This window comes from Pelecanus crispus, chromosome 1 (genome assembly GCF_030463565.1).
Source record: "Pelecanus crispus isolate bPelCri1 chromosome 1, bPelCri1.pri, whole genome shotgun sequence".
Lineage (NCBI taxonomy): Eukaryota > Metazoa > Chordata > Aves > Pelecaniformes > Pelecanidae > Pelecanus > Pelecanus crispus.
This window is the reverse complement of record NC_134643.1, coordinates 49,740,257-49,812,345: the sequence shown is the minus strand read 5'-3', so window position 1 is coordinate 49,812,345 and position 72,089 is coordinate 49,740,257. Positions and strand designations below refer to the sequence as shown.

At 39.5% G+C, this 72,089-nt stretch overlaps 1 protein-coding gene across 1 annotated transcript; it reads left to right on the top strand.

Annotated features, from left to right (window-relative positions):
* The first annotated feature begins 26,727 nt into the window (after positions 1 to 26,727).
* On the top strand, positions 26,728 to 55,450 carry KITLG (KIT ligand). The gene is made up of 9 exons (XM_075708567.1): positions 26,728 to 26,742; positions 29,842 to 29,955; positions 38,467 to 38,529; positions 43,219 to 43,398; positions 45,315 to 45,477; positions 46,368 to 46,463; positions 53,217 to 53,326; positions 53,828 to 53,904; positions 55,411 to 55,450. Exons 1-9 carry the CDS (start codon positions 26,728 to 26,730, stop codon positions 55,448 to 55,450), a joined length of 858 nt encoding a protein of 285 aa, XP_075564682.1.
* Positions 55,451 to 72,089: the final 16,639 nt, after the last annotated feature.

The following is a 72,089-nucleotide window of genomic DNA, read 5'->3' as shown; positions in this document are numbered from 1 at the left end:
TTAACAGCCATTTCTCACCTGCAGAAAATGGTGAGACTCTTCCTTTCACACTAGACTGGAAAGGCATTATTTATACTTCAATTGTTGCTATTTCCATATACACAAAACAGTATTCCTGGCAAAGGACAATCAGCCTGAGCGGGTGGAACCAAATCCTCTGAAGAGCTGGGATGACCAACACTATTTTCCATAGCTGCCCTGTGAAGAAACAGGTTTTCGCAAACTATGACAGGAGCCTGTGTTCACCCTCAAGCATTTAGGAATGCAAATGAGATAGGCCATAAAAGACTGAATGTGGTTTGCAGTTGCACTTCAGAAACCTACCACTCAACGCGCTAATGGTCCATGGCTAACCAGTTCTCACCTGGTAAATCAAAAGTTGGTGCTATATTGGAAATGGGCAAGACTAATAAAAACACACTTTATTATGGGTTACGGACATAAGTTATTAATAAGTTTAAATTATTGAACTCTGAATTTCATAGAAAAGACTTCCCAAACCATACTGAGGTCAGTGTCAGCAGCAATACACTTGCAGATTGCCAGCATAAAGGAAGAGATGAAAAGGACATTATTCCACTATAGCTGGGCTTGGTTAAACACAAGGGCAAGTTCAAGAGCTCAGGTCAGGGATGGAGAGAAAAGGTGCATGATGCCAGGGTGGTAAAGAAACCTAACTATGCCAAAGAGACTTATCCTCTCTGCACAACTATCAGTAAGGTAACTGGATGCAGGGCATCCACTAAAGCTTTCCTGTCATAACTAACGGACTGTGATGGAGCTTAAGGCAGAGAAAGACCAGAAGTGTTTTCCATAAGGTAAGTAACTGCTATGACAGACTGCTCTTTCACACTTTCCAGGGCTTCTCCCCAGGAGACTAAACCTGTCATCTGTTCTAAGGAGGAAATATGCCATAACATTTTAATTTCCTGGCCCTATTTACTAAATGTGTAGACTGTGGAAGCAGTATTGGTTGATCACCGCTAGGTGATATACAAAATATCCTTTAAATGAGTGTGGTCCTTGATTTTTCTGTTGTTACAGGCTTCCTCCCTTTCACTGCTTGTCTATTGCTTGAATCATAGCCTTTTAGAGGAAGAGACTATTACAACATGCATATAAAACAGTCTGACAAAGCTCAGAGGGTAACACAAGAACTCCAGGGTAATTCAGCATGGTAATAATCAAGAAATGCAAAACCCTGTAATGAATTCATCAGCAAGTGTCACGTTGTAAATTATCAGCCCATTTTTCTGGATTGGATGCAGAGGCACAAAGAGATTAGATGTTTATCTGCCCTATACTGAAACCCAAATATATTGTGGAGCTGGGGATGGGTTCAGAATCTTTCTGTACCTCAACAGCTCCTCTTTACTTTTGCAGAAACCTAGTCTTTTGAAAACTTACTATAAATTCCAGGTTAAAACTAGACAAACTTTTCTAATGAAATATCTTACTGTGTACTCTGAGCATACCGAATCCCCCTTAGCAAACGACCGTTGACCTGGGCAGACTACTCTTTCTTCATTCCATGTTAATGTGCTTTCAAATCATCACCAAAGATTGCTGTCTCAGGAAATGCTAGTTCCATAAACCGCTCTTCTTACAATGTAATGCATGCTCAAGATTTAGCCTGTGTTAACCTGACAGCTGTCTTCTCTGAAGAGGACTCAAATTCTGCGGCTGCTGCCGGGATGGATTTGCCAGCAGGCGTCCACGCAGTAAAAATCAAGTTTTCCACACCCAACGCTAATCCATTATTTACACAGCATGCAAATTGTAATAGCATGTTAAAAGACCTGCAGGATCACCTTTACACAGGCGTTAGGAGGCACTGCTTAACAACTTTTCTGTGGCCGGCGCAGGTAAAAGGAGTTTTCAAGCTCCAGTTGAAATGCCGATTCCAGTGCCTAACTTGCATTCGCCGATTATGGAAAGGCAGCACTGGAATGGAAACGGCAAACCCGGAGTTGCCTCCCGGGCGTGCACGCCGCTGCCGCAGCGAGGTGTTGCTCTGAAAACGCGGGGCACTCGCCGGGAGCTCCGCCAGCCCCCCGAGCCCCCCCCCCCTCCTCGCCCCGCTCACCGGCCTGGCTGCGGGCCCCAGCCCCAGGGCTCGGCTCAGCGCCGGCGGCCTAACCCGCCTCGAGTGCCGCGGCGGCGGAGGGCTTCCCTGCAAGCTGCCGAAGCCCCCCGCCGAGGGGCCGGAGCCCCCCGCCCCGCCCCGCCCCGGTCGGCCGGGGTCGCCTCTCTCCCGTCACGGCCGAGCCGCCGGCAAGCGGGCGGGCCAAGCCCTCTGCCACCCTCCCAACCCCGGGGGCCGGCACCGAGCGGAGCCTGACCCGCACCCCCCCGCGCCCCCCCGCGCCCGCCGCTCTCCCGCGGCGGCCAGCCCGCGGCCCCGCCGCCCCCCGCGGCGCTCCCCTCCAGCGCTGGGAAGCGGCAGGCTCGGCTTGTTCCTGCCTCCAACTTCCCCTAAGTTTACTCGCCTTTCCCCCGCCTCCCCGCGGGGTCCGCCTGGGCTCCCGCTCCTCCAGGAGGGAAGGAGGGAGGGCGGGAGGGAGGGGAAAGGCGTGTCCCGCCTGGGCTGCCGCTGCCGCCGCCGCCGCTGCCACCGCCGCTGCTGGAGGCAGACCGAGATATAAAAGACCTGGCCGGCCGCCGGCTGCGGCTCCAGTCGGTGCGGGCGCTCAGGCCGCGGGGAGAGGGGTGCAGCGGGGGAAGCGGGGCAGGCGGAGGCAGCGCGGGGCTCGCCGTGGGCAACCCCAATGCGTGGACTATCGGCTGCTGCATTATGCTGGAGCTACAGTTCCGCTGAAGGGAGTTTGCACACGGCCGGCCGGGCCGGACTGCAGCGCTGCCGTTCCTTATGAAGAAGGCACAAGTGAGTGAGGCCGGGCGGCGGGGGCGAGGGGCGGCCGGGGGCGGCCCGACCTACCTGCCCGGCGGGGCTGGACCGCGGCTCCCCGGCGGAGGAGGCCCGCTGCGGAGCGGGGGGCTGCTGGAGCGGGGGGGGGGGGGGCGGGGTGTGCCGCGGGTCGGGGTGGCCGCCGGGCGTGGAGTGCGCACCCGCGTCCGTGGGGGTGCCGGCGAGGGGCGGCGGCTCCCGGGCCACCCGAGAGGCGAGGGGCGCCGGCGATGGGAGCTGCGGCCGTTGATGGGCGATTTGGGAGAGCGGGGTCGGGGGAGAAAAAAAAAAAATCCCGCTCGGTCTTGCCCTCGGCGCCCGCAGCCCGTGGAAAAGTTGCAGCAAGCGGCCGGATCGGCAGCTGAGCCGGGGGAGACCTCAGAAGGCGCTTGGAAAATTCGCCGTAGTAGATCAGTCGCCTGTGTTACACTGACGAGCTGAGTGCGTAAAACGTGAAATAATGGGAGGCAGCAGCGCCGGGGCTGCTGTGCTCGGTGCCTCCATTCAAGCTGCCCCGGCGTGCGGCGCCGGGTCGGTGTTGCGGTGGCCCCCGGCATGCCGCAGCTCGCCCCGCATCACCCCGCCGTGAAGAGCCGCTCTGTAGCCTTGTGCGGGTCCCTGCCTTGATTTCTCCCGCGATCGGTAGCGATTGCAATCGCTGTGCCTTTTTTTAGAAGGAAGGATGGGGACAGACACGAGTGGAAAAATGGTCTCGTAACAAGAAGCGGCTCAGGGAAACTCGAAAAAGTTTAAGGCTTGACTTTGCAAGGTGCCGGTACCCTCCGTCCTGGCTGACCTCGGTGAGAGTCAGGGCTACTCAGTGCCGAGGCTGAGCTCTGAGAGGGAACAGTGCATAGACACGCACACTGCTGGTCCTGGGCTGGGGGCTTTTGCCTCCACTTCTTGGCTAGAAGCAAGATACTTTTTGCCTTCCCTTGGTTTTTTGGCAGTTGTTGGGTCACCCATGCACCAGTAGCCTGAAGACGCTTCAGCATACAGCCATTGGAAAAGACGTAAAATGTATTTTTTTAAAAAAGGGAAGGACCTTGTGAAGTCTTTTGGGCAGTTAAATAGTTTTTCAAGAGATGACAGGAATTGGAAATACTCGCTTTCTGAAATACTTAAATCTCAGCTGGCCAAAGCACTGGAGAATGTACCCATGCTTAAGGAGTTATAACTTGGAGACTTAATTTTTGTTATGCTGAAGTACAGTGAGGTATTATCTTAAATGATCAGTTCTGAATTCTAACAGCGTATATCCATTGCTGTTATTCCCTTTAGATGACTAAAGATGCCTTGCACTTCAAAGCTGTTGTTTCAGACATTATATACAAACTTGGTCAAATATGCTGAATAGATTATTAGTTGGGAAGGGTCTCTTCAAGTGTAAGAGCCGTATTTATGTGTGCTTCATTATACGCATGCATTTAATATCTGAGTGGATAGCAATAAAGTCACAAGATGTTATCCTAGCCCACGGAAGCGTACATGTAGGGCTGTTTCTTCAGAGAAGAAAAAACTGTTCAGCAAACAAATGAGGATTTAGGAGTGCAGGCGGTCAAGCATTTTATTTCATACGAACTGTAAACTTCTAAACCCAACAGAGTACTTTTGCGAATTCAGAGCAAAGCAGGAATAATCCCTCTCTCCCAGTAAACTGGGAAAGACGGCAGTCTTGGCATTCTGGACCATATGGCTTGACTCAGGGGCTCACGAGCTGTAGCCTGTGGAACAGCTTCTCGTTGTGCTGGTGAAGCATCTGTCAGCCTTCAAGCAGTTATGCATCCTGCTTTTTGGAGACACTGACAGACTCCTAGCTCTCCAAAGGATTGTTTCCTTCATTTTAAGGATTAGCAAACAAATGCGATACCAAACCATTAATCATTCCGAGGGGATCAGAGCAGGAGATACTTCAAGAAAGACTTTCCACTAAAACTGTGAAGACCCTTGTGCAAAGAGAGAGCAAGTGAAGTGGATAGAAGACGGAGGACTTAAGCACGTTGGGGCACTTGGGACATTAAAGTAAATTTTAATCCATGTGCTCTCCTGTGGCTACTTTTGCCATTGTCTAGACTCGTAACTGGCATAGTGAAAAGAACAGGATTGGGAAACCAGGAAAGAAGTTAACATTTCTTATAATAAAATATTCTGCAATAGACACAGTACAGAAAGTGAGAACCGCTACGTCACTGAGCCTTGAAAACACTTAGTAATACCTGGATAGTGCTTGAAATAAATCAGGGATTTTGATGTTTGAGGTAATGTTACACAGGGATAATATATAACCAGTGCAGCTGAAGGAGTAGCTGAGTCATATGTCAGTGCAATGAAAGTGCTGAAAGAGAAGAGTCATCCTGAACGCTAGACTAGAAGTGAGCAGGTTGGTCAGTTTATTTAAATCAGTCTTAACCTGAGAAACCACAGGAACTGCAGAAGCATATTCCTCAGCAGTGTCAGTCCTAGAAGAATTGTTTCTGAAACTATACAGTTTGATAAATATATAACATACCAACACCTTCTGGATTTTTTTTGGTTTTTAAGTAATAATGCATTTAAAAATGCGATTAAAGATTTAGGGTCCAGTCATACAAATCCTCCCTCAATGGGACTGTTTCCATGAATTAATCTTATTGAAGGATTACTTGTATGAGAGGATTTATGTACTTAGTAATTAAAACTATTATCAGAAGTGAGTTTATGTGATTTTGCATGTTAATATTACAATGAGTAAAATATAAATGATGTCTGGACAGCCTTTTACATTTTGAATAAAACAGGATGAGTGGTGCCAGTGTGACACAGTCTTGCAAAAACATGTAACAGATTTCTGATTTGCTTGTTCTTTGTTTGGTTTGAAGACAATCTAAATAGTATTACATTTCTAAGAAATATGCTGCAAAGAGGGGTCACTCATGGAACTAGCTCAGAAAGCTGCTGATGTTGAGGTACCACAGATACTTGGTTCAGGCACATGATGCAGTGGGTTAGATGCACAAGCTCTTAGAAACCTCAGTGTTAGTCTTAGGTGTGAACTTGGCTTTTTATCTCTGAATGTGTGCATTATTGCTGGTAGTTAAATGACCTTCTTAGGTTTTCCTATCCGTAGTACGTTTGTCTCACTGAAGCAGGAGCCTCTGTAGAAATTGTTATGGAATGATACACGGAAAAAGAATCAGTACACAAATTGCCCACTCTGGTCTCATATCTGCAGGCTAAATCAGAAGTGCAAAGCAGGTATCTGATACCTTGGTGCGAGCTTGCAGTGTCATTATTTTAGGGGAAATAGTGAGCTCTGATCTCCAATCTTTCTTGCTCATTCTGCAAAAAAAAAAAATGAACACTAGGCACTGGAAGACATTTGGAGCTCATGGTAAGTATAGATCTGCTGCTCATCAGATAGAAAAAGAGAACTTGCTGGAGCCAGAAAGATGTTGTGCTGTTCACAGTGAGTAATGGACTAAGGTCTCTTTGCCTTTTCCCCTGGTTTCGACTCTGCTTAGTGGAGGCCAGTTCGCGAGTACTGCAGCTGGAAAGAACATCCTGGAATAAAGTGTTGTATGGAGAATAAACAGCAGATGACCTGGAAGACTCTGGGGTGGGGGAGCATTTTGTAAGGCGTGTTTAGTGATCTTTTTATTTTTTTTTAACTTCGCCTGCTTGTATCATGCGTCTGTAAGTTTTTATCTCCGTGAACTATGCAGCACTTGGCTTTGTAGTTTAAACTGAGGCTGCTAACCCAGTCTGCTTCTGACCCAGTTCTGCCGTTACACTGAAATCTAGTTTCTCCTTTTGTGCACTGCATGTCAGTCGTTCAGGTACAGTTCTGCAGGCTGACAGTGCCATTCTCCAAGTTTTGTTATCTGACTTAATGGTATGCTGGCTCATGTAATTGCCATATTGTACGAAAGTTAAGAGTTGGCAAGATGCAGCCCTTGGCTTCGGGTGGGCAATGCTCAGTATGCAGTATGTAAACACAACACCCATTTATTTGAAGCAAGGCAGGAAAAATCTCCCTACGCAACTCCATTTGAGTGGTGTGGGAGCTGACAGATGAAAGCAAAAGCGTTTGTTCTCATCCCGGTATTTGGTATGCCAAACCTGAGGTTAGTCAACCTTTTAAACACACTTCCAATCTGCTTGGTTTTTTGGGTTTTTTTTGGTTTTTTTCTCCCGTGCACTTGTGGAAAAAGGAGATGGACACATGTAAGGTGAGTGGAGAGGGGTAGTGCTCCTCTTTATTTTTGTTGATTGGCCTGTGTTTGCATTGCATACTGAGTCGTACCTAAGCCTGCAAAACCGACATTTGTAAATACTACCAATGCTGAAATAACTGACTGCGGGGTGCATGTAAAATATAGATTTCTTTGCTGGGTGGTTTTAGTTATTGACAAATGTAAATAGTACCAGACATTTATTAGTATGAGAATGAAAATCGGAAATATGTTACAGTTACAAACAGAGAAAATAAAAATAGTGTTAAGTATTTTATTTGTTTAAAGCTGGTAGCATGCATAATATCTGAGGTCAATGAAAGTAGATACACTAATGAAGACATTATTTCTACTGTATGTCTAACTAAAAGCCAGTTTAGGAGTTCAGATTAATGAGCGCTTTGGATCACAGTAACAGAGGAAATAAATTATCCTCTAATTTCCTATTGTTATCTAATAACCACTGGGTGAATGATTGGTTGTTGTTTCTGTTTGAACAATGTTTAAATTATACAAGGTGGATGGATGTGATAAGCATTTTAAATCTGATTAGAAATTTTCTGCTTTATACCTATTTTTGTGTTATCATTGCTGCATGGAGCAGACTTAAGTTTAGGTGCAAGGTGAAAATAGGATCAGGTCTAAGATGTCACTGCAAGCATTGCCTGAAGGAGGCCCTTGTGGTACTCACTGCTTTGGAGCCATGCTTTGGAGCACATTGTTTTGCAAAGTGGGTAAGTCCTGAGCCTCCAGCTATTCCATCACCACCTGAACCAATACTAGAAGTGAGACCAGGTGGTGCAGGCTGGTGGGGAGGCAGGTGAGTGCAGGCTTCCCCCTGCAAGGCCAACAGTGCTCATTGACAGTGGTCAGGGCTCTGGAAGGCTGTCTCAAGCAGGTCTGCTGTAGACCCACCTTTCAGATACCTGCTAGCCCCAAACCTTCCCTGCTGTTAAAGAGCACTTGTAAGCATGCAGGGACTGCAGCATTTAGTTATTTTTCTTTTTCTTCATTTTTGCTGCAAAACATACTGGATGGAGAAGATCAGGATCAGGAATGACCCTCAAGGTCACATTTAGCCCAAGCCTCAAGAGCTACCTCTTTTCTCCTCTGTGATTTGGTGCCTGTTTATAGCAGCAATTCACATGGTATTTCTTAATGTTCCAGCGAAGAGTTTCTAGGAGTCAGACTGGGTATCTTGGTACTCCTCCACCTTCACTGGCTTCTCACTGATTTGGGGCAGCAGAGCTGGGAAGTCAGAGGGGTGTGTGCTGACAGCCTTGGGCCTGGGGCAGAGGTGGGTTGCACACTTCAGCTCGGACTGATGCCCTGCAAAGCCTGCAGGTGTAGGCTGGGCTGTCAGAAGAGGATGAGTGTATGGTCTACAGAAATTACCTCTGGGTTTGCGAACAACCTTGATTCAATCCAGACAGAAAAAGGCTAATCTAAAAGAATTTACCTGAGCGTACTCACTGGAGTGAGAGAAACACAGGTTCACATCTTTTCATGGGTTGGAAGTTAGGTCTCCAGGAAGGGTCTAACCATCCAGTCTGTCTTGTTGAAGCTGTTCTACTTTGTATAAGTAATTATGCATTGTGCCAGCGGGAAGAAAAGAAAAAAAAATCAAGTCCAGACTCTGATTCTGAAGTGTAACTTCAGTGTTGCTCCAAATCTGAACTGGGTCTATGCAGATTAAGATTGCAATGCCACTGGATTACTTTAAGACCATATTAATTGAGCTGCTAAGTTTATTTTGTTCAATCTTGAGGTCTTGAGGGTGGCTGACTAGGAATGTAGGAGGGACTGTATTTCAGACCACAAGTCCAAACTCAGAGATGCCAACCTCTGAACCTCCATTCAGAAAGATTTAGGCATCTTCTTCATTTAGGCAACTTCTGCAAATCAGAGTCTGAAAACATCAGTCTGCCAGTCCTATCTGTTCATGTAGCTTGGTATTTCCAAGCATGGCCATCCCATGTGACTGAACGTGGCTTCAACACAATCACATTAATTGTCTCACTGACAATAAACCCTCATCCAGTGTCTTATTCAGCTGATCTTCTGCCTTTCGTTCGTTCTGCTGCCACCAGCTCCAGGGACATCAGTTCACTGACAGTTAAGGCCAAGGATGAGTGTAGTCCAGCTCGCTCTACCATCTCTTCCTTAGAAGTACCTTAAGAAGTTTTTAGAAGCATCCTAAATATAGCTTTAGGAGTACATTATGTATGTGCAGTCTGTGCAGTATGATAGCTCCTACATTCTGCATTTGCTTTGGCTGGAGTCTCTCTACTTGGTGTTGGCAAGTACTGAGAGCCTTCCAGCGTCTTTCCTCCTAAATGAACACCACATTTTTTTTTTCCTTGCAAGTAATGAAAGTTGGGAAGAAATCCAAATATGTCACCACATTGAACCAGTGTCCACATACATACAGAGGAACGCACACCATGCAAAACCAGCTCTTCATATCCACTATTCTTTATTTGGATGCCAACCTCTGCTTGTGCAGAAACTTGCATGCAGTGAAGGTCCTAAGCGTGTTGTGCAAGCCTTCTGCCCAACAGATTTGAAAATCTGTGTGTAATGTGGGCACAGCTGAGCCCTGGGAATGTCCAGTTTCAGCCTAGAATAACCTGTGTGCGGAAGTACCTGCCAACAGTGTGTATTTCCTTTACAGTAGAGACATAATCTGTGTGTGAATTCACACCATGCTTTATCATGAAAGAAGTCAGGCAGAGGATAGTACAATAGAACTTCCTCAGAATAAACGCTGATCTGAGTCCTGTACAGGATAATCTTAAACCCTTCTTGTCAACTGGACCTATAGCTTTTTCTTTGTGCATATTGTTCTTATTGTGAAACTCAGAATTCCATGACAGGTGAAGTTAATTTCTCATTTTTTGAGGAAGAACTTAATAATGCTTAATTATTTTTTTGAAAGGAGTTTTATGATGATACATGATAGGTATATACATTTTATTTTAATTTGAAAGTATAAGGAAAAAATAAAATTTTCCTTACTACCTTGTGCTTGCTTGGTAGCAGCAGACCAATAGATGTCTTCCATTTATGTTTGCAGTATGATACATCATCGCTGGATGGATTCTTCGGTCTCTTTAGTAACACATGACCTCTAATTACTTTTGGAAAAAAGTTATTCTGGCAATGTAAGTCAGACTGTAAAACTAAGTTGTGCATGTCCTGACAATCTATTTCTGTTTAGAACAGAAAATGAACTCTGCAAATCATAGAGCAACTCTTTTTGTAAGAGATGCTCCTGGACTTAACAATGAACTTAACGATGTTTACAGCACATACTGAAAACTCGGAGTAATACAGTGATGTACAAGGTTCATTATTTTAAAGTGTGATTTTGGACAGTGCCTGTAAATGTGGAGGTTTTAACATGTGTAGGGAAGTTTGTTCCTCCATCTCATGTTGATCCCAAATCCTCTATGTTTATGGAGATTTCATAATTGTATAAAATGGGAGTAGGATATCAAGGTGTTGACTTTTGTGGTCTAACTGAAGCAATGGACTGAAGTAAGGCAGTAAGGAGTCAGGCATGATACATTTAAATTAATGATATGCTGCGTATATGCAAAATAATTTACTAAATGAAAAGGAGTGCTTAGAAATTTAGGGAGGTTGAAATTTAAACATGCTAATGGTTTATTGTAAAGAAGTCCTAAGTTCCCTCTAATTTCCAGCCTCCATTTGCTCGTTATTAAGTGAACTCAGCAAAAGTTGTCTTTTCCATTAAATGGCAAGTAGACAATATTATGCATTATGTCTTTAAACTGGTACAGATCTGAATATCAGTTCTTCTTGAGATTTATTTTTCTTTTACTACTTTGCAGCATGCACGAATAGGAACGTTAGTCAGCCAAATGAGTTTAGGAAGCTTGTATAACACTGCTTGGCACCTTCTTTTGTTTGAATTAAAAAATATGTTCCTGAATAAACAGAGCTTTTTGGTGGTTATTTTAAAAAGAAGGAAAAAAATATATCTCCAATATTCATAATTGCTGTCTTTTTCAAATTACTGTGGTTCTGCATTTCTATTGCATTTCTATTCAAATAGCAAAAACTATCAGTGCTGTATTTGACACCAGTTTAAATGGTTCTGATGGGTATTGTGTTCTTTATTTTCAAGGAAATATGAACCTTATTTATAAACCATAAGTTTAAATACTGTCACTGAAGCTGCTTTGATCTTCTGTATTATAATCCCTGGCAAAGAATGTGCCCTAGATTTGCCATGCATTCTCTAAATCCACGTCCTTTAAAAATTCTGGCCATAATCATAGTCTGTTCCAAACTGCTTTGATCAATTTCTTAACTATTTGTTGCTTTAATAGTGTAAAGCTGAGCAGTGAATGTCCTCTTTTCAGGCTACTAAATCCAGTGAAAGTCTTGCTATCTTTTAAAATTGGACTCCATTCCCAAACAGAGTGGTGTTCATAATCCTCCATCAATTTTCTTCTGCCATGGATGGAGGAAGCTTTTGTTCCCCTCCATGTCTGTGACCAAAATTTCTGGATTTTTTTTTTTCTGTCATCACATCTCAAGCCCACATCTAAAAATGATTGTTCATCCTTCAAGTTTCTCTCTCCTCTCCCTGTTCAGACAGAAAACTAACAGTGCTACCCTCATTTTTTTGCACACCTTTCCTGGCCTCTGCTGTGTTTAAGTCAGCATCCTCACCTCTGACAATAAAACTTCATCACTTCTGGCATCCAAAATACTGAAGGTGTCTCTGTCACCATCCTGTTTCCTTCCACGCAATCTAAGGTTCATCTCTGTTGAATGTTTTCTATAATTTTTGTAGTAGTCTGTCCAATGGCCATTTTTATTTCCCACAGTCTTTTTGAGGCCCACTTCAAATGTTAATCCTCTGAATAACCTGTTTTTACTGTATTTTGTCTTGTCTGTAAAAAGTAAGCATCTCAGGATTAGAATGAATCCACTGTTCTGGGGAATATGTTGTTTATTTATATGATGACGCTCGTAAGCTATTAATACAGTTATGAAGAGCCCTCTGAAATATTGGTCTGCCATTTCTAGAAGTGACAATACCTTTTCCTCCATAACTTCAGTAATTTTCTTAATATATTAAGAAAATCCTTGGTTTTTTCTTTTTTTTTTTTTGAAGAGTCAGACACTTATTGAGACCAAAGGAAATGCTGTTAGAAGTAATTGTTATTGCTTTCTCCTAGATCTCTCAGCTTTGTTACCTAACCATGTTATAAATATCTAATTCGGTGTTTTCATTTGGCCTTCAAAAAATTCTGGCCTAAAACATTCTTTAAATCAACTGGAGTGAATTTCCTGTCTGTCTTCTCTTTCTCCTCGGCACATTTTAAAAAATCTCTTCTTACACACAGGTTTTAGGGATTAACTAGAAATTTGCCTAATAGATTGCCTACAGTACTTTTGGTCACTCCCTATCATTACAGAATGTTGTTGATATTTACAAATGGTCTGAGACATATGTAAAGTTAATCTGATTTCAGCCTACTGGTTTATTTCTGCTGAAACACGTCCTTCTCGCTTTGCATCCAAGAACATCATTTCAGTTACTGTTGACTTTGTACCTGTTTAAAGTGCTAATTGTCAAACTATGATGTGCTTTTTGGCTTTATTCACTATGATAGATTCTTCTTCTTAACATACACACTCCACTACTTATTTCAGAGCAAATAACACAATTCCTAGGAAATTGGAAAGAATTTTTTCCTGTACAAGTTGACAAGTATCACTTAAGTAAACTTGCTAAGAAACTGCATCACTTATGAAAATACCTAACATCTTAGTGGAATTTTAGAGTGTAGACATTGAAAAGTATATACTCTGAGGAGATTTGCACTAATCTTCTCAATGATGGGATATATTTTCGGTGAGATTAATTATGGAAGCCAAAGAAATTTCATGATTGGCTAGGCAACTTAATGTGTCCTCTTTAAGAATAGCAACCCTAGGAAACTTTTGAGAACTAGGTGTATAAATTATCTAAGAAATCATATTATATTGTGTCAATATTTGCATTAGTTTATCAACACTGTAACAAGGATGCTGTTGAACATGTATCAGAAGAATAGTTTCACTACTGACAACTGAGGTTGTTTCTAATTCACGTGAATACTTTTGGCCAAATGTAAAGCTTTTATAGGAAGTAAACACACTGCACACAATTTACAGCTGCATTTTTTATAAGTAACCCCTGTGAAAATCATGAGTAAAATCAAGGTAAAAAAGCTGTTTTTCCACAGGGCTGCCTTCTGTCGCATCGTTGCAAATATTGTGAGGACACCTAACATTTCTTACGAGTTATTTACTGAATTCAAAGTACTGTATTACTGGTGTTTTAAGAATTATATTTTATAAGAATCTGTATTTAATAGGCATTTCTATTTCTCCAAAATTGTACAGACTTAGGGAGCTTTTTTCTCAGTTTATTTTTCTTCCAGTTGTATCTGCATCTCCATAGTCATACTGAGCCGCAACTGACTGACTCAACTTCTTCTTTTGGTGTGTTTACCGCACAATTCCCCACAATTTCTGCAACTTTTAAGGAAAGCCGCAAGTGGAGCTTCAGGTTTAAGTTTAGATATTTACAGTTCTCTCTACTTTGCATAACAAGCAAAAACATCGGGGCAGTCATTTGAATGACATTCATATTAATTCCGTTCTCACAATTCTGTGACAATGAAGTTAGCCGAAGTTAGTCCTATGTCTCTCTGCTCTAAGCTGAGAACACTTGCACCTTGATATGTATCATGGGAATGTGCCTCTTCTTCCTGGAATGTAGGGGAAACACTGAAGTACCAGAAACACTTTGATGGAGTTTGTAGTCGTTAGCCCAATCAAAACCAAAACCAAACAAAAAATCAAAACAAAAACCCTAAACCCACCCACAAACCACCAGGGTATTAGAATTACAGTTTGTGTGGACAGGTCTAAAGTTCAGAGCAGGATACAAATTATAACTTGGCTTAATTTTACAGTAAAGTCAAGGTGTTCATAACTTCATAAAAATAGGTCATCGTGGTGTTGCCTTCATTTTCTTAAATATATAGTAATTCTTAACACATTAATTCTTAATTCTTGCCTTTAGAGTTAATGAATATGTCCAGAGTTTAAAAAAAAATTTTTCTTAACAGCTTGTCTCTATTGTTGTGTGGTCAGCAGATCTTGCTGAATTTGAATCAGTCAGTAGAAGGAAAGTAAGAACTCTATATTAATAGAGTTCAATGAAAGGAATAGAAAAGCCAAGCTCCTCTAAAAGAAATGCTTTCAATGTACTGAAATTCTTTGTGTTTCAAAATGGGTGAATAAAGAGAAAGCATTGAAATTATTTATTTAGATTAAAAAAAAAAAGTCTAAGAAGAAAAATAAGTAGCCCCATATTGTATCTCCCCTATTACAACAGTTTGAGGAAAAATTTATTTAGGGACAGAAAGCAAAGTGTAGGAATAAGTCATTAATTTGTAACATGGCAAAAACCTCTAATTGTCAGCAACCTCATATAGTTCAGTCTGGTAAGAGGGTTCACAGATTGATGACAACATGTGCAAGCTACATAAATTACTCAGGTTAATTGAAATTAAAAGAGATTCTGAGGAACTTTACAAAGGTTTAGAGAAGATAGGAGAACAGATGGCATGATGGCAAGTGGAGTTTGTGGTGTTGAAGAGCAAGGGGATACATTTTGGAAGGAATGTTTTGAACTAATTGTTACTACATTAATAACAGAAGTTTTCTTAGTTATAAAAACTACTTACAAGCTCTTTTTTAAATGTTCTTGTAGCAATGCTTGATCAGGAAAAAAAGAAGAAAAATCCCTGTATTGTACTTGTGGTATAACAAATCAACCAACATACTGGGATGCAGTAGGAGCAGAAAGAGAAATGTAAAAACTGTAATACTTTTATGAAGGTGACAGTCAGCCATCTTGAAAAAAGTCCTGGTAGCCCCATCAGAAAAAAGAGTGTAACAGAAATAGTGGTCCTAAAATAGGCAAAAGCGTTCTATGGAAACACTGTGCATATAAAGGAGGACTGAAAGCTGAGGGCAAGAAAATACTGAGTGATATGCAAGAAGTAGTAGAGAGAATGATTACTGGGCATTACTGGTCTTTTCTTGGTACTAGAACAAAGAAATATTTAACACAATTGGAAGTCAGAAGATGCTAAAACAGGCAATGCTACCTTCACACACAATTACCAGTCTGGAAAGCTTTTTGACACTAGATATAATATGTCTTGAAATGCAGCTTGATAAATGTCAGAGTGAGCCCAAGAGGTCACTTCTACCAAAAGGGGTAATGCCTAGTCTTCTCATCCTTGCACATCTCTTCTCCACTCATTCCTCAGGGATTAGTTTTCTGTCTCTGAGCTGAATTGGCTAGTCACTGTCTGTGAATTTACTGACTTGCGGAGGGGTCGGATGAATGTCAGAAGGAGGGAGGCTGCAGAGAAGGAGAGGCTGAGAGCCCTCTCTCAGCAGCAGGGAGCTGTTAGATTTCTTCAGACCATCTCATTAACCTCGACTGAAGAAAAAAGGATTATACACTTAAGTAGGTAAAAAGCCATAGTTACTTTAGTTTACACTCTGAGCATGAAAGGTTGCTTATCTTCTAATTCATGCAATTAAGAAGAAATTTCAAATAGCCATTATATTTTGTAAGTGTGATCAGGTTTCTTCAGTTTTCTGTGGCTACCAGACTGATCATGTACCAATCTGACACTTCTTATTTTCCAAATCTTCATTGCCTTAATTGCACAAGTCAGATTTGGCCTAATTATAAACTCAGTTTCATATACAACCATCTGGCAAACTTACCATCTGTAACAATTCAGCCTTTAGTTTTGAGAAAAGGAAAACCCTTTGAAATACATTGTAGCTGAACTCCAATTACATGTGAAAGTAATGACAGCTGAGACATTTATAATGAAAGATCTTTCTTTTAGCACGTGAGTACGAATGGTTAGAACCCAAAATTTTATGCAGCGCTGACCTGATGTATAGCTCTAGCTGTTGAAAGACAGTGGAGTTTCCATGGACCATCCCTGAAAGATACTTTTGTCCAGTACTTGAGTATCAACAGGAAAAGGCACTTAAAAGTATGTTATCCCTCTTACGTGTGCATAGGAATTCAAAATATACTTGAGTTTCTGATGCAGTAATGCAGTCACTGGCTTTTTATGTTATAGGAAGCATTTTGATCATTCCCATCCCGTCCCATTTTTGCCAACTTCAACTTACATTGTCCTGGAACAACCTTATACATTGCTTCAAATTCCTGAAATGGCTGTTCTGGAAATTTGCTTTCTTTAAAAAACAAAAATGCATACGTCTCATGAAAATAATTTCAGAAAGAACTTTTAAAATTAACAATGGCACAATGCATTTTAGTAAATTGTGAAAAAGGAATTGGTGTTCATTTGCTGTGGTAAAAAGATGTGCCGTTGGAATAATAATCACAGGTATTTTTGACATATGAAAATGTTTTTTATTTAGACTAAAAACTTAAAAAAAAAAGTTGATTTGTTTTTACTAATATACCAACCTACTTGCTTTAAGACAAGGCATAATGTATTTGAAATTCCCGCTTGCTGAGGTAAATGGCTTATTGCCTACCCAGTGCTTACGTTGTCTTGCAAACATACTTAAATGTTTTGAAGATTAGTTTCTAATTTGATGTGTCAGTTACGTGATTTGTCTGCAGTCCCACAAGCTGAAACTTCCAGGCATTTGAGATTAATCTCATCCATCAGTCTATCACTTCAGATAAACATTCTTTTCACAAAAAAATGTAGATTCATTCTTAATGTCCTTACATTCTAATAACAGTGTAAATGTTAGATTGTGTTATTATTTCACAGATCATTACCTGAAAGCTAAATATGTACAGCTCAGCTTGTCAGGTGCAGTGATAAGAAGTACAAAATCAAGATCTGCTGAAATCTTGAAAAGGAATAGTTTTAAATAGGTCTAGGAAGAACGTAAGCCTAGCAATGTTGCTTCTGAGGGGCTCATTGAAACTTCATTTGATTACTGACAAATGTACAGTCATATGTTCCAAGCTTTTTAATAGGTTTAAATTTCCGCATTTCCCACGGTAATATCGTGACAGACCTTCTGGTTAGCTAACTGCTGTATCAAGAAATGCAATGTAAATGAACAAAGAACAATAGGATTTTTATTGTGACAAATGAGTTCAACACACTGAAGTCCTCAGGGTTTTCCCTGCATCTCCTGGTAAAGAAAGATGAAAACTTAGCACCAAAGCCAGGAGATGCAGGTTTCATTTTTCACTTTTGTTGTTTTTTCAGTATTCTAGCTTTTAAACAGCTTGCCTGTAAGGTGCTTTTAATCTTTTCCCCTGAAAAATTCTCTTCCAGGAACCTCCTGCAGTTTTTGTAAAAATTGACTATAGATTGTTAAAATGTCTGCAGTGGCTGTTTATGGGGCCAGAAGCCGACTTCATTGCATAACAACATGTGTTTTGTTGGAAACAGAACATGGTGTGGAAAGGATTATGTATTTGTTTTAAAACTCAAACTGTTTCTATCGAACTAGGCACTGTTATGTTAAATTTTCCTCTGAATATTCACTTAAGGCACATACTAAGTCTTCTATTGACTTAGCATAGGGTTTTGTATGCAAGATGCTTGTAAAACACTGCATTAAATCTGTAAAGCCACATTTCTAAGTCTTGAACAGTATACAGGCACATAATTAACTGACATTATGTCCAATATAGTAAATTTCTTGATGAAAAAAAAAATAGCGAGAAGGAGAAGAAACTCAAGCTTCACTATGGAAGACCATTTCCTGGCCCTGTTTCTGCAGCTGAGTTGTGTAATGGCACTCTTTCATCCTATGGTAGAGCAGTGTGGGAAGAGTACTTTCCATCCCTGTTACACGCTCCAAGGTAATCATGTAGGTTTAGAATAGTGCTTATAAAAGTATCTTTTGAATTCCATAAGAACAAGTAACAGCTTTTATTACTTATGTTCAAAACTGTAGGTGTCACTACTGATGATGGAACGAAGCCTAAAATATCCCTTAAGTAGTTCCCAAAAGATCCAAGATTTAAAACAGCTGAAAAGCAGAATGACCTTCTTTCATCAATGTTGTAGTTGATGTTGAAAACTTTGACCACAGGCTTGGCTAAATATCTGGTTGGTTTGGGTTTTTTTAATCTCTTCGAAATACAAAATCACTTTCTTCACCAACATTTTACAAGAGAAAAATACATGTTACATCATAATTAGAAAAGTTATCAACTGAGGTTTTGGGGGATCAAAGTGAGAACTTCTCAGTTCTGGTGCATCGAAATTTCCTGTTCCAAGCTTTTTTAAGTTGATGCAGGTGCTGCTGTCTGCAATATATCCAGAGAAGCCAGCTTTTGTGTGCGTAAATTAGGAATACCTTTTACGTCGGCTGTTACTCATCAATGGGAGAAACTGCTCTGACTAATGAGGAGCTATCCCTTTTAAAAGTTGCATGACTTAAAGTGTTGACTTTAAGTTGTTCGCTTGTCTTCATTTCAGAAGCAACCACCTGGCTGGATATTGCATCCATTGTAATGGCTGCTACAATGCTCAGTAAGAGGTAGGGTAATCCTCTGTTTATATTTGCGGAGAGGAAAGCCTGTGAAACTAAGGTACTATAGAGAGTAAATAAATACAGTTTGTAATCTGAGAGGAGGTAAAAGAAAGGGAATGCTTTGTTTATTTTCCATGAGGTTTTGGGTTTTTATGTTGCTTCTGTGTCATGGAGCACTGAAAGTCAGATGGGCTTTTTAATTAGGCATAACAAAGACTTGGATAGTAGGGTTGATCTCCATAAATACATCGAGAGAACAAACCGGAAAGATGGGAGTATAACTACATAAGCAAGGGAGCAGTGTTGCCATGAGAGCACATTGATACAAACTGCTATCAGTACACTTAAACTGGACAGCACAAGAAGGCTTTTCACCATCAGAACAGTGAAGATCTGGAACAATTTCCCAAGATTCACCTTGAATACTGTCTTTGGGCCCCTCACTACAAGAAAGATATTGAGGTGCTGGAGCACATCCAAAGACGACCAACGAAGCTGGTGAAGGATCTAGAGGACAAGTCCATGAGGAGCGGCTGAGGCAGCTGGGGTTATTTAGTCTGGAGAAAAGGAGGCAGAGAGGAGACCTTATCGCTCTCTACAACTGCCTAAAAGGAGGTTGTAGCCAGGTGGGTATTGGTCTCTTCTGCCAAGTAGCAAGTGATAGGACAAGAGGAAATGGCCTCAAGTTGTGCCAGGGGAGGTTTAGATTGGATATTAGGAAAAATTTCTTCACTGAAAAGTTATCAAGCATTGGAACAGGCTGCCGAGGGAAGTGGTTGAGTCCCCATCCCTGGAGATATTTAAAATACATGTATACGTGGCACTTAGGGACATAGTTTAGTGGTGGACTTGGCAGTGTTAGGTTAATGGTGGGACTTGATGATCTCAAGGGTCTTTTCCAACCTAAATGATTCTATGATTATTCCTTGCACTCCCACTTTACTCCTCCACTCTTTCTATTTGGTTTTATCCAGGGAGTGGGATATAACAGAACTGTTAACCTGGAGCCTACCAATCCCAGGAGTTACCTGAAACCCACAGTAACTTTGAAAACTGATACCTGCTGTTGAATGGGGCAAATAAAGTCAATCAAGAGATTTATGCTCCAGGAATACCAGTTTTTTGATTGCCTGTTGAGGAGGACTGCCTAGCCCTATCCCTGTATGTTGGAATTCAGGATACTGATATCATTTGTCTTAGTAGCAGATGATGCCAGAGCTTTTATGGATGGACTGCAGAGCACCACATTTGCCTAATGTTGGCAATGAGATCTTCACAATGGCAGAGGGACTGAGGAAAGCTGCTGAAGCTCAATCCCATGATCTTTACCATGATGCAAACCATATCATTTATGCATCCTCTGTTTCTCACCTTATCCTGCGTGCTCTGTAGACCACCAATGTAGACAGCAGCTGTAAAAAGTCAGGAAGTGAATAGTCTCACGATATATAGCACAATACTGATGTGAAAAATATCATCCTTCAGCACTGTCAAAGCTTATACTGGTGTTGGCATATCAGAAAGATCCAAAGTGTTCTATAAACACATCTAAGCTTGTAATTCTAAGGTTGCAATACAATTAAGATAGGTGGATGAAACACACTTCATCTCGGCTGAACTGACATCTAGTTTTAGTCTGTGTTCAGCAATTATGCTTTTGTAATGAGGTCTCATATCGATCGGGTCAGAGAAATTAGTTCTGAATTTATATCCCTACAAAGATAAAGGGCCTATCAGGAATGTTATCAAAGGAATTCAGAGTTCAGAAACAGAGCAGTGTCTTTCTGAGGACATGTCTTTGGTTTAAGACCAAGTTGACCAGTCTGTGATTTATATTTCAAAAATCATCCTCTGCTTATGCAAGAAAGTATAAAAGGATTGAAAAGAAAAAAAGATAAAGAAAAAATGCCTAAAAACCTTTTAATTTTGTATAGGAATATTTTTTTCCTGATGTTCTCTTTCCACAGGCTCAAGCATGAACTGAAAACTCTTCAGATTTATAATACAGTTTACTTCCTAGCAAAGTTTATGTGCATGAAAGAGTAAGAATACACTTAACCTGTTTTACTTCATACTATGAATGAAATACTAGGGAAGACAGAGATTTTCATCATGTACGTGAGTTTCATCATATGCCAAGTATCAAAATAGCTGATGTTTTCACTGGTTTTGATTTTTTTTTATAATTTTGCCAGTATGATAGTTCTCTCAACCCAAATTCCATGTACTTTGTGGCAGATGGTAAGAATTAAAGATCCAGTACAGAATCTCTGTAACGACGTCTATTCCATTTCCTTTACTGGTGCTTGAAGGTCTAAGATTAGAAAGGGTGGCTCTGTATACATTTTCATTATAATTCAAAATAATATTCAAGATAGTGGATTTTTTTGCACAAAGTTGGCAAACAAGCAAGACAGCTGAAATAGATCTTTAAAAATAATCTTTAATTAAATATCTTACTTAAGAGAATGTCTTTTCATTCCCTGAGGAAGTCAGATCATCCACCTCCATACTGTGTGAGAACCTTGTCCTCCCTGCCAAGATAATCTTGTGTCCTACTTTGCCTTCCCCTTTCAATTACTTAAAAATGCCTTTGGATTTATGCTAGAAAACTCTTTTGTAAGTTCCCAGGAAGGGGGGGCAGGGGAAGCGGGGAAAGCAACTTCCTCTTTGGAGTTTGTGGGAGGTTTTGTTGAGTCAACTGAAGTCTGGACTTCTACTTATTTCTGGTTTGATTGTGTAGGTATTTTGGATCTCAGTGTCTCCATTAACAGAACAAGGAAATATTCTTTATGACTCTAAAGTGGGATAGAAAAATGTAAGATTTCAGTACCAATCCTGGATGATTGTAATGGAACTTTACAAGGAGGGGAAAAAAAATATCTCTTGCCAGTACATATGTCCTAAAAACACTGTACTAAGTGCAGGACCTCTGAAGGTCCTCATAATCTCTGATTATGACGACCTCTGAAGGTCCTCATAATCTCTGATTATGACTTAACAGCAAGATTTCTTTCAAAATATATGGTTTTTTTTATTTTTAACCTTTCTTCCAATTGAAACGTTTTTGTCTGTAAAGCTCCTGGTTCTTTGCAGAACTAGAATGCCACCTGATGGATGATTATCAGTAAATATTTATTTGGACGCTGTTAACACAAGCTCCAGAGGCAACATTCATATATAATTACCTGTCTCTTGGTAACTTCACTTCGCAGTGTTTGGGAACTAAACAAACTGGCTGTCATCCAGGACAGATTTAGGATGCATGGAAACTGCCTGAATCCCTTGTTGTCAAGTGAGATTAAAGAGTGGACAAAATTTATTATGGAACAGATAACATTTTTAAAGAGCCAAAGCCAGCATTTTTAGGACAGACAAATATTTTATATTGGTATCCTTACAGGGATGGAAAATAAATACGTTAATTTACACATTAAAACCACTGTTTTGTAGTTGTAATTACAAAATAGCTGGGTTACATTGATTTGCAAGGCAAACTGCATATCAGTTTACACTACTACTTGCTTATCATGTTTGTGTTGGTCCCAGCTGAAACACACAAACCAAACACAGCAGGAGTTTAGTTGCACCTTACTAAGTGCAACAACAGCACATTGGCTGGAGCAGCCTGCTGCTTCTGCATCTGTCAAGGAGAGCTGGAAGGGGTAGAGGATGGTAGCAATTGGCCTGAGGTTGCATGAAACGAAGTTGGCATATAGTCTAAGCAGCTTCCTAGTTTTCCCAAGATCTGGATGGTGGGAAAGAATAGTGTGATTCATCATTTTCTCAGCACAGTAAGACCATGTATCTTAAATTTGTCTGTCTCAGGAAAAAGATGTGCATAACTTGGCAGAACTAGAGAATGGTTTCTCTTCCAGCTGAAGAAAAAGTGGTGAAGAAAAAGTAGTTCTGCATTAGCATTTAACAGGTTTGGAACTATTTTTATCCATTGACCTGAATAGAGTTATTTTTGATTCATTAACAGTGTGCCTTAGAAGGGAACAAGGTCTGTAAGCATCTGGATACAGGAGTTGGTATTTCCTTTGCACATGTGGCTGGTGGAGTCCAGCAAATGCCACTTTAGCATTCTGCCACCAAATGGACATTTAGCTGAAAAATCCTACTCTTGCCAGTTGTCATTAGGCATTCCAGAAGTCCCTCAGGGGAAAGCAAGTGAGTGTGCAAAGGTTAGGGAGAAGAGGTTTTATGGTTGGGAGCATCATGGAAAAGCAAATAAAGAATGTCACAAAAAGATTAAATAGCTGTGAAAGCAGGTTGCCTGTTGAACTCATTTGAATGTGGGGGGCAATGGCACCTTTCCCTGCTTATGTCTGTAACAATAACTCATTAATTTCCTTCCACGTTAACCCAGGAAGTACCCTTGTATAATGTATTTTAGATATTATATGCAGAACTGGGTAGAAGAGTATTCTGCATTTTGTAAATAACTGAATACGTGCTCAAATATTACACATTTAAAGCACTCCAAAAGTTACTCTGAAAAAGAGTGACCAGCATTTCTGTAGTCTGTGTTTAAATCAGAATCGAAATAAATCACTCTGATACTCCCTGATGAATTTTGTTTACTTTAATCATCATTCTCCCTACTACACATCATTGTTTAAAAAAAATGAAGAATAGTATCAGTCACTAGAAAAGTATGCATCTGCTTTTTGTAATCATAACAAAGCATGTAGGGTGTGATCCAGAGATTTTTAGGTGTCTCACCCCAGCAGGGTGACTCACTGAGCTGGAGCTAGCCTCCATTTTGTGCAATGGACTGCCAAAAGGTTGTTCAAGTAAACTCGCGTGTTGACTGGGGAGCTTCCCAGAAGTTAGGGTGCCCAGATGGAGGAGCATGTGCAAGACGAGGATACACATAAACGTTCTGATGCCTGTACAGCGAACATGTCTGGTTTTCTACATAACGGCTTGCCAGTGTAAAATGCATAAATGTTTTGAAAAATAAGTGTCAGGGACACCAATGTAGCCCCATTTTGCCCCTTCTGGCTAGGACACCATCATAGGTGGGAAAGTGCCTCCGGTGGTAATTACAGGGTAGATATCAGAGGAATATAGATATCCATGAGCTGGAATTACCTTGGTTAGAGGAAATTTAACCCAGGTCTGTCACTCACTATTGAGCACCCTAGTTAACAGGCTATTATATTCAGTTAGACTAGTGCCAGTCTTCGGAAGGACAATGATGGATGCACACTGGACTTAATGCTTCAAATATGTGTTATTCAGGGATCACGCAGTGTTTTCTCCAGCTACACTGAAGTCATCTGCAGGGTACCTGAGAGCATGTAGGGACCTTTCCAGTTCCAAATGTGCTTACCAAAATACTTCACTGCTTCCAGAACTAGGTGGTCATGGGTGGGTGACTTTTTTTCCCACACTTAACTCACTCTTTTGGGGCTTGAGCAATATTTAGCATTTAAGCTGTATTTAGGCACAGCTATTTAGAGTACTAAAGATAGTGCTGTCATTTGCAGTGGTGAAGGTATTGCTGAATAGCATGAAAAAAGATTACATGCTGTATACATGCTCTTCTTTCACTTTCAGATAGTTCCATGCTGACAGTAAATTTCTTAATTGGTTAAAGACAATCATTCCATGACTTTAATTATCTCTATCACAGCTAAATAACTAAATAAGTTAGTAGACATATGAAATAATTATTGTGCTTTTATGCTTCTGGATGCTTTGTAGTTAAAAAAAAAATAAAGGGTAGAAAGATCTTTTCCTGCTATTTTCATTTTCTCTGAAACATCTTACAAAAGGTTTTTTAAAGCATAAGTATGAACTAAGTTAGCTATCCATGACTGACCAGTCAGAAGTTCACAAGCTATGCCTCTGCAAAGCAGCATGCAAACACTGCCTGAGGAGCCAATATTGAGAGCTGTTCCTGCCCCAGCATTAGCAGAAGTGAAAAATAAATTTGGGAAGCCTGGCCCAGGGTGAATATTGTTCCACATTGTCAGCTAACCCTACTGCAGCCGTGGCTTAATTGTGGTTAATTGGATGATTTGCTCACGAAACTGGGCTGAAAAATTCCATGGCTAACATGATTCGAATGCAAGAAATTTTATACTGAAGAACCCTGTCGTCTGCGTAGTTACTACCTCTCCTTGTGCTTAATGGTTTTTTTGTGTTTTATTATTGCCTGATTTTTTTGGATGATTTCTCCCTACTTACGATTAGAATTGTTTTCTGTACAAACTAGATACTTGGAAATGTCCAGACTTTCCAATGTTTGGCTTATTTAGCAATGTGGTATTCCCCTTGCTGCTTTCCACTTAAGGAATTAGCTGAACATTAACCATCTTTGATGGCATGCTGTGAAAAGATGCTAAAGCACTCATTCAGCAGCCTTTGTCAACACTCCAGATCGTAAATTAAGAACATAAATGAAAAAGTTGTTGATTTACAACTGAAAGGCTGGCCTTCAACACATTGGATTGCTAGCTAAACCTCTAAAATGCTGTTAACTGAAATTATAGATCGTGGCTTACAAGCAATAATGAAAACCATTTGCAGAATGATTGAAAGTGTGTACTTGAAATCTTTAATCTGAATTATCCTTTCCAGTCTAATCATTATTTTCTCCCTTTCACAAGAGCAACTTAAATATTCAGTATTTAAGAGATTTCAGAATATAAAAACAATTGAATAATTTTTGAGCCAAAAATAGGGAGAGGCACTTTGGTATACAGGTCTGCCTCCTGTCTGCCATATATCTTCATTTTAATGCTGGTAGATAATGTATGATTAAATCCTGTGGCCAGCTTTGAAAATCCCATTTTAGCTTAGAAGTAATTATATATGTTATGTAAACAGTAATTATACACTGAGTACTGTGGGGGTAACTTTCATTTATGCTTAGTAAAGTGTAAAACTGGAATCTCTATTTATAAAGCTGTTGTTTAAGCTTCCCTTTTATTGTGTCCTTGATTTAATTCGGTCTATTCAAGTTTTGCTCAAACAGCAGGTTTGGTCATTAGTAAATAACACAAAAATAGCTTAACTCTTTGATCTATACAGACCTTACATACAATGTGCCTGTAGGCATGTGTAATATAAAAATTTTGTAAGTGCAAATAATTAAAAGTTTTCGGATAATAGGCATGTTGAAACTAGCAGTATTTTGCAGATTTTCAGTTCCTGTTGGATGACACAGGGAACAAATAAGCAAGAAAAACCTCAAATCATCTCAAAATTTACAAAGTATTTGTTTTTAATAGCAGTCATAAAAATTACTATGCTTTTAAATCCCATTATTTACATAGGAAAAAAAGTGTATTCTCATTGATTTGCATAATTCTAAAATGTGTAGGGATTTTAAGGTTCATATATGGGTTCTCTGTAGATCCAGAAGTATAAAAATTGAGAAGATGCATCAGAGTTCTGGTTTTATTTGGAATGTGCTGCTGCTTTTATTAATATTACTCAGTTGATCTGGCAAAAAAATATTTCTAATTAAAGAGTTCTGTTACTTTTTTGATTATTAGATTGTTAGGTTAAACATCACTATGACAGTGACACAAGCCAGTGAACAAATCTCATATTCCTATACATACTACTCAATATTGAGGAACCCAGTAAAGAAATCAGCAATTTCTCACATGGACTCCATCTCCAAAGAACACATCAGGGAAACATCCCTGAACCCCAGCAAGTGTAACTGCTAGTGTACTGTTTAATTCTGAAGGTAGAACTACTTTTTTTTTAGTTCTTGAAAGCAGTATAGTTAGTCCATTTTGGAGCTGGTTGCCTTTTTTATAACAATTTTGTTCCAAAAATCGTAGTGGGGAAGTAGTCTGTTAACCTCAAGCCGCCTTTGGTTTCCTCTGTGATTCTGGAGCTTATGTGAGGAGAAGGAGATGTTTCGATGACCACTTAAAGCTAGCTCTTAAACAACTTTGAGCTCATATGCTGCAAGGAGCTCTCAAAGGTCCTTTCAGAGACGAGCAGTATCGCTGTCACTGCTATATGCAAAAGACAGAAGCAGAGGTATAAACACACCGAGGCTGGCCAAATTCCTCAAGAGGAGGAACGTCAGCAGAACCAGGTTCCCACATTCCAGGTCTCACTACTCTTTCATTGGAAAGCAGAGAATAGACACAGTGTTGTTGTCTTTTGTGTCTCGAGTGTGGCTTTGAGCCTGACAGCTTCGTTGCATCTCCCAAGAACTTGGCTTGTTCATATATGTATAACTGCAAAACTTTGTATAGCATAAGATACAGAGGTTTTGTAAGACTGTTAAGTACCTAACTTGAAGTTAGGTACTTATTCTCAATTCTTCACATAGGTAATTATTGTCAATAATTATTTGTACAATTATTAAATTAAAAGTATTTCTAAACGCTAGTTATGTTGAAGCAAGAGACATTCTCAAAAGACATGCTGCACATTGAATGTGTGCTTTGCTTAGAATATTTTCAATTTCTTTGTGTGTAAGTCTACCCATCATCATCATCCTGTGGTGTCTGAACATACAGTTTAGGGAAAGCCAAGTGCAGGCTCCACCGAAACGGGCAGTCCTGGCTTGTCCCATCTGTAACGGAGCATTTCTGCTGTCTCAGTTACCCGGATCAGAAAGCAGACTGCCTGAACAATAACACAGGAAAACAAAAATGGAAGTTGTCTGCCTGGTACAGCTGGCTAAACCATCTCTCATCCGTGCCAGTGCAAGAGGCAGGGGAAGGAGGCTAGATTGTCTTTTCTAGCAGCAGCCCATACTGGTTTCGCCTAAATGAGTCAGGAAGCCATATTCTAAGAAAGCAAATGACCAGTTTTACTTGAGATGTAAAATACATGTGTTTAAGAGATACAAGATATAAGAGAGAGATTTACTTGTCATTTAACAGCTTTAGGGAAAGTGCCTGCCACTGTTCCGTCATGCACCCTCAGTAAGTTTGGAGATGACACCAAACTGGGTGGGAGTGTCGATCTGCTGGAGGGTAGGATGGCCCTGCAGAGGGACCTGGACAGGCTGGACCGATGGGCTGAGGCCAACTGGATGAAGTTTAACAAGGCCAAGTGCCAGGTCCTGCACTTCGGTCACAACAACCCCATGCAATGCTACAGGCTTGGGGAAGAGTGGCTGGAAAGCTGCCTGGCTGAAAAGGACCTGGGGGTGCTGGTTGACAGCTGGCTGAACATGAGCCAGCAGTGTGCCCAGGTGGCCAAGAAGGCCAACAGCATCCTGGCTTGTATCAGGAATAGTGTGGCCAGCAGGAGCAGGGAGGTGATTGTCCCCCTGTACTCGGCGCTGGTGAGGCCACACCTGGAATACTGTGTCCAGTTTTGGGCCCCTCAATACAAGAAAGACATTGAGGTGCTGGAGCATGTCCAGAGAAGGGCAACAAGGCTGGTGAAGGGTCTGGAGCACAGGCCTTATGAGGAGCGGCTGAGGGAACTGGGGTTGTTTAGCCTGGAGAAGAGGAGGCTGAGGGGAGACCTTATCGCTCTCTACAGCTACCTGAAAGGAGGTTGTAGTGAGGTGGGTGTTGGTCTCTTCTCCCAAGTAGTTAGCAATAGGACGAGAGGAAATGGGCTCAAGCTGCACCAGGGGAGGTTTAGATTGGATATTAGGAAAAATTTCTTTACGGAAAGAGTAGTCAAATATTGGAACAGGCTGCCCAGAGAGGTGGTGGAGTCCCCATCCCTGGAAGCGTTCAAAACACGCGTAGATGTGGCACTTGGGGACATGGTTTAGTCTAGTCTACCCTTGCTTGGTTTAGTGTGGGCTTGGTAGTGTAGGTTAATGGTTGGACTGGGTGATCTTAAAGGTCTTTTCCAACCTAAACGATTCTATGATTCTATGATTCTATGTTTATGTAGCTCCCGAGCAATCTTTATCATCATGTTTTCTTAGCCCCTCCAGGTTACTATAATGATACTCTATCTTCTAAATCTGCAATTTTCTCTCTCTGCTTTACTAGAGAGCTTCATCTGTGTTGGTTGATTTGCTTTGGTCTTAAATTGAAAGGTTGGATAGCATTTGAAGGCAAGGCTGGAAACAGGAGCTCTCTACCTGTCACAGGGAACACTGATGCATCTCAGTTCATGCAAAATCAAATTTTCATCTCAGTCCTGCCCTTGTGAAGACCTGGGAGCCTGCACAGGCAAATTCCATATTTGCAGTAAACGTACACCATCATCAGCTCTTGCTGACAGCTTCAGTCAGCTGGCACAAGAAGCTTCACAACCTGAGGCAACTTTTGATTATCCATAACTTAAATGCTTTAACATTCTGGAAATAAAGATCAGCAGCTTAAACTTGGCACAGGGCTTTGTGGGAAACCAGCGAAGCACAAGGAACAACAGAAGGTGAGGAAGTTCAGGCAGTGTAGCCAAGGAGACACCCAGGTGCATTTCAGCTAGTTATCTGGTGCTTTTCTGGCTGAGTCTTACAAGCCTGTGTGAGTATGTTGCACTGCTGTTCCTAATAGAATTCAGGAGGGGAATGTAGTGCCAAAGCCAAGCTGCCGCTCCTGAGAGGCCAGACCACATCACTTAGAGAAAATGTGGTGTATTGCTGCTTGAGATATCAGTATTTGGGCAGAATCCAGTTGTGGTTTTGTTTGCAGTTTAAGTACCCAAATGTAATGGCTGTGATTATGAACTGTCTCCTTTTATCTTGCTGTGGTCTGGTATCGTTTTGTTCCTTATCAACCAGCATCACATTAGAGGAGTAGGTTTATCAAATACCTTGTCAGGTGAATGACAAGTATTTAGATAGCTTTGTGTTGATGATGAAGAATTTTGCGAAGTTTGTCTTTTTCTCTTCTTTGATATCCGTAAGCTTTGCAGAAATTTACCTAAGCAGGATCCTGTGCAAGTAATCTGATGACTCAATACCAGGTTTTCCATTATTACTCTAGAGGTACTTACTTCCAGAAAAGATCAATTAAGTGCATTTCTCTGGATCCCTGCCATGAAGATTATACTATAATGGTACAAGTATGTCCTCATGAAAGTTGAAGAGTATTGTTGGATCTAGAATTTGTATATGAAAAACATTACTAAAATCTCTTGTTACTTCACATTTGGAGATTGTTTACTTGGAGTTTCTTGTTTCTTTTTTTTTTTACTAAATAGACTTGGATTATCACTTGCTTTTGTCTTCAACTACTCCTGCTTAATCCTCTTGTCAAAGCCCAGAGTTCCTGCGGGAGTCCAGTGACAGATGATGTGAATGACATTGCAAAATTGGTAAGTAGATTTTATTTTAAATTATTCTTTATGTTAAACAATAATCAGTGGCTAATGGCACTTACATTTTAAGCAAATCTATATTAGAACCAGGGGAATATTAAAAAAAAAATCCATCAATGTTTGTCACTTGATCAAAACCAAAACCTTTATTGCAGAGACTGGAGAATAGTTTTAGAGTTCATTGAAAAGATTACCTTCTTGACCAAGCTGGAGTGTATCTACGTATATGTTTTCCTCCCTCCAAACTTCCATAAAAATTGTCAAAAGTCTTGATTTCCTCAAACATTGTCTGGGATCAGATTGCTTCCCATGCAGATGAATGATTATTGCCTTTGTCTTACTGATTTGCATGGAGCAGACTGGTGGCAAACACAACTGAAATGAATCAGAAGTCTTTACCTTAGGTATATGGGAAACTGGTGCCATGTATAAAAATAGTATAATTTTAGACGTCATTGTAATAGTCAAGGCAATAACGATTGAACAGCTCTTACAGTGTTTAGGTGTGAGTGGGCTACACTCATTACGTGTTTTTCTCTCTCTACTTGCTGTATGTAGAAGTTTAAGTCTGAAGGACTCACAGCTTTGTATAAGAACTGAATTAATTTAAGTACATTTTAACTGTTACTTAATTGCACAGTGCATTAACCTGAAAAACTGCATCTCCTCTGTGAAGTCAGCTGGTATTTAACTCCACTGAAGTAGTCAGTGATTATGCTAACTTGCAGTAGTGCAGGATCTAACACCAAAGTTTTTAAGAAATAATATATACTGAACACTTAGGCATACATTCATCTACATATTCACTTCAGCTGAAAATTATGGCTTCATTATGGAAAAACAATTGCAATACCAGCATTAATATTATCAAACACTTAATTTGGAGTCCCTTGCATTTGCTGCCAGTGCAGCGTTCTTAAGTTGTTTTCTTTGTGAATTGTTATATACATGGGCACATAGTGAAAATCTCTGGGGGTGCTCTGTAGTCCTACTCAAATGCTTAGTGTTTCACATTAGTCCCTTTAGGCAGAATCCTGATGTATTGGCATGTTTATTCAAGATAATATTTCATCTCTTGAAAGAGTATTAAGCTTTGATTTCAACCTGTTCAAAGCATGACAGAACAGCAGAACTCCTGTAAGGGCTGGTGAAATTGTCTAGTACAGGGTTAGCGATAACTTTTTTTATCAGTTATGTATCCTTAGAACAAACACTTTAACTTCCCCTCTAGTACAATTTAACCTTCAAGAATGTATAAATACAGGTTACACAAATTTGGATGCAGCTTGAGCAATAGGACTTTGCTTTTGAGATAAATTGTGAAAGACACCTAATATCATAAAAATTAGGTTAGTCTTCAATTTGACTGTGACTTTCCATACTGTGTTCCTACGTCTTCCTCCAGGTTAATCCAGCAACTGCAGTTCTTGCACATACGCCTGCAGCACTATGTTTTCATACCCCCACCCTCCTCCACATCCCCTCTTAGTTCCCCACATGCTAGTTCCCTTCCATGCCCCCTAGGCATGATGCCTCCCTGACCAATGTTTTGAGTGCTTGCTGGGTTTATATCCCCTTTTGCTTGGGCTGCTGGCTGGGCAGGAGGGACTTCGTGTGGCAACTGTTACGGTGTATGTGCTGCTTGTCCTGGAAGAAAACCTCTTCCAGCTGTCCAGGTTGCACTGCACTTCTGCTGCTGCCAAGCCTGAGCAGAGTCGGGTAGGACTGAGCTCCTCCGGCCACTCCTCAGTACGGATGCTGTACAGTCCTTCTCCTGACTTACACCCATACCTTTCAGATCTCTCTACCAAATGCAAAATTTGGGTGAAGTTAACTAGCAAGTTCAAAGGTATTTTGGTTGGAGAAATAACAGACAGATGCAGAAAATACAAAGCCCAGACACCTGGATTCTCTCTGTTTTGAGTTGTGCCTCTGAGAATGTTTTGAGGAAAGTCTGTATCCCTGTTTTGTCTGTCTGTGTTAATATTTGCATAGATTTTTCATGAGGAAGTAATTTCTATAAAGCCACTTGAGAATTGAAAGGATAACATGGAAATAAGTTTAGTATCTTAAATTTAGTATAAGAACTCTTCCTTTCAATTAAACTGACTATATTGCAAGTTGGTTATTCTCTTTTGAAATGCTACACTATGACAACTGACATTGAGAACAAAATGAAAAAAAAATATAATAAAGTTTAAGGTACTTTTAAAACAAAATATCATTAGCTGACAGTGTGAATATAAGAAGGCAGAAATTCACAGAGAATACTGACTGATCACATTACTTTGCTAAAAAGTACAATCTTTTTATGATATATGCAGTATACCCTTAGTACATATAATATGGATTCCAGCATGATACTGCTTAGAAATACAGTTCAGGAGACCCTACAACTCTTGTAAATTACTATAAATGTTTTTGTACCACTTCTGCTTTTTGAAACAAAATATACTCATTGATTTAAGTAATTATATTCTGATGACTTACATCTTCAAAATTAGACAGAACACCCATAGGTGGTTGGGTTCTTTATTGATCCTGTTGGCCTTTGAAAGTCTTATTTCTCCTCTGATCCAAAGAGTTGTTCCAGTAGGACAAAATATCTTTAATAAATGTCCTCCCCTTTCACATTAAGAACAAATTGTAGCACAAAGGATTTCACAGGACCTAATGTTGTGTGTACAGTTATTGCCCATAGTTACTGTGATATTATCCACAAGCTCTATCACACTTGCTGAGACTGGTATGACAGTTGTTTCTGAAGGCTTTATTCTTGGCCACACTGTCATGTTCTTTAAACCCTCCACAGTCATGAGTATAGTCCCGTATCTGTGTGCAATAGACTAGCCATTCAGCGGTAGTACACAAATCTCATCCTTTAGCTTAGGATATTGACCTCTCTTCCTCCTGTCTCATCACAAATGTTCAGACATCAGCTTAGATTCAGTATGGCCTGAGTCCTCCACTGAGGCAGATTATGATCTTCATCTCCCAAAAATGTTAGTCTTCCCTGGGCCTTTCCTCCTCACTGTAAAGGTATATCACCATCTCTCTCCAGCCATTCAGGTCTATAACAAAGGTGTCCATTTTGGCTCTTAACACTTTGCAGACCCGTGTAAGTTCACTTTTAAAACCTCCATTGCTTTTCCTGTCATAAGAGGAAAAAAAGTTTTGGTAGCTCTCTGTCCATACAGATTCACTTTTCTTCCAAATCCTTAGTGGATAAAAATCCAGTCTACTGAAAAGTCTTTTTCTGGCTTTGACTTTGCCCTTCTGCCTGTTAATTTGCTGCTCTGACTCTTCATCTTCTACTTATTTCCTTCAAGCTGTTCCTCCTTTTTTTCATTATCAACAGCAAGCTTCTTGGTTTTGTCCTCAAAGGCAGTAACTATTAACACGGCCTATGATGCCTTAACACATGCTGAGTTTGCCCTCTTGTCCTAGCTTGTCCTCATTATTTCCATGGTACCTGTTACATTGTTCTCGGCTACAGGAAGAATGGAATGCTCCTTGATGAACTCCAGGCAGATTCTCATTGTCTTCCTATCTCATGCTAAAATTCTTTGCAGCATGAATCCATGTCCCTCTTCTTTTCTTTTTCCTACTCTGTTCTTCCCTACCTCTACTGCAGTTCACCTACAGCTTGCAAAACAGTGCCACAATTCCCTACCAAACTCTTTTGCCTGTAGCTTGATACAACCTAGTCTTCATTTATTTGTTTCTGGGCTTCTTGTTCCAAGTGCTGTAAACCCCCTATATCATTAGTAGAAAACCCCTGAGCATGGCTGCAGCTGTGTGCTGCTCAACTTTATTGTATTGTAGGAATATGGGAAGAACATGCCTCTGTCAGCATTTTCTGTGAGTATAGACCAGGGATGTCTACTAAGCATAAGCTACTGGAGAATAAATAAGGCACGCTGTGCAGTCCCTGAAAATGTGGGTCATTTGCCTAATCAACTCTGTGTTGAGTGATAAATTGAGGACAGATGTATGGTGTAGCTTGTTTTCAATGGTGTTAATCTGGATTTTCACTAGCATCATACTAGACTTATACCAGAAGCTAGAATTGGAAAGAAAGAGCAGATACAATAACAATAAGGTTTCTGAGCATTAATCAACCTAAGACCAAACCAGACTGGTATCTGTTCATACCAAAATGACTTGCATTTTCTGTAAGATTAAATTTATTCAAATCTTTAATATAATTTTTTCCTATGAAGGATGTGTCCTAAGTAAAATGATTTAAAGATGCAAAGAACAATTGAACAATCATTTTTTGTTCATTTTGTAATAGTGAGAACTTTAAAAGAGCATAATTTCATACCTATAGAGAACAAAAGTATTTAGAGAGTACTCATTCTGCATTACTAATCACTTGAACTCCTGCTTCTTTTTTAATGAAGATGTCTGGAGGGAAACACATTACTTGATGAACAAATGTTCTGTATTATGAAACTGTAATTGCAGCACCTGTCAATAAAGCCTGTCCCCATTGTTCTTTTCAGCACAGTAAGTCAGCAGGAAGCTGCATTGCTGTAATTGTGACTCTGATTTTGCATAAGAATTAGAAATCTGCTGTATATATGTTTGTTAAATATGAACGTCAAACCTGCATATAAGTAGAATTTTCACTGAGCTCTGCAGTATGTATAGAATGTATCTACAGATTTTGGTTTCATCCAAGAGATATTCACCTCTTCTTCCGTGTTCTACTTCTCTAAAGCAATTTTTTTCTTTTGAATGTTGGAAGCCCAAACAATAGTCAGCATTTACTGACCAGGTTGCTTCTTCAAGACATGCTGTTTCAAACACTTTGCCTTCACATTGCATCTTTGTTGTAAATGTGTTCTCTACCCTCTCTGCAACATTTGATATTTATTTTTAAATGGATCTAACTCTCCTGAGTGAAGGGGTTATAAGAAATGATCCAGTGTTGTTATCCTGCAAATCTGCCACTATGGCTGTAAGAAGTGTGAATGGAAATCGTTAACATGTTGTCCTAAGCCAAATGATGAGGATTTTATTAACTACTTCATTAGTAGATGAGATAGAGTAGATTACAGACATGATGGGCAGAAGGTGGAAGCTCCTGCAGGAAAAGCCAAGGATGCAAAGAAGGGACATGCAGAGGTATTAAAGAGTAGGAAAAGGGGAATGACAAAGACAGAAATGGGAGGTAGACATGGTAGCCAAAAGGAAAGTATGGTTTTCCCATCATATGCCTCAGAGTAAAAAAGAAATCACCAACAATGGTAAATGGTAATTTTTACTTTATTAACTTACTTCATCTTTGATCTGTGTATAAAAAAATAATGATATTTATGCTTGTCTCAAAAGTTTCAGAAGTCACAATAAAGAGAATTTCCAAGAGCAGTAGCCCTCATTTCAAAGCACTTGACTGCAGAGATAGGTCATCTCTTATATTCTGCTGTTGCGATGAAAGAGCAATTTATGGAACCCAAATCGCTTTTACAACATTCCTTTTTCATCTCCCCATCTTTGTGACCATGAGCATATTTGGGTTATGCAATGTTAACAGTGCTGTATTAAATATTCAGACTTCTGTATGTCAAAAGCAATCTTACATTCCCCAGTTTGAGATTTTGTTACAACTGGGAATATAGCACTTAATGTTGGTTTTATACGGATTTAAGGACATAAGTCTGGATTCCCTGTTCTTCACCTCTTTTCAGAGCCTGATAGTATTTCTACAACCACACACACACACACTAAATCACAGAAACTTTTTGTGGAATTTTAATTGCAAGGCAGGGTTCTTTTAGTTACTTTCCAGGACTGTCAGTTCTCTGTAATCATCAAAATAGTTACTTTTGTCTAAACCAAGGTAAGTCATGCAGACAGGTGTTTTGTTGCCCCCAAATTTGTCACTGTGCTTAAGGAGTTGAGTACAGGAACCAAAAAGCCATTCCAGGACTCAGGGAGTTTCCAGGGACGCTCCCTTTCCATCCCCCTTTGTTCAGGTGGCTCACAGCCCTCTTGTCCTCTGCTCCTTGTTGGGAGCCACAGCAGTCAGGCACCATGCACGGAGTGGGTATGCAGAGTCCTTTCATTCCTTTCAGGATCATTTCAGCAGCTGAAAATCAAGAGGTTGGTTTTGGATCATAGTCTTGGTTAGTCTTCAACGAAATTTCAAGTTTCGTTTCAGGAAGGCAAGAAAGTACAAAATGCACAGATTTAGTACAAACATATCTTTCACTCTTACATCAGGGGCTCTACCCTATTTTCTGTGCGTGAGTTGGGAAGTCCAACTGGGACACAAATATAACTCCCTCACTTTGACTGAGCTCCATCATTTACCATAAGCAGAGCATCTGGCATGTGGAGTTTAATCAATAAAACTTTAACAAGTTGTTTCGTCTTGAGGCAGGGCGTATATTTTGTGTTTGACACCCTTCCCCCCCTGTGTTCCTCATTTTTAGTAGTAAATTCAAAAATATCTTTTCTGATTCACAGTCTGTCAAGGAGACAAATATCTGAGGCTGAGCTGTATTCTCCGGCTTTGTTTGAGAAGCTGTAAGAGCTCTTGGGCAGTTACATTTTTTTAGCTGTGCATGAAAAGTGCTTGACAGGCTCTGATGCCAGTAAAGTAGATTGTATACATAATGCATATCAATTCTTGTAGAGTTCATTGATTTGGAACAAATTTAATCTTCCAGTGACCTTTCTTAAAGAACTGTGCTTTTGCTGACATTGCTAAGTATTGAATCCCTCTAGAGTGAGTACAGGAAACTTTGCACATACAGTAGCATCTTCACTATCTTTACTGCTTGAAGTGCTGCTAATCCTACCTCGCTAGGCACGCAAAGGAAGCTGGAAAAGTAACTGGATTACCTATTAATGTGTCATGATGTCAGGATGTTTTTAGAGGAAGGAAAAATATACAAAAAATTGTGGATGAGAATTTAGAATAAAACAGATACTCTAAAGAAAGAACAAATGTATTGAAATATTTTTCAGTATTTATAGCAACTTGAATCAACTCCCCAAAATGCCAGGTTAATAGAAATTGGTATAGAGAATTTTAGTGGCACTTCTGCAACTGCTGCTTTGGGAATGTGTAGGTATAAAAATAAAAAGTAAAAAAGAAAATTGATCTATGGAAAGGAATTTATCAGGATCATTTGTATAAAACTTGTTTTTTAAAGCTGTAGGAGAAAGCTAGATGTCATTGAACTGAAAGATTGAGGCTCAGCACACATTGTAAATACAAAAATGTTTGGAATTCACTAGTGACTGACTGTGCATAACTATTGTCCTTGGTCATTTCTAGAACCATAACATTTTGAAATTGCTCTTTTAATTTTTTAACTGAAACAAAATTTTAATGAACAAGTAAAACATTCTGTTGTGTCAAACAAAATACTACCTAAAAACTGCACAGGGAAAAAAAAAATCTCTGTGCTGGTTGCTATAGAAGCAGAATCAAAAGCAGCCATAACAGAATGATCTTTAACCTGAAGAAGTAGAAATGCTTTGCTGAACAAAGTATAGCTTCTGGTTCAACAAAGGAATTATATATGTGCTTATTGTCTTTTGACTAAATTGATTTCAAACCAGGATGAGAAATATCAATTGAATCTTTCACTGATACAAAAGAAAATAGATTTGCTGTGTCACTAAGAATCATAGTATTGATAAACCTTTTGAAAAGAATAACTCAAGAGATTGTGGATCATGGCAGTATCTCCCTCTTCATCTCCCCACTCAGCACATTCCCCCGATGATCAACCACATCTCACAGTAGTGTTGGATCCCATCTGTGGCAGATTACATTGTATAATTCAGTGAGAACCCTTCTTCCACTCCTTGACCTTGCTTCAGCACACCCTGTACTCACCCACATCTGCAAAGCCGTGCTCAGTTTACATGTGTGGAAGCTCTCCTTTGCCCCAGGATATTGCTATGATATAATAATATTGCTCATCACTAGTAGGAGGCACAGCTTCGAAGTTAAAGTTGTGCTGAAGTGGTTTTCTGACCTGGTACATAACTAAGCACAAGGCAGGCAAGTATTTCTTTAGGTTCAGATGCTTGCTGAAGCTGGAAATTATTTGAAGGAAAAAGGCTTAGAGACTACTGGGTCCTCTGCTGTTTGGGTGATTGCACTTACATAGAGATTGTCATGTAAACACTTCAAGACATGCCATTAAAAGATGAAAATGCAGTGGAGGTTCTGAAGTAATGAATAACCTCAGATCACTTCTCCTCACCACATTACTGACTTTAGTTCTGCTGGGAATTGGTAGCATTGAACATGATAAGATCAGATCTGGGAATGTTGCACAGGTGTGGAAAGATGTTTCACTTGTAAGCAAATAAGAGTCAGTAGCAGTTCCACAGGAAACTGGGTATGTAAGTTTTGCACCTGGTAGGTTACTGAAAATTTGTGTTGAATATTTGATAGATTTCATTAAATACAGTGATGGAAATTAAGTCTTACTGTGTGTAGTCAGTAATAACGTTTTTATTATCTGTTTATTGTAGGTTGGAAATCTCCCAAATGATTATATGATAACCCTTAAATATGTCCCGAAGATGGATAGTCTGGTATGTACAACCACTTCAAGTTAATCCAAATAAAATAGCCCACTGGAACCAGTGATGGCCTAACATTTTGTACCTAGTCCTATGGCTTAGTAAGTTACAGTTAAATAATGGTTATTTCACTTCTCATATGCTTCACAAGTATTCATTTAAAAGAAATATAGAGAGATTCCTGCAGTCACTTAAAACCCTTTTAATTACAGGAATCTTAGAAAAATGTTTCTTCAAATTAATTTTTTTAACACTTTCTCTGGAAAAAGTCAAACAATGGTATTATTTCATCATGTCAATTGAAAATTGTTGCTTTCTTGAAGAAGTAGTTTCTACTAATTGTACTTTGGAACATACTGTAGAATGTCCTTCTTGTTTCAGCCAGTGGAAATGCCATTAAAGCACAACAAATACTGAGTAGCCAATAAAGAGAACCCTAAGCTCAGCAAACAGTAACATCAGTAACTAAACAAAGCAGTAAAAAGCGAGGACATTATTTCACTCAGACATGCTTTGTATTATTCTTTCTGTAGAATCCCATAGTTAATACATAGTGATACTTTCAAATAAGCATCATCTACCTTCTTTAAAATTTTATAACATTTTGTATTAAAAACTTTTTCATATTATCTTATTGCTTATTCTGCTAAATACTTTCTATGTTTTTCCTTAATTTTAAAAAATATTTTTAGAATGATGCATTGAAAATGCTCTCTTGGTTGTTGCATACACTGCAAGAAAAAGGAGAGGAGGAAACAAGGTGAAAGTAGAAATTATGCTGAATGCTATCCTGTACCATATTGTTTTAAAGAAAGATAAAAAGTAAGAAAAAGACTAGTTTGTCAGTTAAACTGAACAATATTGTGCCTGTCTTAAGAATGAATCATTGTACACATACATCAGTAGCTGGAAATCACCTGGTAGATGCAAGAAGCTGGTTTTGTGTCTGTACAAAGTTTTCATTATGAAAATCCAATTTCTGTGCGATACACATATAAAAATGCACTCTATCTACAGCATTGTAGCAAATCTAGCAATATTCACTATTGATATTGGATGAAGATGCCAAAAGTAACATTCTTTCAGTCCTGAATAACCAGAAGATGGCTGGAGGAAAAGGAGGCTGTGGGATAGTGAAGGGCCCTGAGCTGTGAGGTTACGAGGTATTATGGCAGATCTGACAGTGTTCTTATTAGTTTTGTTAGAAGCTCAAGGCTTTTACTGAAACTTAGAATACTTTAGAAAACCCCGTTTAAACTTGATTCCTTAGACAGAAAAACTCTACAGAACAAATGCTATGGAAGTCAGGTACTAGATCCTGTATAACATACTTAAAACTAATGGAAAAATTTCCATTTCTGACAATAGCTAATATTGAGAAAAAAAGGAAGTAAGACTGGCTGCCACCATCCCCCGTCTGTGGTGCTTTTTGAAATTCAGTGATTTTGGTGCCTGATGTGATGAGATTCATGTCTGTGGAGGACAGCCATAGCCCAAGCGCTACTCCCCAGCCTCCGGGATGAGTGTGGCAGCTGATGAACCAGGCTGGATTGGGTCTGTTCCCTCTGCTGTGCTCCTGGGGACGTTGGCACTGTGGATGAAGAAGGCCAGGGAGCCTGCTTGAGCGATAAGTCCTGGTCGTTCTCACTGCTTAACTCTTACCTTGCTCCATGGTTCAGTTCTGGCTGCCAGTACGCAGTTTCTTTTCTGTAGTTTAAATGCCATGTCGTCTTGCTGCATCATATCCAGAAACTTAGATCCAGTTTACATTTATGACGAGCAGCCAAGAAATAAATAGGAAGAAGAGAAGTTCAGAGCCGGGATTTCCATATTCCCTTTGCTCGTACGCCACTTTCAGTTGTGGTGATGGAAGGTGCAGCTTTTGGCCACATGCCTTCGCAGGAGGTAATATTCAGCAGTATTCATATCCCACTTTGCCAAATTCCTCTCTGGGGATTTCCGGTTGTGTTATGCATACCACAGCAAAGGCTGGCTGAATAAGTAGGTTTTGCTCTGAGTTCTGCAAGGTCCCTGCAAGCTGGGAAACCCACAGTTTTGCATAAGGCGAATGCCCTTTGTTCAGCTCTGAAAGGATTGAAACGGTGATCTGCATTTTTTTTCAATAGATTTCAATCTTCAGTGCGTACATAAAGTGGGAAATGTACGCAAGGTAGCAAGTCTCAAATGTAGACGACTAAAGGTAGGAAGGCAGGGTGAATGCAAAGCAGATGGGAAGCCAGTGTAGTGCACATAACAGGAACAGACTGACCCGATCCATTAAACAGAAGGGTTGTTGCATTATGCACTAGCTCAAGGCATCTGAGTGGCTTTAAAAGTAGTCTTGCATAGAATGAACTGTGTAGTCTAACCTGAAGGTTAAAAGGCAAAGATGACAGCAGCAGGGGCTGAACTCGGAAGAGGAGATAAACTTCAAACTTTTAGATAGATGTAGAAAGAAAAAGCTAAATGAGGACTACCTGGAAGTAGAAGGGAAGTAAGGTCTGTAATTGCCCTAAAATGTAAATCTTGGTCAAAGTTTACACAAAAAAGCAGAGTTAAACCTCCATTTCTCCTTGCAGACAACGACACAGTTCTCAATTTCAGCAGTTTCATCCCTGTGTTTGGTAGGTATTGAGATAGCAAGTGATTGCACAGCTTGATATTACTGAAACACCCCCCCCCCCCTCCGCCCCAAACTTAAAGCTCTCTTGAAATACAGCTTTGTAGGGCAGAACGGTTCAGTCAGAGGAGACTCCCACGCACATGCTAAACCGCGGGAGCAACAAAATAGATTCCCTGCTGGAATTGCCAAATGCTCACTAGGAGAAGCAGCAAGCTTTTGCTAGTCCCTGCCAGAGGATAATGCACACCCACAAAGCCTCAGAGGAAAAGGGTTTCCAGGTTTGCAGTTCAGGGAAGCACAGAAGTTCTGTGTCCATGTTCCTACACCAAAGCAGAGGAAAATGCATGGTCTCATGAGGACAATGGGACATGGCACAACGCATGCTGCTTGAACGGAGTACATTTCAACAAGCTTTCTCTGATTTATTTCCTTCTGCCTTTCCCCTCCTGTTGTTGTGCTCGAAGGAAAAAAAGGAAGCAGAATCAAGCCAAACGCCATCCATTTCACGTTTTGTTTCATTCTCTCTTAAGTTACTGTTGAGAAAACTACAGGTGGTAATAATGACTTGCCCCTTGTTATCTGTGTGTGAGAGCTGTACACAAAAGTGAAAAGTCAGGTGGAGATGAGCAATGTATTTACATTTGGTTCTCTAAGCCTGGAAGCCTAATAGTCTGATTAGTCTTCGAAAGTGTGAAGTGTGTTCTTTCTCATCAAAAACATTTACACATCAAGGCAGAACACCACCTGTGTCACCAAGAAAGTGATTTGTCTCCAAGTGATGATATTGATAGTAATGGCTACATTTTGTTGAATAAAGAATCTGTATGCAGGTTCATTGCAGAAATTGAGTAAAATGAGATTAAGTCTAGAAGCAGATCCATCACCAAATATTTACTGTGCACTGCAGAAGGTGGAGTGGATGGATTCAGTGGATGCTGCCCATCCACTGGCCAGCAACTGGAAACTGGTTCAGTGATACTGAGAGTACGTAGGAGTTGCTGGGCCAAGGCATTCATACCTGGCAGGCTTTAATGATCCTGAGACATTTTCAACCACTGAAAAAATAGCTTGACATATGGAATAAATTCCCATAACATTTACCATTAAAACATTTACCATTAAAAATTCAGCATTTATTGGGAAGGGATTTCCGGGTTCATGTTACAGTGTGACTAATGTATTACCTGTATTTTAGCTGACCATATTGAGTTAGGGCTGGGTGGCTTTTTTATTTGCTTGACTACTGTTATGTAAGTCTAAGTAAAAGAAGTTAATGGCTCCCTCTAAGGCAGCAAGATGAATGACCAGGTTGCAGTCACATGAACAGCTGTACAAACTTTATCTGCAAACTAATTGCATAGGTGTCAGTGAAGAGATTTGAACTCTATTCCAGTGGCACAGGTGTGGCAGGTACTGCGACAGGGTGTGCAGAACCCTTTTGTCAGGAAAAACTCAGGAAATGAAAGACTTTTAATTCTAGAAACTGTTCTCAGGAATGGCAGTTAGTGAAAAAGCTGAAGAGAAGGAGTTAACTAAGCTAACTAGTTTAAAGGTAGATAAAAGCACACATGGATTTCATGCAAAATGTTTATGGAAACCTTCCTCAGAAGAGATTTAAATCAAGGATCTTTGGGGTTACCTGAGTCATGTGAGGTAACAATAATAAAATGAAAACTGAGATTGGTTTAAAGAAAGTTTGGAGAAAATTGTTAAAGCAGTAGTTATTTAAAAAAAATAAATAGGTTAATGAAAGCATGGAAGAGGGTTCATAGTAGTATGTCTCAAGGCTCAAATTCTCAACAGACTGATGCTTAGCATTCATTAAGAATTTAATGAAGGGATGGCATTTAACAGGCAACCATAAATATATCAGTATCAGTGAGAATAGAAATTTTACCAAAAGGACTGAGGAGAGACTTGACCACCCTAAAGAAGATGGATATCAATTTAGACTTTCAAGATAATTTAAATTGGAAAGAACAGTCTAGTCTACGTTTGCACATTGAACTGCTTAACCAGGTTTTGCAAAAGTCTGATATTTAATCTACCTCTCTGTTTCTCTTTTTATCCCCTGACAGCCCAATCACTGTTGGTTGCATTTGATGGTGCCTGAGTTTTCAAGGAGTCTACATAATCTTCTCCAGAAATTTTCAGATATTTCAGATATGTCTGATGTTTTAAGCAACTATTCAATCATCAATAATCTCACAAGGATAATTAATGATCTTATGGCATGCCTAGCTTTTGATAAAAATAAGGTAATCTTATACACAGTTTCTACTTTTATGCTGGATATTTTTATTTTAACATTCTGTTGCACAGTATTCAGTAATAGTTAAAAAAGTCCAAAGCTTCATTAGATTTGTTCTCATTTCTATTCCTCTACATCTGAAATCCTACTGTGTTTAGAAACGCACTGAGTACACTGTGCTAACATTGGCTAGTCATTATCTCCTGTTTCAAAGGAAAGTGGCTTACAAGGAATTACAGTATATACAATGACCTGTATATAGTTATTTAAGTAGTCAGAAATGTAACCATCATCTTTAAGATAATTAATTCATTCTAGTCTGTTTGAAACTGGCATCTTCCTTGTGCATCCAGCTTAAATTATTCATTTTGCTAGTGATCCTAATGTAAATTTAAAGATAATGTGGTTGAAGCTATTAATATACTCTTAGTATGTATCACAGTGCTTGAAGCTCTGAAAGCTTCACCATGGTTTAATGAAGTTTTTTATACAAAGACACAGCAAAGGCTAGAGGGTATCAGTGCATTTCCATGTGTTTCTGGATTCCAACAGCAGCTGGAAGGATTCCAGGAGTCTCACTCAAGAGACATCTGAGTCTCTTACGTGAAAATGATGGGGGGGGGGGAATAACTTTCTAATCCTTTACCCAGCTCTAACCAGTCTATCAGTAATTAAAAATAAGTTCTGCAGTCAAAGGTTTTGTCCCATTGAACAAAATGGGCAAAATCCATCATGTTCTTTAGGACAAGGATTTCATCTTCCATATATGTTTATTTTTGTCAAGTAAGACCTTAGCTGTTTTAATTGCACCTTTTTAACATCCAGATGAATCAAATGGACTAAAACACTCAATCTCATCTGGAGTGGCATAACGTTGTAACCTTGTCATATATTGGCATTATATTGCTGATAGTGTTTAGACATTCCCTACCTTTCCATTTCAAACTGAATTCTGTCCAATCTTCAATGTATCTCTTTTTTTTCTTTTTTTTTTTTTTTCTATTCTTGTCCTGATGATTCAAAGCACTCAGCTGGGATGTGGTTGGGGAAGAGGAATTTTATTTTGTAGGATGAAGAAGTAAATATCCTGTAATTCAGAGAAACAACCAGCTATTGATTTCCTCAGAGAAGAATGATCTTAGGTCTAGTACTTTCAGCATTAAGCATAAAATAATTTTGGAGCCAAAACTCAGAAGTTTTCCTTAGTACATACTTAACCGCTGTTCTTATCACTGTCCTCCTTGGTAGTACGGAGTAACCCCAGGCCAAATTCAACCTGCTGGCATAAGAAACAGTTGTTATGAAACCCAGAGTCAGGTAAAAAGAAGATAAGCATCAATGATCTTAACATAGACCTCAATCTTGTTGTTTAGTCTGGCATAACACACTTGTCTGTTAGACCTCAGAGTGACTGAGCTTCCTTGTTTATAGTCCTGCTCTTATTTTTAGGTACATTATCAGGGATCTCAGACTGCTTCTGTGCAGTAGTGTATCCCAGCTATTGTATGCTGTTCCCTGTACTCTTATGACAATAGCTATGATTGTGTTGTGTTCCTGTGTTCACATTAAAAGGATCATGCGGAACATTGCAAAGTAATGTGAAATCAAGGTAATTTTTTTTAATGAGGGGAATAAAAAAACCCTCTCTTCATTTTCAGCATAGGGTGGAAGACTGCCTTTCATTTCTTGGCAATTTTACAATACTGCATTAATAATTTATTTCTATTTGCAAAGCTAATTTGAAATCCTCAGATCAGAAGGCTTGTATGTTTTATGAAGATTGTATACAGCAAATTTGGTCTTCTGCATGTTAAAAATTTAAACTATTTTGTGTCATCTTTGGATATTTTTATCATCTGTTGAGGTGCTGAAATGAGCATCTCTCTTGACCTCTTTCAAGCTGAATTCTTTATTTTACCCTAGGATTTTGTAAAAGAAAATGGTCACCTTTATGAAGAAGGTCACTTCATTCCTGAGGAGTTTTTTAGGCACTTTAATAGTACCATTGAGGTCTACAAGGAATTTGCAGACACGTTGGATAAGAATGACTGCATTCTGCCTTCAACAGTAAAAACACCGGAGAATGGTAAGATGGCTTTCATTTTGGGGAACAGAATCTAAGTAGATATAAATGGGTGGTTTTCCTTTGATTTCAGAGACGCTAAGGATCTGACGCTGTATGTCCATGTCTCTTTTTTACTGACAGTTAAAATGACTACCAACACCAAAGCTTTTATTTCTTTTCTAAGTTGAGTTCTATCTGGCAGTAAAACTAGTACCATCGTTCCTAGTGACATCATTCCCTAATATAATCCAAAAAACCTCACAATACTCTGCTCTGTTTCTTTTCATCCCAAATATATCCTGGATCATCTTTTTACATTGTTCTTCTTATCTTCTATTAATGCTCTATTTAATTTTTATAAGGCAGTAAAGGAGCCTAAGATTGCACTACTGAAAAAATAGGAAGCTAGGACAAGTTGTAAATTGCAGCAGCCTCAAGTCACCTCTATATTCATCCCACCCCTCCTAAAAAGGGCCATGTTTACTTCATTTACAAATTTTAACAAACTCAAGTCAGGCTCCTGCAGTTCATTCTCATCCTTCCAGTAAATGGAGGTTTTGTATTCTTTTTTCTTTTACGCTCTCTAGTGACAGCTATTGGCTTTTTAATTAGGGCAATGTATCCAGTTGCACAGTTACACCAGTAGTAACTAGATCAGTGCCATAATATAAGACCTTGTTTAAAGCAATTGCTTTTCTAGAATAGCTATTCAGCAGCAGCTCAGTGTGTAGACACATATGCCTCTTAATAAGACTGCCTTTTTTGGCTTAATCCACTTTATAAACAGCCCTGTAGCTGGATTTCTAAAACAGCCCTATAGCCACATCAGAGTAGCCCTATAGCCCATCATCTTATATAGAGGGAACTGTATTTTAAGTTACGTAATGCTGACACACTAATTTTCTATTTAGATTCCAGAGTCGCTGTCACAAAAACATTTTTGTTTCCTCCTGTTGCTGCCAGCTCCCTTAGGAATGACAGCATTGGCAGTAACACTAGCAGTAACAGTAAGTACAACTGATTGAATTAATATGTGTCTCCATTTTGTTCTGGTAGCTGGTTGTTATGAGAGCTCAGAGGAAAAGAATGTCATTAATTGTGCAAATTAATGGGAAGTTACTTGTGCCTGATGGTGTACCATGTGTTTCTCAGCTGTCATACTGAAATGCAGTGAACTTATCTAATCAAAATTTAGAGATGCTATCAAGTTACAATGACGTGACAGCTCTCTACAACTTGGAGAGGGCAGGTCTCTTCGTTTTGGCTGTCATGAGGTCTCACTAGTCATATGGCCTCAGCAAACTTGGCTGTCCCAGACACCTCATTTTAACTCTCAGAAAAAGAAGTTGCTGGAAACAAACAGAATAGCTGTCCTAAATTGGTCCCAGGGTACTCCCGTGGTCAAAGAGGTTGCCTGTACATTGCATTTTGAGAGTACCGTCAGTCCCAAGCTTGACACCAAACCTGAAGACAGTCCCTGTGTTTGCTTGCTGTAGTTGCAGTAAGGCCAGCTCCACAATCAGCGTGTTGATTCGGTTGAGGTCAAGGATAAAGTCACTACACTTTTGGCAGGCTCTAATCTTTTCTCTGGCATGGCCATCTCCGTGTTTCTCATCTGTTTTGGTCAGTGTATTACATGACTGGTCACTGACAGGTAAGAGAGCCCAGAATTGTTGCTGTAAGAGCCTCAACAATATCCATCATGAGGTCAGATGGGGTAAAGGAATCTGAGGTGAAGAGAACCTGAAGTTTCAGGGGCTTTTAGTGACGTCATGTACAACATGGTGAATCCTCTGGAGATTTCCATGTGAACAAAAGAAGGGGATTTTCCTTAGAGGCTCCTGAAATGGTGATTAAAGTTTAACCATGTTCTTGTTTCTCTTGTTCCTGTTTCCCAGATACATCTGGATGACAATGTGTCTCTGTTTTACAATTTCCCCCTTTCACTTCACAAGCATCCATGTTATCTAAATGTGTGATGATGAAGCATGTGGCTGGTACTCCTTGTGCTTAAGAAAACATGGGCAAGGAAACAGCCTGGTGTAGCCTGGTGGGCACAACAGTAGCTCCTGATGGTGGGACAGATACCGCTAATACTGAGTTTCTTCTCATGCTCCTTCTCTTTGGAATGTGTAATCTAGTTATTCTCTGGGTTTTTATCACCATGCATGCCACCTCTTAGTTGGCTCACAACTGCTGTCAGATTTTAAGTCCTTCCAGATTGCTTTCTAATTCAGAGATCTTAAATTGTCATTCCCCCAAACCCCCTAAGTAGTAGGTTGACCACCAACTTTCAACCACCTTCAACTCTTGGCTGCCAGCCTGCCTCTCTGGAAAAGAGAAGTCTTACTGCTATAAATTCCTTGCCAAGAGGTCACAGAGCTGGCTGCAAATAACCTGATGAGCCCAGGGCCAATTATGAGGCACTAGGAGAGGGCTAAAGAGTGCATACCTATCTCTCTCAGGTCTGAACATGTGATAATTTTCACTGTCGCTGCTAGAGGAAGAATATTCAGCTTCAGCCTGGAGCAATGGGAATGGATCAAGGAGCCAAAAGAAAGATAGATTACAGGAGCTGTTCAGATGAAAGGAGTTTGACCCAGTACAGTAACAGGAGGGATGCTGGGCAGAGCAGTGGAGTGTGTCTGTACTGTGGAGGGGAGTACAGAAGCAGGTTTATTAATCTTGTTTTATAACTGGAACTGATAATCAAGTAGGAAAAAAGCCTAATTAAAATAATGCAGTAAGTCAAAGAAATTGCTTGGCTGGCCATATGCTGCACAGGTGTGTTTTAACTGATTATCATTCTCTTAAGCAATTTATTGGAAAATTGGATATCAGTTAGCAGCCTTATGTGGAAATGACATGAGGACTGCATGTCTGGGGCTGGGGACAGTTTCAACTCATAATCAGATTAAATTAACTTGGACATTGGATGGCACTGGTTACACTTTAGTTATTTGTTTGGAGTTTTTTGCAGGGAGGGACCTGTGGCATCTTTATTGGCATCTCTGTTGGCATCTCTCTCTTACTCCCTGAAAATGGTCATTAGTACTGATTTTAGTTTTGTCTTGGCTTTATTGTTGAGTAAGTTTTCGTTTTTACTTAACCCCTACCTTCTTGGAAGGAACAACAATGAATAAAATGTATTACTTCCCATGTGAAGACTCCCCAGCACAGGGGACCCTGTCTGCTGGCTTCAGTACTGTTCTCAGAACAGCACCAATAGATTCAAATTTCAAAAAGGAAAACATTTGGAGAAGAGGAGAAACCTGAAAAAAGCACCTCCAGACACAAACTACTGCAATACTTTTTTTGTAAATGACCCTCTTTAATTTTAAACAGTTTTAAACTGAGCAATTTAAAATTAATGGTTTCTAGACCATTTAGAAGCATTCACTGTTTGCAAAAGAACGCCTCCAGATTAATAATAAATTTTGAATCAATTAATACAGTCTGTGTAGTCAGATGACTTGAACTGCTCTTAATTCTAAATTCAACTTAGACAAACCTGAAGTGCATCATCTAATAAAATAATTTGTGAAATAATTACCATAGAAATTGTGTATAACATAAATTAGCTAAATTACGTTTTTTTATGTTGTTGCTACATTTGTTGAAAGAGTCATATTTCATTACTTCATTGTTATTACACAACAGTAAAATTAAACTACTATAATAGAGTAGAATCTTGACTAAATTTACACCAAAACTCTTACCCCAACTAAGTGTAAAATGGAACAATATCCCGTTCTAATTTTTTTTTGAATGGCAATAGTGCTATTTTCATCCTTGTAATATTGAATGTAGATCTGTGGCGTGTTCCCAATTCATCTTTTCCCCCATAAAATTCTCAAAACACCACCACCCTCAATTTATTTAGGCTGGTTTGTTTTCTTCTCTTTGTGTTACATGACTGTAGTCCAATTTAAATTCCAATTAACTGTTTTAGTCCCAGTCTTATTGATGTTTCTCCGGATCATTATACCACGCATAGTCTAGATAATTCAGATGAGATGGTTCCTATGTAAAGAACAAGTGTCAGGATAAGAAGTCTTGAGTCCTGATCTCTTCTTTCAGTGGTTGAACCAAACAATAAGTAGTAGTCTTTTTTCTTCCCATCAGATGAATCTGATGTTGTTCTGATTAAAGCTTGAACTTACTAGCTCTTACTAACACTTGTCACTCAATGCCATGGTATTACTTATATTTTCATGGAAAGTTCAGTGTTGCTTTCTTCCATTTTTGCCTATAATTTTCTCACAATAATTTAGCTTTATTATTCAGTACTGAACAGCTCAAAGAAAGTGTAAACACAGATCTCTACAACTGTTTTTAGGAATAAGGTCTACTTTTATAATTAAGCAAAGAATACCATAGTTTAATTCACTAATTGCACAGCAATTTGAAAATGTTCACCCATGGCTTAATGCAGTTGGCGTTGCCTTCTGTGCCTTTGTTCCTTTGTTCCAACTTTATAGTTAATGGAAAACCCTAATGAACAGGTGAGAGCTGCTCTGCATTTTTATAGATAAGATCTTGTGGTAATTGTGTTGGAGCTGAGCAGAGGTAAACTGAAAATCCCTTTGAGACATATATGGCAAAAAAGCCAAGTCAGTGCTTTGAATCATAATTGGTTGCTAAACCTACACACGTGGCTCAAGGTGGAAAGCAGCTCCATAACTTCATTGTGTAGCTGAGTGGCTTTTAATGTAACTATATTTTGTTCACAGATTAATATCCCAGTGTCCATGAAGACTATACATAAATCTACATCAGATGAGCTCACTTCCTAAGGCTTTCTTCCATAAGGTGCAGAGTGAGAGCTCTGAGAGGTGCTGGCCTGCTTCCACTCCCCTTTTGCACCCTGCTGGATAGAGTCTATTTTAAGTGAATAATATACTAACTGCAAAGCCAGCAGTTCCTCTGGCATTGCCCAAGGAGTTCACAAAGTTACTGAAACACCTGGTTCCTCCTATTCCTTCTCCTACTCTGCCTTTACAACTGCTGGGAGTGGGAATCTTTCTGTTTAGAGCTCTAAAGTTTCTAACAGAGGAAAAGGTCCCTATGGAAGGAATAAAAACCTATTGGCAGCCAGCTTGCTTTCCTTATCTCCTTTTTCTTCATTGGGACACAAGTCCCCGGGAGGTTCTCCAGACTGAAAATTCTGTTCAGTTTTAGATGTTACTGTAAATAAAAGGCATATGAAGAAACCTGCCATGACTTATTTCATTTCTCTCCAGGTCTTTCAAGAGACTTTTTTCTGGACTTGAAAATGAAATTAAATATTCTGTTGTTGTTTGCTTTTTAAGGTAGTTATACGTTACTTAACTTTCAAATTAATTCATACGCTATCAAGTTATGAAAAAAGATCTGTTGTCATTTTTAAAAGGTAGTCTGGGGAGGGTGTAACAATTCGACTGTATTTAGGCTCTGTGCCTGGGTTGCAGGTCCCCACATGGAAAGCTAATTATGAATTCCTTTCAGTTTTCCATAGATGCTGAAGAAAGCATCTGCACTGGAGATATCTTCTCAGAAATCAGATTTTTCCACTTTTAAATACCTTATTGTAAAGGGAGCTTTTCTGTTGTCTAAGACTCTCTAAAGTTTGTGAAAAATAATGGTAAAAATGAGGGTGGTAGGCTATCACTGATTGCCCTGCATACAGAACATTTCTCTAGAAGTTCATGTAAAAATCAGCATGCTTGCCATGACATGCTGCCCAGCATTGCAGAGTAGGCAGAGGATTTTTGAGGTTATACACTCTACCAGAACAAGTTATGAAATAAATTATGCTCTTTATGATCTGAAGAATTTTTCCTTTGATTTTTATTTCACTTTTCCATTTTTTCTGAAGTTTGCAGGGCAGAATCCAGAAAACATGACCAACCCCGTAGGATTTACATAATTCAGTTGTATAACTCAGTGGTCTCTCACTGGGAAGAATGGCTAATGGTATTACGCAAATCAGTGTTGCATTTTTCTTGGCTAGAGCACAAGAGCAATATAGGAATTTTCATGTGAGAATATGCTGAGAATACAACTCAGACAAAGTAATGACAGGGATTTTTTTTGAGATGTTCAGGCTGGCTCTATTCCACTTGAGTTTGTCCAGTTTTCTTGAAGGTTCTGAAGTTCTTGAAGTTCTGCAAGCAAACGTCCTCTATGCCTAATCTAGGATGGACAGTTTGAGAAAATAATGCCCCTCCAGTTAATTTCTGCTCTTGGTTTTAATGTCCGAGCAGACAGAGGCAGACTAATCAATAGGCTCTCTTTTTCAGCTGATGTTCACCTCTGTAGAACTTTGTCTGCTATCTTTCCCTTCTCCTCTGTAGACAGATTGCTTTCACGGTCAGCTAGCATCAGTTCTGCTTGACCAATATTTCCTTTTAGTGTGCCAAGTCTACCAGATGTAAGTAGAATTCAAGCCCCTATAGTCAGAACCTAGAGTTTGTAAACAGTGTGTGAGATACAGAGATATATGTGGTATATGATTATATAAGATACAGGCTTTTTGTTTTCTTACTTTCTAGTTCTGTCTACTGTGACTCTAGAAAACACAGCTGAATTTCAGAGATGAAAAGAACATTTGTGTAAAAACTTGCAAAATGTCAACCGGAAAATCTCAGAGAGTTGAAAATGAGTTGCCAGTTAATTATGAGAATGCTCCTTTCTAAACTAAACTCTGTTTTCTTAGAGGCTATTTAATAATGTATTAAATGCACATTGCTTGACCCAGTATATCATACCATACGTGCTTAGACATTTGCTGTTTGCATGAGTCATAGAAATATCTAGTGCTATGAGTCCATTTTCATTCTGTAGCTAATCACCTATACTTTTCCAGTGCTTACAGTTTGGGTCTTTTCCTGTAATCTGACAATACACCCACCATTTGAGCTGCAGACACCTAATCTTGAAATGAACCAAAACTGGGTGGATGGTGTCTAAACTAGCAGTCCTCTGTGGCTTGCTTTGCATTTCAGAGGGTGGATCCCAGGGTGACTCTGTAGGACTTTTCACATCCTGCTCTTGATTAAATAACTGGAGGGCCACATTTTAGTCTCAGCATGCATACAGCTCCCTGTGAGGGGAATGGAATTGCTTGTGTACATAAAAGACTAGGATTGGGGCTCTTCTGTATAAAATGTAAAAAGGTACCAAGAAATGGTAGCAACAAAATAACACACAGCTAGACTTCAAGGTACAAGGGTTTGATCTTAGCTGAAGTCTGCGGGACCTTTCCAGACAGGCATTAGAAGTGAAGTCAGGCTTATTTTGTTAAATTAACCTCCCTCAAGAGGCTTCATGTTGGTCGTTCATTAGTGGCAAGGCAAAATGTCTATCTGCAGTCAGTGGGATATGTCTTATGGAACTTAAGCAAACGCATGAAGTGACAGATATATTCCCTTCCAAATAATAACTTTGTGTTAAAAAATAAGACCTTTAAAAATTGGCAAACCCCAAACTCTGAAGTGTGGGAAAGAAAAAATTGTCTACAAATGACAAAAAGGAATTAGTGTTGAACTATTCAACACAGCTGTTTCAGAAGTGGGAGGAGCATCCTTGTGGTCAAAAATTTCCTGTGAGATTTTGTATGAAGTGCACCTCATGTACACAGCATTTTGAAGTATCTGTTCTGCTATTTAAGATGCTGTTATGTAGGTGGTACATAAAAGTGCTTTTGCTAATAGTGTTGCCCTGAAGATGTTTTTCTGCTATAAATCTGTCATCACTAATGAGAACATCTGTAATTACAGAAGAGGTACTTGGCTTCATTAGCAGCTCCAGCCTGCAAGGAATCAGCATAGCACTGACATCATTGCTGTCTCTTCTTATTGGCTTTATTTTGGGAGCCATATACTGGAAGGTAAGAAATGGTACATTTAATTGTTTACATAGTGATACTACATTTCTTCGCTATCAGGAAGCAGGAAGAACATAACCATTCTGCATTTGAAAGCAAGAGACATCTCTTTTGATCTTCACTGAACTGTGTGACATGCAAATATAAATCTATGTTGTCAAATCCTTGAATTCCACCACCAAAGTGCAAATCCTGTCTTATCAGCATGATAGCTGTCTAATTGGAAATTAAAAACATGGGATTCCCCCAGTTCCCCAGTTCTTCTATTATTTCTTGAGAAGAGGATTCTTTTGCTTTTACCCCTTGTGCCATTGCCTACAATACAAAGGCTTTGATAGTAAAAGTAGCAGTAGCAGATGTATGTTAGAGGACAAGATTTGACCTACATTTTGCAAAATGACTTTGATATTGAAAATCTGAAGCAAACTGAAACATACAACAATTGTTTAGGGAGTTGTTAAAGAAAGCTTTAGAATATTTATATTTAATGCATTTTCTTCCTAGAAAACACATCCTAAATCCAGACCAGAAAGTGACGAAACTACACAGTGTCATGACTGTCAAGAAGAAAATGAGATAAGGTATATTGTATTACTTTATATACATATATACAAAAGTAAGTTTATCTTTGAGAGCTACTTCCTGAAGGTTTTTCTCTAGCTCTAAACACAAAAAAAACCAATTACAGCATCTTTCTGTAGAGGTAAAATGTGTTCTTAGGGTGTGTCCTTTAAAGGACCTCCTAGTTTAAATATAAAAATTAAGATGGAGGAGATATCTGTATACAAAATTTTATTAATATTAATATTAATAAACATTACCTTTACTTTAGCTGTCCTTACTCCCACTGTGAGAAAGGACTGCTGAGACCTATAGGGGAAGCAAGAAAAAAAGCGAATGTTGTCATTTGCTCTGTGGTGTAAAGCTAGGTTGATATTATGTAAGTAAATAGAAACCAGTGTCTTCCTGGCTGTGCTTCTAAATCCTTTTGAATATTTTTTCCATTAATTTTTTTTGTGTTCTTTCACTTTTTTACATTCCCCAGGTTATGTGTATATAAGCATCTATGTTTTCTGAGGGTTTTTTTTATGTTAATAGAAAGCCAATGAGAACTCATTTCAATCATAATAACTTCATAAGGTCATTCTGAAATGATTCATGGCTCTATTCATACTTAAACACTGCTTTATTCGATTTCTAAACAGAAAAAAAATTCTCTGTAACTCAGTCAATCAAATATACCTTAGAAATAACAGTTGAAGACATTTAAAGTTGCTTGGACATGACTTGGGCAAAAAATGTGTGAAAATCAGAAACATACTTAGGGATATTTTAAGTTAGAATAGTGCATGCTAAAGCATTTTGAGAGTATTATCTAACCTCATATTTCAGGGTGTTGGGTCAAATTTTAACTATGAGGGATTAAAGGAAAATCTGATGCTGATGGCAGAAGGACACACCCTATAGGCTTCTTAGACTGTGTGAAACGCCTGGTGCTGCCCATTGTTGAAGGCAGGAATAGGCAAGGTTCTGATCTAGCGGTTTTGGTCACAGGAGCTGAAATTTTCAGTGTTTAAACTTTCTAGAATAATACATTTCTATAACAAATTTTCTTCATGTATAGTACATAGAATGGAAGACTGTGTATTCACTAAGTATATTAGCTGCTACAAATAACTCATCGTGCACCTCATCCTCACAGGTATTAAAACTTGTGAAATGAAATGTGCATCTTCTTTTTAACTTCATAGGAAATAAGAAACGTTGCTTTATAGGAGGAAAAGAGGAAAGAGGAAACAGAACAATTAGTTAAATGCAAGAGATGGCCTTAATAGGAAATTTAAGGAAGTTACATTCTCCATCAGACATCTTAAATATATGGCGTATGGTTTTTTTCTCCCTCTTCCCTGATAAATATGTAATATTCCTCTATAACTAGGAAGACCTATTAGCAAACATAAATTCTAATACTTCGGCTTCCCTTTTATTACATGTAAATGTTTTTATTGTAAATAGCTGATAAAACCTTCCATTCTGTTTCCTTGAAACACAAGCACTGTAGTAATAAATTACCTTCTTTTTTTCAGTATGTTGCAGCAAAAAGAAAAAGAACATCTACAAGTGTAGCTGTTGCTTTTTCTCCCTCAACACTGTTACTGTTTTGTGTACTGGTAAGTTGTTATGGTTGAGAGTCTTACAATAGGTTTAATAACTTTTGGCTGCTGAAATATAAAGTGATTCAGAGTCCATTTTGGGAAAAAAATAAAATGAAACTTGTTATCAATAGGCTTCAGTTGTACCTAAGATCTTTAGCTGCTCATGTAATTAATTCTGTATCATTAATTAAGGCATTTGACTTTTAATCTGACTGTTACAAAATGAAATATGCTGGAATTTGAAAATGAAGGCCAGCTACTGCTTCTCCTTTTTGGCATGAGAGCCAATATGGAGAAGTCTTCAGCTGTTGTCCTACAGCTGTTTCAATGCAGCGTGACCTAAAAACCACAATCCTTAAACTAGCAGGTGAATGCAGAACAGGCCAAGTAGAGCAGAGCTTCTATGAATTGTTGTTTACTCAGCACAGTTTGCAGTCTCTGTAGCCTTATCAGATACATCATTCTTGCTTTAGTATGTAAAAATGAGCAGCAAAGGCAAGTGAGCTTCCTCGGTCCCAGCTGTCCTCTGCAGAACAGTGCACGTCTCTGGCAAGGGGCTTCTTACCACAGGAGTTGTTCTGTACTTAACCCACGGCATCTCTGGCAAGGGTCTGGAAGATTCAGGCAGCGCTGAATGCTTCATTTTATTGCGTGGGTGGAAAGAGCAGGATAAGAGTATAACAGGCAATCCAAGTTTTACAGTTTATCTGGTAGCAGCCACTCTCAGGTGTATTCCAGAGTGTTCGCTGTGATCTAGGTAGCTACAACTTGAGAGATTTCCAGTCTCCTTAACTGCTTTGTTCTAACATCTGCTCACTGAGAAGGGAAATCATCATTGCATTGGGCAAGTAATTTGATTCTTCAAAAGATGTAAACTCAGTTTGATATTGGCTTGTCCAGATGACTTCAAAGGGAATTTCGCTGCCAGAGATTACCAGATACCAAAATGCACAAACATAACAGTTCTGTAAAATCAAGAGAGTTGTTTCATCACCATAGATGGCATCAATGAACTTCTGCAGGCAGGTGTGTTCTTGGACCAAGAAAGTACATCTTATAAAAGTAATTTTTGTTTCAGAGTAAAGAAATGTCTATGCAAGCGTCATTGAATTTACCTGTTTTCAGAATTATAAGAAAAAATATCTGTTATATGTCTGTGAAAAGGTCTGCTGTTTAGTAATACAGAGAGGAAAATTAAACAGCAAAATTATAATTTCTGTTTTTCTCTTCAGGCAGGTAACAGTTCCATGTTCGCTTCATAAATGAAGCAGTTTTAAGCACATTCGTATTCCTTCTGGAGTGACAGACTGAGTCTGCATCTGTTGTTGCTGCCCATGACTCCATAGACATGATATAGAAATGAGGACAATTTGTGTTTGTTACTGTGAAACCAACACTGAATTGAACAACAAGAAGAGTGCGCACTTAGCAGGACTGTATCTCATGTGAATATCTACCTTGTGTGGCATTTGGGGATTTTTAATTGCATTAGTACTTGCAGCTGACTCTGGCACACAAAGTACATGTCCTGAACAAAAAAGCATCTTTCAAATGCCTCCAACTATGTCTAATCATTGAAAGTCATAAATACCTTTGCATCCTTAATTTAAGTTCTGTGTCCTCTACCTTATCTTGGTGTCTTCAGATGGAGTTCTCTGAACTGACAGAAAACGCAGAAATGGATACAGATAACATACTCTTCAATATTGTATATAAAACTTGAAAGCAAAGTCATGCTATGGACCCATGTTCTATCCTTTTACTTATAAGGAACTGTGTAGCTGTGTTTATGCCTGGCGAAGGTCATGTGTACAGCAACATGTAGTCTCTGTCGGGTCCCAGGTGGCTGGTTGCCCATCCCAGAAAGCCTCAAGAATTCATCAGCGTTGGTGGTCTCTGTTCAGGAGAAGCAAATACTGGATGAAAACAAAGTAAACAGGAGGTGAATGTGCCTCATGGAGCTTCGAAACATTAAGAGTAACTGCTGCATATGTGAACACTGCTGAAATTTCCAGTCATGCCAAGGGAAGGGAAAGTAAAGAGTCTGAATTGCGTTCAAACATCAAAATAAAGACAAACCCATTAAATGCATTTTAAATGCTGAAGATGCATGCCATTGATACCTTGTCTTTAAATGTATAGCATAGAAAATCTGAAAGATCCTGAGAGTGTATTTAGCTTTTACTTACATCAGCTGTAATTAATGTTTGCATTGTGTTTTAAATGATTAGTAAGCTTTAGTATCCTGTCATTTTCCACTCTTAAAGTTAATTCTCTTGAAACAAAAGAGAAAGGCTTTATTTCCCACTTGTCTTCTGCATCTGTTGCTGTTGTAGCATCCATGGAATCTGTACAGGACTGATGTACAGACATGCATTTTCAAGTAAATCCTAAAAATACCATGGTAAAAGACACAAGTGTAGTTGTGCATCTTTTCATCCTGGTTCTTTCCAGGTAATGGGTATGAATTACTTATCTGTATTAGGGGTTTGTACTTCAGAAGGTAAAGGTGGCTCACTTCAAATGACAAACTGACATTTGTCATCAAACCGACCAAGTCAGAAACAGTTTTAATTTAAGTAACTTGAAAACTTTAAAAAAAAAAAACACCACGCTTTTAATGTTTTTGCATAGAGTTGGAGTTCTCTTTAACATATATCATTACTTAATTTTTTAAGAATTCTTATGGAAATTTTAATCATCTGCTGAATTTTCTGAGAACCATGCGTAAAAAGAATATGACATATATATCCTATATACATGTATGTGTGTGCGTGTGTGTGTGTGTATGATTGGTAAAACTGATTCATCTTTCATACTTACCAAAAAGAAAAAAACTCAAAACCTTACTATGGTTGTTGACAAAGCTTATGTGTGCATGTAGCTACTCTGCATGGAATTTTGACCCTACTGAGATCAATTCAAAACTTCTCATGAATTCACTGATACAAGGATTTGATCGTGGGGAACTAGTTTTTATTTATACTGAGGTCTTTTTGCACTTTCTGGGTGTCAGAAAAGGGTCCTCAAGTCCTTCTCAGCTGGTATAAATTAGCATAGTTCCATTAACATTAACAGAACTTTGGGGTCTGCATCATCTGAGGAATTCCTTTTAGACTAGATCAAAAGAAGCTCAATGTGAGAATTAGGCTTTCATTGTTATTCAGAAGATGCTAGAGCACTCACCACTTAATAAGAAATAATCATGGTTGCTCATTGCTTCTGAAAAGCAAGTGCATTGCAAATTTTAGCTCTGGAAAAATCAAACAGCAGAATTCCCCATCTGCAGCTCAGTCTCATTTGACATTGTGTAGTTCTTTACTCACAAGACCCTCAGACTTTGTGTTTCAAATTTATTTAAGAGTTACCCTGAAAGAAATGTCAGCATGACCTAATTGATGGGAAATTTGCACCTTATTGGTAATGAGGAGAATAACTGCATATTGATTTTGACAGAGCGGAAAAGTATCTGCAGTAAATGGAAGCAATTATCCTTACGTATTTTACAAAAACCTTGAATACTTCATGTTGCTGTACAATATGTTCTCAAAACAAGCCTATGCATTTGAAGTTTTACAGTATTTTTCTTAGATTCGGTTAAACAGAAGTCTTGTATTTATTAATGTTCTTTGTTCATAAGAATGTTAGTTTTCATAAATTTTTAGTTTCCAGAAAGTCAAATACACAGTAATGTTGCACACATTGGTGTGCCCAAAATTATACTTTGATATTCAAAATGCACAGTGTTTTAGGCTCCTAGTCCACTGTTCAATACTAGAGAAAATGTTGTAAACTTAAAACATACATTAAACCCAGATAGACTGCTGCAAAATGTTTACCTTCCAAGAGTAAAATCTTAAAATAGTAGCTACGTCACTTTTAAATAACATCAGACACTTTAATCTCTTCTGTGGAGCAAGGCAAATTTAAGGCTACATGAGAACTGAAGAAGATTCATGTATAAACCTTCCATGTTCACATCACAAACATTGTTCTTTGAATATGCACCAAAATAGTACGACACACGGAGTAGCAGAACTGTTGTTGGAGGTCATGGTTTTCCTGTTCTTCCCACCCCCTTTTGAGAGATCTGAACAAGACATTGGGTGTTCTCAATGATTTTGCAAAGCAGGACACTTCTAGACATTGGTGGATACAGTGGATGGCATGGCACTTGGAAATTTGATCATGAAATTATTTGAAAATTTCTGTGCCCAGTTTGTCTACCCATTGAGGAGGCCCTTACTTCAGATGCAGTGAAATTCTGAAAGACTACTGACTTGTGAGACATTTTTTAAATCAATGGAAATAGAATAAGTTACTGTTCAGTGGGAGTAGTGATGGCAGAAATAGTCCTTTAATTGCTTCTTTACCCAGTTGTAAGCTATTTAACTTCTGAAGAGTGATCAGTTTTCCAGTCTTCTTTTGGGGTAGACACAGCCCATGCATTAACACACTTAGAAAATGAACGCCCTTTTTCTTAAAATGAAAATGGGGAAAAGGAGTGTTGTATTTTTTACATGAAAGTCAACCAAATTTGGTTTTCAGATATCTGTGGTTTTGTGAGAAACTAACATTTTTAGGTTTCCTTTGGAGTAGTCGAACTTTGCATGCAATTAATAGTGGCCTTGTGAGAATAAAAAGCAGGTAGTGATATACTGAGTAACTCAATGTGTTACTTTATTTGTGTGTTTACTTGAATAAATTAATGGTACTTATTTCATCACAAGGTCATTTTAGAACTAAGCTTATAAAATGTGCTATACTATGGAGTACATGTACAACCTGCACATTTTTTAGATTCTGATCTTCACCAGCTGTTTTCTGTGTTGCTCTCTCTTTGTAATATGCTGAAACTGTTCAGTGCACACAATACAACTATTAAATTGAAAAGCTAACTGTATATATGAAACACAGATATTTTGAGTTAGATTTACATTTAAGAATTATCCAACATTCTGCAATTCAGGAATCTGATTCAACTGTCTGTTAAATGCAGATCTACAGTAATGGTGGCATGTTGCTATGATGGAACGCGGAAACTTCAGACTCTTTAGTGATAGAGACACAGACATTTGCTGGTTGTATCATGGGCAAATTCATTTATTTCAATGTAAATGTCAGCAGAGTCTTGCATAGTTACATTCTGACTGAAGGTAATCAACAACGTTTATAAAATGTGATGTGTATGTATATATGTGTCCTCTTAAAGATAGATTTTTCCCTGATCCTTTTTTATACCAGTTCAAATTTGAAATTTACATTATATACATATACTTTATTGTTCTAAATAAAGATATTATGCACTGCCAAATAATTAACGTATTGCTTTGTGTCAGTCCCGTTTAAGACCTTTTTTTAAGTCCTGTCGTATCCTGGAAGAATTTTCTGCCAGAATGTATGCTACTAGATGCAGACTTCTTGATAATACATTTCATTTCTTAATCATGCATTTTGATATGTCCTCATTATCAGCCTCTGGTGCTGATCCATAGTGTATCTGTGATTATGAAAATTATTCCAACTTCAGAATTAAAAGTTTCTTGTAGCTCCTTAATGAGCTTAATTTTTTTTTGTGCCCTGCTTTAGGCAGTTTTTTACATCCCATTCTTGCTATTAGCCACATACTAGGATTTTAATTGAATTTACCACTAAAAGGTCCGAATGTTGTTGGTGCACTTCTTTTGCAGTAAGTGGCACTTACCAATTCAAAAATTTATTACAAATAACAGGGTTGTCCAGCTGAGACCAGAGCTTATCCTGTATGATGGCATCCTACCTTTCAGGTTTCAGCAGTTTATTGTGGCTTTTCAGTAAGAAGCCCAGGACAGGGGATGAGCTGAGCTGCCCAGGGAGCTCTGGCACCTCTCGCCTCCTGAGAGCCAATGCAAGGACTCCCAGCATAAGAGGAAGAGATAAACCTGCTGAGGCTTTCGACCTACCTCGAGAGAGGTGAAGCTGCAGTAGGCAGATATAGGGGCTTTACAAATAGGAGTGAGGTACAGACAGGACTGATGAGAAGGAGCAGAGACCAGCATTAATGGGCTGAGGAAGAGGATGTGGGGATGGGAGAATTTAGGGCACGGACAAGAATGACAGCTGTGGTGGTTGATCTCAATCCAGCAAGAAGTGCGGAGCTGATGGGTTTGAAGACGGCCATGGAGCAGCAGGACTCTGCGCTGATGGTGTAGAAAAAGTCACAGCCTGAGAAGCAGCACTGGTGGCTCAGGTGGGTCTGAGGTATGATGGGCACTTGGTCCTGCTAGGGCTAGGTGAGCACCACATAGCTGCAGAGGCTGGAGATGAGCATACTTCATGTGGAGAGCAGCATTAATGTAACAAACAGGAGGCAGACTTGACCTGGAAGTTCAGGAATGCAGAATTAACAGCAGGGTACCTGGGAATGAGATGTGAGAGCTCTCAGCTAACAAAACAGCTCTCGCTGAAGTCAGGAGCTGGTAATTGTAACATATAGATGGAGTAAAGGGTAAGTAAGAATGAAAGTCTGGGAAAACACATGTAACTCTTCAGCCAAAGAAACACCAACATAATGTTTTTGGTAGTCTGACTTAAAATTTTTGGTGCCTTACACAATGCTGACTAACTACTCCCCACCACAACCACCACTTAATCTGAACCTGGAGACTAAAATGTGCTAATGGATCAAGAAATATTTACCTTCAGTTTTCCAATTTCAGTGTCTCCAAAACAATGAACATAAACATCTCATTCAGTGGACAAAAACAGGCAGTCTTTGTCCAAGGCATGGAGAGCATTAATAATGGCATTTTCCTACTTCTGTCAAGCAGAAAAACAATGCTTATTATGATAACTTACTGTTTCTTGATAGCAATACATTTGAACAGCCTAACACATCCATGAAATGACAGTATTTTAGATCAGCTGGATATGTGCCCACTCCACATACACTCCATGTTACACTCCAGTGTAATTTTATTCCACGTTAACAAACATGCATTACTAATATTTTTGTCCAAAGTTTCTGAATGGTCATACATAAGATTTTTTTGGTCTTAATGAGATGGGTTGTTTCAGGATTTCACACTACATTAACAACTTATAGAACCACTTCCTTGCTACTCCTCATGTAGCTGTTGATAAATTGTCTTCCAAAGTTCAAACTTTTCCAAAAGTGATTAAGTCTCCCAGTAACTACACTGAAGCATGTCCTAACACAATCAAGTTTTGTGTTATTACATGCTTAAAGGGAATTGTTATGTGCTGGTGTGTAGTAGAAAAAAAGGCTAAATTAAAGCAGACTGCCAAAACTGCGAAGAATGAAGGAATGGAAGTTTAGCCCTCTTTTTCTTCCGCCATATCCTGAGGAAAGTTATTTCAATGTGTAACAGGAAAAATCCCAAACGCGATTACAGTTCCCCTGATTTGTGGCCCTTTCTGCAAGATCCCACAATAAGGAAGCAGGAACTAAAAATACAGATCAGACTTTTTCCAGACATGAGCCATGGGCTTCTGGCCAGTCACAAAATACAGGGACAATTTTCATTCTTTTTTGGCAAAGAAGATATTTTCTTGAGCTCATGGAAAAATATTCGACTGAGATCACAAAAGCCTCTTTGTTTGTCACCAGTTCTGCTGTGCAGGATAATAGCATGATAGTAAAATTGGCCCAATTAGAGTAAAGAAGCTGCAGAGCAGAATGTATAGCTTTTGTCAGTTTAAGTGACTACCCCAAGTGACAAAATGTCATCTTAGAAATTTCACCTTGTCATCTCCTACATTGTGATTGATGATTATTAGGACCCCACAGGTTATTTAATCTGTCATGTTCTTAAAGTTAAATATTTTAGACCTTCCTTTTTCTCAGCAATGCTGTCATCATTAACAAAACACAGAACAGCCTTCACCATTAGAAATGACAAAATGAGGATGTGTCTCAAAACCAATTAATAGCATAGGTGAAGGCAGAGACATAGCATCTAAATCTTTTGAATTGCATCCCCAAGAATAATGCAATGAGTTCTTTGGGGCAATTACTTCTTTGCCAGAAGTTGAGAAGAAAGAATCCCATTGACCTGGTGGTACTGCTCGCCAGTTTGTTGTTAAGTCTTGTTTCATACCGTTCCAGAGGAATCCAGTTTCCTTAGTCAGTAAACACTGTGTTTTCTTGATTTTGTTTCAAATGCTTTAATCTTTGGATCAACCAAAGAGTTGTGCAAATGAATAATGCTGTTATGTGTTGTGATTGGGTACTTACATTTCAAATAGGATCATTGACACACAGCAAAGTTTTAAGCAGGGATGCTAATATACCTGTAATGTAGTGTGTGCACGTGTGTGGGATGGAGGGTGCTGGGCAGGGAGGCAGGGGGGAGTAGGAGGCGGTGTTTGGATTTAGCAAACTTTACAGATAACTACCATGAACTTCAGTCATACACCTTGAAGGAATGGTTGCACATTACAGGATCTCTTCACAAATCCAACACTTGGCAAGAGTGAGCCTCAGGACTGCCAAGTCCCATGCGCTGATCAAAAGGCTTGCTGGGTGCCCTCCCCTGTGCTGTGCTCCCCAGCCATCAGCCGCCCAGCACCATCACCCTTCCTGCTCCATGGCTGCGCATGCCAGAACCACACACACCTACTGAGTCCCTGGGGGCACCTATAATGAATCTGTCTGTATTTCCATGTAGGCCACCAAGGTTATTTCACTGAGAGTGAAAATCTAGCTCCGGGTTGCATGACTCAAACGGGTCTTCTGCATCTCAACCGTGACAATAACTGGAAACTCCTCAAAGCCCCAGGTTTCCTCTCTTGCACACATAAACCTTTGTGTTCTGCCACTATCCAGTCCTTCCTTCAGCCCCCATCCCGACTGCCTGTGCTCTTCTGTTGAGTCATACTCTGCAATTAAAGCCTCATGTTCCCAGTTGCGTTTAGCAGCCCTACCGTTAGAAGTTTTTATGCAGGCAGTAAACATTTGAGTTAGTAGTTAGGAAGAAAACACTTCAAGTTGTTTAGCAAGATTGGACTTCTGAAATTGTCCCAGATGGTTAAATCGCAAAAGTTGCTGTATTTGTAACTCGGGTGGAGGGTGACGTCACCACAACCACCAGATATGGACATGGTACAACTATAACTAGGGTACTGCTGCAAAGTGTACTGCACATGCAGGCTGCAAGCACTGAAACTCCCCACGAGAGTTTCCTCAAAGAAAAAAAATAGGTTATGCTGCATAGATATGTCAACCCCCGTTTCCCCTAAAAATATCTCCCCATCAGATTTGAGATAGCAACAGCTGGTCAAGTTAATCAGCTGCTTGTTTGGTCAAGTCACACACACAGCTGTGTGACTGGTTGTCATAGAGTTCCTGTTGGTAAAACTGCCTGAACAGACTGACTGAAATCTAACCTTTCCTTCTGATGAACCTCTTGCTGGTCTTGCTCATTATAGCCTGAACTCATTTTGCTGGCTTTCTTCTTGCTGCATCCCCACCACCTCCTGTGAATGATGTAATTAAGAAATACTTATTTACAGGTCCTGGAATTCTGTAACTTCTTTGGGAGGACAGATTAAGCAAAAAGAGGGGGAGAAAGTAGCAAAATATTAATTCATATTAACTGTTTAATTATATGAAACTCTTGCATATAAACCATAGAATTTCACATAGGAATTCCTGAATTTAATCTGCCAATTTATAATGGAAAAATCCATTTAATCTGAACTGAAAGAGATATGGAAAAAAATTCACAATGCAGAAAACTATTAACTGTCATTATGTAAAAAGTTAATTTCATTTCCACTTCAAACTTTTCTGTGTGGTTCTATAAAGTGGTAACAGTGTTCTAATAAGGGAAGAGTTCAACTGCAGGAGACAGAGGCAGCCATCATATGATTTTGTCAATTAAATAAAGCATTTGAAATATCAAAACATGCCACTTGATAAGATGTTACTCTTCCTGGAAATGTAAAAATCTTTTCAAGGAGGAAGCAGCAAAACAAGAAAACACAAGGTTTTGGGTTTTTTTTTAAGAGTGTAAGATATCCTTTCTGTTCACAACCATTTTTCTGACCTTAAACACATCTTTGCTGTATCAGTAAGGTATTTAACTTGCTTTCAAAGCCACCAAATAACATTTCTGAACTAAGCTTAATTCGTGACTGCTTCTTCATTAATTGTTCCCAGTCTCATTACAAGTTTCTTTCTATTTCAACACATGTTTTGAAGCTTAGCACTTCTGGGAATCAACCAAAGCTACAGCTCTAGTAAAAAGTTAGCTGCAGAGAAGTCTCTAGACGCTGTGTGTGTTACAGTTTCCCACCATTTATCACAGCTCCTCTGCCTGAGGTTACTGCTTTCAGAGCAAAGCTGGCAGAACAGCTCAGGTGAGCATTTCTTGCCCCTTTTGATACAAAGTCAATCAGGCCAACTTGAAACACTTTAAAAACCACTGGTATTTAATGAAGCTGAGGTAGGTGATACAGCACTGCAAGGGTTGAGGACCTCTCTCATCATACATTCTGCCAACTCTGGAGGGAGAGAAAATGTCCAGCAAAGGACTGCTAATAGACACCTGTATATGTGAAAAATCACATCATAGCCTATGGCAATCACCTGACTGCAGTCTGCTACTAAGAATAAACAAACATGCCAACAGAGCAAGCTGGCAAGTCATCCATCCAAAGAACAAGCATGTTGACTGAGCATAGCAACACAAAAGCTGATAGAAGCTATGCTCAAGCACACGGAGGACAGGGAGGTGATTCGAGACAGCCTGTATGGATTCTCCAAGGGCAAGTCCTGCCTGACGAACCTAGTCGCTTTCTATGAAGGACTGACTGCATCAGTGGACAAGGGAAAAACAATGGATGTCATCTACTTGGATTTCTGTAAAGCCTTCGACACAGTCCCCCACAACATCCTTCTCTCTAAATTAGGGAGATATGGATTTGATGGGTGGACTGTTCGATGGATAAGGAATTGGCTGGATGGTCGCATCCAGAGGGTCGTGGTCAACGGCTCGATGTCCACATGGAGACCGGTGATAAGTGGGGTCCCTCAGGGGCCCGTGCTGGGACCGGTGCTATTTAACATCTTCATCAATGACATAGACAGTGGGGTTGAGTGCACCCTCAGCAAGTTTGCAGATGACACCAAGCTGAGTGGTGCGGTTGACACACCAGGAGGACGAGATGTCATCCAGAGGGAGCTGGACAAGCTGGAGAGGTGGGCCTGTGGGAACCTCATGAGGTTCAACAAGGCCAAGTGCAAGGTCCTGCACCTGGGACAGGGCAACCCCCGGTATCAGTACAGGTTGGGGGATGAAGGCATTGAGAGCAGCCCTGTGCAGAAGGACTTGGGGGTACTGGTGGATGAAAAGCTGGACATGAGCCGGCAATGTGCGCTTGCAGCCCAGAAAGCCAACCGAATCCTGGGCTGCATCAAAAGCAGCGTGGCCAGCAGGTCGAGGGAGGGGATTCTGCCCCTCTGCTCTGCTCTGGTGAGACCTCACCTGGAGTGCTGCGTCCAGCTCTGGGGCCCTCAGCACAAGAAGGACATGGACCTGCTGGAGCGGGTCCAGAGGAGGGCCACCAAAATGATCTGAGGACTGGAACGCCTCTCCTATGAGGCCAGGCTGAAAGAGCTGGGATTGTTCAGCCTAGAGAAGAGAAGGCTGCAAGGAGACCTTATTGTGACCTTCCAATACTTAAAGGGGGCCTACAGGAAAGATGGGGAGAATCTTTTTAACAAGGCCTGTTGTGACAGGACAAGGAATAACGGATTTAAACTAAAGAAGAATAGATTTAGACTAGACATTAGAAAGAAGTTTTTTACAATGAGGGTGGTGAAGCACTGGAACAGGTTGCCCAGAAAGGCAGTGGAGGCCCCATCCCTGGCAACATTCAAGGTGAGGTTGGACGGGGCTCTGAGCAACCTGATGGAGTTAAAGCTGTCCCTGCTCACTGCAGGGGGCTGGGCTGGATGGCCTCTAAAGATCCCTTCCAACCCAAAGCATTCTATGATTCTATGATACTTGGTCATGCCATATGATCTTCAGAAACATCAAAGCACAATCTTCAGTTTTGAAGTTATTCCCTAGAAACTAGATTTATGATAAACAGAGAGATTAAACCCTCCCTTCTTGCCTAATTTCCAGTCATATGAGGCACACTGTTCATTCCAGGCAGTTTCTCAATGACAGCCAGGACCTCAGAATACCAGTGGTGCAAGAATAACCAAATCCACTGGCTGTTGCAGCTGGAAACAGATGCAGAAGAGAAAGGAGTTTTAAAGTGCTTTTCCTAAAACATTACCTCTCTGGGTTCAAAAAAAGCTTTTGAGTCAGTCGTTCTGTTTGCTGCAAGTACTGATGCGCAGAATTTACTTCCTGCTGTAACCTTGAGGGCAAAAATTCAAGTTTTTGCCCTAGAAAAATAAAACTGGTTACATTTTATCCATCTATTGGGAATATTCACTTTACTGCGTACAAAACTGATTAGTATGTACAAAAATTTTCCATTTAAATTTCAGCCAAGTGTAGTATCTGCATTGTTTATTCCAAGGACTAATGTACTTTTCCTTTTTCTTTTTTCTTCACAATATTTTGCAATCTTTTTGCCTTAGAATTAAGCCACTTCTGGTTGTTTCTCTTGTCAACTCTTGTTTGACCTTTTCTGCCCACCGCTAGGAATAGCAAACTAGAACATTTTGTCAAATGGAAGCTTTAAAAAAATACTAAAGCATTTTCAGCAAAAAAAACTGTTAACCAATTTTTTTAAAGACCTAGTATTTAATCTTATGTGGATCTAACTCAGGTTTAGCATGTTAAAGGGGCTCCACATAAACCTCATTAAATTACGTAGGTAGCATAACAAAGATACAAAAGATTAATAAGCCTCACAGTAATAAAAGACAGGCATTTCCGCTTGTGAGAGATCATCTGTTTTCTTCCCCCTACTTACAACTATCTGTAAGTTCTCCTCTCCGATATGCCTAGAAATAGGATCTGAAATGTCTTATCAGAAGTTCCTACTAGGTTGTAAACCTTTAAAATTGATCAGTTTCTTACTCCGGTATTTTAGGAAAACGGGCTAGAATAATAGCCCATCATCCTATCCAGTACAGAGTCAGTGGTATCTTTGATGGTCCTGAAGCAAGTTGGTTTTACCCGCCAGTAACAATGACCCCATGGTCTCCCTGGATCTACTCAACTGAACATCAGTCTTTACTCTTAAAATAATGTCCTTTAGTGTCTCACTTATAGCTCCCTTGCTGCACTGTGTTACTTACTTCCCTAAAGAATGGAGAACAGACTATTCCCTTTCTCTCTTCAGAAGCTTTCTATACATTTGAAGTCTATTAACCTGTGACTTTTCAGCCTTTTCCAGCCTTTTCAGCCTTTACTTCAGTCCTTCTTCACAGGCCATGTTTCCAGCAAGCTCTGCTTGCTCCTGTCCTCTGGACTCTCCAGCTTATTCAAATATATCCAAAAGGTGGTGTCTATAAATTAACAGTACATTCTTGAAGTGGCTGCTATCTGAAATAGGATGAAAGTATTTACTTCTCTGGACTTGATCAGTAGATGCCAAAACACTAGAACAGAATCCCCCAAAGACTTTACTTTTCTCTGATACAACATAGGTATGAGTTAACTCCTGTTGCTTGTATTTTCTGGGTCAGAGTACTTTCTGTGAACTTTATCATGTTTTGAAGAACACAGCAGTAGGTGTGCCTGTTTATTTTTATTATTTACAGTACTGTTATCCAAAATACTGAAACATTTTGGTTTTACAACTAGCAGTGGTCCAGAACAAAACAAGTTGGGATTTTGCAAACGAGAAAATACTAAAACTAAACCAACAGTCAACAGCTGAGTTCAGCCATATAGTGGCTTCAATCAACAACATTTTGTTGTATATTGAGAGTCTCTCTTTTTTGAGTGTGTTATGATGAAATTAGACATAGCCATTTCAGATTTGTTTTTCAGCTAGGAAGTCACTGTGAGCCTCAGTAGCCATACTGCAGCTTCTCCAAACATTGAATAGTTGATGTGCTACTGAAGTTTTCTGTTAAGAACCCATCATACATATTGAACAGAAATGTTCACAAGATGTTTTCCTTAGACTTTCTGAAAAATGGTAATTGTGTGTGACTTTAAAACATAAGCATTTTTTCAGATAGTACAGCATTTCCCTAAAGAAGGAAATTCCAGCTCTGTCTCTGAAGGAAGATAAAATTTCGCCTACATGGGAGCTGTTCCAGAATAGCTACTCCTGATTAAATACAGGAATGGGCCTTCTAAATCTGATCTGATACTGTCTGCTTCCAAATAAGTTAACCCACTTTGAAAAGAGATTAAATTCATTTGGTACAAATGGTCTCATTTTCAGTCAGGAAGTCCAACACCATGTACAAATTAACTGCATAATGTAGATAAAAAGGAAAAATTTGCTTTAATTTAAAACTTGCTTTAATAGAAATTAATTTTGCTGATAAATAAGTCACCAGCCCAAGCATATTTCTGGTGCAATATAAATGCCAGCAATGGAAAAGTGTCAAAATCCACTAGAAAAAATGGATTGTACAAAGCTGGAAAACATACATTATCTGAGAACTAATTATTCATCCATTTTTTTGATTATATATTTGATTATTACAGGACTTTCTCAAAATATTAGTATATATTATTCCACTACCTTCAATAAATGCACGTTATTTAAGTTATATAGCAATTATGTCTCTAAAGATCTGTTCATTTCAGTAAAAATGCTATTAACTTTTGGGCTCTGTTCATTACAGCCATTCTAAGCCAACAAGTTTTATAATTTAGGGCAAAAAAATCAAAATAATAAAGAGCTCTCTGAGTCATATTGGAATGAGATCAGTAAGCGCTGGTGTTTCAGCAGCAGACAACTGCAGTGAAACATGTTTTTAGACACAGGCTTTACACTAGGTTTCTCTCTTGCTTAGATGAACAGTCACTTGCTATCAAATGTTAACATCAGACTCTAGCACCCTTTGGAGCACTAGCTTGTTCAAAGTATATTACAACTCTGTAAAAACATGGCTTGTATTACCAATAAACTTGCATATGATAAGGTTTGCTTTTCAGATAAAATCTCTCTAGCCAATTCTGTGTCTCAGGCCAAAAGCACAAAAGAAGCTCCTTTTGAGCAGAATTTAAATCACACCTAAGTATCATTACATATTTGAATGGTCTCCTTTTCTCTAGGAAGCCACTTAAGTTCAATATTTCAGACTGACTATTTTGTATTTGCTTATCTGCCACCAGGCACCTGAAGCTGATTCAAGACAGGGGTGGGAGCGGTGCAGCAATAGCAGACTTGGCAGACAGACAGGTGACCTCTCTAGTTGTATGAAGACCTTCACCACCAGTCACAAGGGCTAGACACTACACTTTTCCCTCAGAGGGTATGGAAAAGTGCTGCCCAGCCCAGACACTGAGCAGGTCTGCAATTTCCTCTTTCTTATCACTTCTTTTCAAGAATCTGGATCTCCACCCATGTTTGCCAGGAAAGTTTGGGAAACAAGTAAACACATCAAATGACGGGAACTAGTGAAGCACAGGCTACTTTAGCACAGATCAGCACCTTGACTGTGAAGACCTACCTGTGAGGGTCTCGTGTAAGGGCATCCCTAATGGTGACGTCTTCGCCTTGGGCATGGTGGGGACATTACAGAGGGAATACTTCATCCTTCCCACCACCGCACTAACCCAGCTTTCTCTGAATTCATTTGCAACCTGCTCTACCTGTTTCTTTCACATGTCACCTAGCAAGGAGCTGCTATCTGTAGCAGTGACACGAGAACAATAGTTTATGTAAATAACTACCAAGTGGAGGTAGTCATTAATGCAGACAGTTCTGAAGCAAGTGAAACAGCATTTGGCAGCAAGCACCATTAACGAGACTGTTTCTTAGGACTGTAGTCTGATTCAGAACACGCCTTTCTGACTTCCTGATTTTTCACTTTTGTTCCAGCAGTACAATCCCCCATACATTAGGAATTTCTCCTATTGCAGCAGAGGTTATTTGGGAAGCTGTTGTTAGCTCCAGTGCAGAGAGAAGATATGGTGCAAGCAAGTGCAGGGCTGAATGACAACACAGGAAGGAGGGAGATGTTCGGTATCCATCATTAATCTGTAGTCTGTAGGTTGCCAGTCTATGTGACGTCAAACTCAAGCTTAAAGCTCTATCCACAGCCCTATGTGCATACCTCCCAGCGTTCAAAATTCAAATACTGTTAGGCAAGCACCAGCTTGCCTTTTGTGAGTGGCCTGCTCCTCTCCTTCTGCCCCATCACACACTCACCCAGACACACAAGCACAGCAGAGCACACTGGGGCATATGTCATCTGAACATGCTCAGCCCCGTAACACATTCTTGTGCAGATGCCAGCTTGCAATGGCTGGACACAACAGACTGGTCTCAACTGAAGGCCAGAAAAAGCAGAGCTAAGTGTCTCATGTGAAGGGTTTTAGGGAAGGATGAAAGAACAAGCTCTCCATTGTTGGCAGAGACACTGCAGAATGCTTGGGGGATGTGGATTGTTTTGCTTTTGATTTTTTTCCTACAGCACATTAGGAAAGCTGAAAGATTAGCAGGGAAGCAAG

Bases quoted from the DNA above. Each gene is read 5' to 3' on its own strand.
- KITLG (XM_075708567.1), top strand. The intron at 43,399-45,314 runs GTAATCTTATAC...ATTTTACCCTAG, and splicing joins TAGCTTTTGATAAAAATAAG to GATTTTGTAAAAGAAAATGG. The intron at 53,327-53,827 runs GTAAGAAATGGT...TTTTCTTCCTAG, and splicing joins TGGGAGCCATATACTGGAAG to AAAACACATCCTAAATCCAG.